The 72,089-nt window shown below is 42.1% G+C and overlaps 1 protein-coding gene across 1 annotated transcript; it reads right to left on the bottom strand.

Annotated features, from left to right (window-relative positions):
- Nucleotides 1–14,637: 14,637 nt before the first annotated feature.
- On the bottom strand, nucleotides 14,638–64,334 carry EXTL3 (exostosin like glycosyltransferase 3). The gene is made up of 6 exons (XM_075201190.1): nucleotides 64,230–64,334; nucleotides 53,698–56,278; nucleotides 29,671–29,798; nucleotides 25,049–25,193; nucleotides 23,982–24,110; nucleotides 14,638–16,072 (listed from the first exon to the last, which is right to left on the bottom strand). Exons 2-6 carry the CDS (start codon nucleotides 55,843–55,845, stop codon nucleotides 15,863–15,865), a joined length of 2,760 nt encoding a protein of 919 aa, XP_075057291.1. The 5' UTR covers nucleotides 55,846–56,278; nucleotides 64,230–64,334; the 3' UTR covers nucleotides 14,638–15,862.
- Nucleotides 64,335–72,089: the final 7,755 nt, after the last annotated feature.

Genomic DNA, 72,089 nt, shown 5'->3' with positions numbered 1-72,089 from the left:
AATCGTGACAAGAATGCACAGCTTGGGGGGCTGAGGGGAAGTTTCCTGTCATACACAAGTGTATACAATACTTCTCTCCAATATGTGGGATTTGGACTCCCAGACATGATGGCCACCCACCGTGGAGTGGAGTGGCGGGTGGCTTTAACATACATTTGCAAATGTGTGCAACTAAGACTTCTGCATTTTTATTTACAGTAGAAATGGAAGGTCCTTTGCTGGCTATAGCAGTGTGCTGGGGGATCTCTCTGTGTGTTTGTTCCTTTTAGGATAACCCCACCCTTTTAAGCATCTGCTATGAGCCTATAAGTTGATTGCTTGAGCAACTTCCACTTCTGTATTTGTACGAGGGTTGAAGATACCAGGATCTAGACGGCAATGAGAACACGTTGGGCTAACTATGTGTGTCATTTGCAATATGTCATTTTGATGTATAATAAATCCTATGGATGGATTTGAGTTGTGACAGCTGATTCTGAGCACTGGTGGCTAATTCATTTAGACATTTCAAGAACTCCCTCACTTAAGTGAGCCCAAGTTATTCTTCCATGGTCTCTTAATGTCTGCAGTGCACCAGCCAGCCACATGTAGGCAGCAGAGAGTCATGTCATGTGACCCATCAGATGATGCATGTTCTCTACACTAGACATTTGTACAATATATACTATATTTTTGAATTGAGCTGTCAATGCATGGTTGAGTTATGCATGAAATAAAGATTGGGAATATCTGCATACATGTGACCTCTTTTGGTCATGAAGACTCTGGGTTATGTTATTTCTAAATAGGGCAGGAACACCCAACACCCTCCTGATTGTCATCCCATTGATTGTGACTCTAATCATCCCCATAACAGAACTGACCTTCCTAGTGGGTCACATATTTCTTCTGACATAGATATCTAATGTCTGATTAATAAATAAATGGAAAATTATATCCTTCTGTGTGTTATTTGATCGATAGGATCTCTATCTATTTATTTTTTACTTAGATGAAGATCCGAACAGATTTAAGATCACATTTATGCAGAAATTTCAGAAAACTTTAAATGGATTTAAAGGGTTCACGGACATTCTAGCACCACGGCAGATAAACATTATGAAGCTCCGCTCCAAACCTAGAGGTTGTATTTTGTAATGAGTTTGAGATCCTCCTGTGAATTGTGTAATACCATGTGAATTATAGATTGAGTGAGGAAAGAGAATTGGGGAATTCAAGAAAATGTAATTCAGCTTGGGTAGTAATATCACCCATTCAATATCGGAAACAGCAAGTTTGGACCAAATTATTATTTTTTTCTGTAATGAATTCTATGACAGGCGTAAGATTAACTTTAATATAATCGTAGGATTTAATCCAGAACTTATCCCCAAGTACTTAAATTTTATGGATAGATACATTTGACATTGGTAAGCTGTAAATGTTTGTGTCTAAAGGGGACATAATCAATTTATACCAATTAATTAATTAGCCCGGAGAATTGTCCATTTACCACTATCATCTTATTCCCGGAGAGACATAGGGGGATTATTCCCGGAGAGACATAGGGGGTTTCCCTTCTGCAAACATTTACCTTTGCACCTCACTGAAGAGATTGCCATTGTATTGTTGCCAAATGGCCTTCTTCCCTTGCCAAGGCAAGCACTTTTTCGTTAATATAATTCAGCCATACCTCCAGATATTGAGAACCACCCTACTAAGCCCTCTCAAGGAAGCCTATTTAGCAGAGGTTGTTCAACCGCAGCTGGTTGCAAAGATCTTCAATGTTAAGTAATGGTGCAGGATGCTTTATCTGAAAGTCCGTGGAGGCTTTAAAAATTGTGAACTGTGTGTCGTCCATTTGTGGTACTCGCTCTGCCAATTTGTGGTGTAAGTTCCGATCTTCCCCATGTCCTGTCTGAGCAAGGTGATCCTTATCTCTGAGGAAACCACAAGTGACTGTGGAGAAACGCATCAGGTATTTGTTTATTTGGAGTTACCAGTCTTCCTGCACTTATTGTTTTTTAGCGTGACAGGTTTGGATTCAGTCATTTGACTTGATTGCTGTGCCTCATAAAGAACAATCACCCACATTATGGACATCTGATTAAGGATCTTACTATATACCTTCTATTCCCAGGAGTATAACAAGTTGCTGTCTTCTACTGCTGTGATATCGGATGATACGTCACCCACAAAGCTGGGAAATTGGACGGCTGTTTCAGTGAGTACAATCTAAAATAAGAGGAGGTTTGTGGACTGCTAACTCCGGGCAGCCAGTTTATACAAATACGTCAAGAGGGACTGCCAGTTCCATTATTATCGTAATTTACCGTTTGTCCATGGCACAGAAAAAGAATCAATCTGTATCGGATTGTTGCCAAAGAAGTTTTTATACATTCTGATTACCACGGTAATAGATATTCTTTATTATTTTTTCTAAATGTGCACCATCGAGTTCTACAATCAGAAACTGTCATAAGAAACCTCTTTTCATATTTGAGCTCTTAATTCAACAACGGCCCGTTTCTCCATTATTTTGAGAATTACCCATAACATTATTTATGGTTATATTATGTATAATTGTTCTTAATAAAATGTTTTAATAGGATATTTTGTTGGTGGTATATAATTGTCAAGGAGAGGTTTTGTTTTCACTTCCACCTTTTAGTTTAACTGATCCCTATCCTGAAAGATTTGTTGCAGTAGCATTGACCAGCGTGTCATTTTCTTGCAGGATATTTTAGGCTCAGATTCTGTTGTTAACCGATTCTCTCCGGTGTTCTGAGTTTCTGGCTGGGTAAGATATTGGATCTCTTCTCAGCCCACCCGATGATTTCTGGAGAAGATTGCTCTGGTGCTTTTCCTGGAGCCATTTCTGTGAATGATATGGTTGTTTAGACATCTTCTCCTGTTGAGTAGTGGGGATGATTATGAATGTTATGATGGTAAAGCTCCAGCCACAAGCTTCTACCTACTTCTTCCTCCCCCATGAGAACTCTCGGGGCCTTGATTTAAAGAAGAAAGTATGTTAAGCCTTTCCAACGTGCTCAAAACAAACTTTCATTGCAGTATCGCTATTGTCCTCTCCTTCCCTTTCAGGGAAACCTTGAATCCATATTTAATTCACATTTTCATGGACTATATGACCAGTTTATTACCTTGTAATATCTTCTGTGTTGTTTTACCTTCTTATCGGTCTGTCATCTGTATCTCTTCTTCTCTTAACTCCCACATCCTGTCTGATTGGGAATACACTTGTTAATTTCTTGTCCAGCTGAGGTTCTGATACCACCATCTCTGATCTCCAAAACATCTGGGGAGAACCTGTGATGTCCCCTTAAAGCCTCGATTTGTTAAGAAACATACGTCAATAGCCACCATCGACCAGCGCTTTTTATGTCCAGTGGGGCTCTGCGACATACATAGCATTGCCCGCATTCGGCCCTTCCTCTCCCAGGATGCCACCAAATCTCTCGTCCACTCTCTGATTATCTCCCGCTTGGACTACTGCAACCTTCTCCTTATCGGCCTCCCCCTCTCTCATCTCGCTCCTCTTAGATCTGTACTTAACATCGCTGCTAGGCTTATTTTCCTCTCGCCGTTCCACCTCCCTCTCCTCACTCTACCAAGCCCTTCACTGGCTCCCCTTCCCCTACAGAATCCTTTTCAAGCTCCTCACTCTGACTTACAAGGCCCTCGCCAACTCCACTGCTCCCTACATCTCCAACCTGATCTCTATTCACACTCCCTCCCGCCCACTGCGATCGTCGCCTCTTCCCATCTGATTACCTCATATCCAAGACTTCTCCCGCGCTGCTCGCCTCCATTGGAACAAGCTCCCCCGCTCCATCAGAGCTTCCCCTAATCTGTCCTCTTTCAAACGAACATTAAAAACCCACCTTTACCTAAAAGCATTCCAGTCTCATGCCTAAACTCCCACCGGTTGGCTACCTCTCTTTCTCATCCCTTCTCCCCCTTCCTCGACTCCGTCTCCGTTTCTCCTGTCTCTTCCCCTCCCTTTAGATTGTACGCTCCTTTGAGCAGGGCTCTCCTACCTCCTGTTTCCAGCACTTTTAACTGCGCTCTCCAGCTACTCAGCTCACCTCCTCTCAGTCCCTCTGCCCTCTGTCTCCTCTCGCTTCTCTCCGCTCCCCTCAGTGACTCTTAACCCGTCATCCGTGCCCACCCTCTTGGGCCATAGTTACCTGCCTGTACTCTCTTTTCCCCTCCCTCCCTCTCTTTCGTGCTGTGCCTGAGCCCCTAGAGTTATAGTGCTTACTGTTACTTGTACTGTGCTGTGTCACCTTGTACTGTGCCATTGTTTGTCCTTGTACGGCGCTACGGATACTTTGTGGCGCCCTATAAATAAAAAGTAATAATAATAAATAATAATAATAGCAACTCTTAAGTTCCTTCTCAAAATTGCCTCTCGGTTCATTGGACCATATAAAAACTTCCTATGCATTCCTGACATATTACATGTCTAATAAAACAAACACAACCTAAAAGGTGATTGCCAGCAGCTTTAAGTGGGCTCCAGACCCATACGGTAGATAAACAAAGATAGAAGGATAATAAAGCGCTAGACAAAACACAACTTCCTATGCATTCCTGACATATTACGTCTCTCTTCTCAAACATTTAGCAATTAATTGTTTAAATACTTCAAATAATCTTCTTCAAAACCACATAAACAAGAGTTTAAAGTGAAACAAATTTTGGATTCCAAGATTATGGAGGGAAGATTGTTAGAGCTTGTTCACTTGAAGGACTATGGTCCGCAAGAAAGCCCCCAGAGTCTGTGATGTTCATGCTGGTATTCCCATAAAGGTGGGGGTGAGGAAGGGTACACAACTTTACTAAACAATAGTTTCCTTAGAGCTTCCACACTGTTATGTCTTATTCTTCTCATCATTCGTTACCAACCTGACAAGTGTCTTCACCATCCGTCTGCCCACGGCCGAAATTTTGCCTTGTAGCCAAACACTGAATCCACCCTGCTTATCTCAACCCTCATCCCTGACCACCACGGCATTTCTACCAGTGGGAGTAGATCCTTCATGTGCCAGCTTGTGGGGGCAGACCTCAGTGCTTCAACTCATGCATGTCCAGCAATGGTGAGCCAGTGCCCTCTAGTGGTGAAGTGGGTACGCTTCACGTACCTGTAACAATTTAATAGGCATATGGACACCAAGGTGCAAGACAGGTGCTGCAATCATTAAAAAGGTAAGTTAGTAAGGTAATATTGGCACATATTTAAAGTTAAGGAGGAGTTCTGCTTTAAGAGTAACTATGCTCCAATGTTGTGTCCTTTACATTTTTTCAATAAAACTCATGAAATCGATAAAATCTATTTCCAAGTAGAGACAAAACCCTACACCCCAGTGCACTAGACAGGTCACTATTTGCTTGCCCAACCGCCATCCACCTAACCAAAACTCTTGCCCCTTCTGCTACTTGCTCCTCTTCGGTTGATCCGCTCCTCTGACTCCCCCATTGTGCCTCCTGTCTGTCCTCCCTTTAGAATATAAGCTCTTACGAGTAGGGCTCTCTTCCATCCTGTCTCTCTTATTCATCTGCTACAACTTCACTGTACAAGCTATGTTTGGAGTGTTTGAAGTCCTACAAGTTTTGTTTAATGTTCTGTACCATGTTACCCTGTATGGTCCAATGTCTGTTTTCTGGTGCTGCATAAATTTTGTGGTGCCCTATCAATAAAAGCTAATAATATCATTATCCTTTATTTATTACAACATATTTATACAGCACTTTACCGAGGTTTACTCAGACCCTGCCCCCAATAGAATTTATAATCTAAATTCTCTACCACAAACACACTGGTTAGTTTTACCAGAAAACAATTAATGTACCAGTATGTTTTTGTATTATGGGAGGAAATTGAAGCTCCCTAAAGAAGACCGCACAAGCACTGGGAGAACATAAAAACTCCTTACAGATAGGGCCCTGGGTCGGAATCAAATTCATGACCCCAGCATTGTAAGTCAGCAATGCTAACCATCGTGTCACCCAAACATTCACGCAAGACACAAAAAGGATTTCTTAGATTTTCCATAGCATTAATTTAAGTCAGAGAGGGTCTTTGCTGGGGAAAAGGCTGAAATTATTTCCCACAATAGTCTGTGGTCTGTGCAGCCTGTTGTCTTGAACCATTAGTGGGTATTAGTTCCTGTACTTTTTACCTGCTCCGGTTATTTTAAAGTTTATCAGCTGTCGGATTGTTAATTTTATGAATCATTGATTCGTAATGAATTTAATGAACTCAGTCTTAGTTATTTTGATTTACCTCTCATGCAATTGAAAGGGACCCTTTGTATAGTCTGCTAGTACCTGTACATTTTTGGCACAACGTGAGAAACGTGAGCTATCACTGCATCCATTTGCAAAACAGCATAACAGGCCCCTGATAACATTCACTTTGGGAGGAGGCCTTTCTACTGCTGTGGTCTCTTAACCCTAAAAGGATCCCAATAGATAAAAGGTCAAACTCTAATGGCTCCAACTGGAAATGCGTATGGTAAAGAAAAATCACTTTGGGCGATAAAGTCTACCTACCATTTTTGGGCCACCAGCCTCCTCAATTCCAGTTTATTCCTCCAAAAATATTAAGTTTTAGTCACGAGCAGGAGGGAACATCAAGACTGTTCGCATCACTTTTGTGTTTGAACGTTTTATTACATTAGTCAAAAATGTGCTAGGCTTTATGAAGTGTCAAAACGTGTCCCACTAAGTGTACACAGAGAACTAAATAATTACACCCACACATCAAACTCCCGTTTCAACATAGGGATGCAGAACTAGGCACATTAATGCAGACTCAGCAAGGATCACCATGATCCACCCCACTCCTTCCAGCTTGTGGTTCCCATCAAAGTGCTTTCCTGTAAATATGGGTGTCACTCACCGGACCGTGAGTGCCTCTGCGCTGGTGCGTGGTTCTTTAGCCTTCCTGCCGGCGCCTGTCCTGAGCCGCGGCCGTCCGCCATCTTGATGCACTGCGCATGCGCAGCCTCCAAGAACTCTTATGACCTTTGCTTTTAATCTAATTGGTGGATCAGGCACCTCTCCCTATTTAAGGCACCTGTGCTCATTACATCGTTGCCTGATCTTGAGTCTCATTCCCTGCGAGTCTCTGAAGGTGTCTCCTGTGTCCTGCTCGTGTCTTCAGTTTCCTGCCGATTACCTGCTCTACTCATCGGTGGATCTCATACCCGCTACTGACTCCTGTGTCCTGTTCGTGTCTTCAGCTTCCTGCTGATTATCTGCTCTACTCATGGGTGGATCTCATACCCGCTACTGACTTCTGTATCCTGCTCGTGTTCTCAGCTGTCTGCTGGATTACCTGCTCCGCTCATCGGTGGATCTCATACCCGCTACTGACTTCTGTATCCTGCTTGTGTTTTAAGCTGTCTGCTGGATTACCTGCTCCGCTCATCGGTGGATCTCATACCCGCTACTGACTTCTGTATCCTGCTCGTGTTCTCAGCTGTCTGCTGGATTACCTGCTCTGCTCACCTGCGGTTCTCATACCCGCTACTGACTCTTGTATCCTGCTCGTGTCCTCAGCTGTCTGTTGGATTACCTGCTTTGCTCACCTGCGGTTCCCATACCCGCTTCAGCCGTTCAGCGCTCCTGCTGTGCCTGCATATCCTCGTGGACAAGCTTCTCTACTCACCAGCAGTATGCTTACTCAGAGCCGTAACTAGGGTGGTGCGGGCGGTGCCGTCGCCCCGGGCGCAAACCCAAGGGGGCGCAGCAGCCGCCCGCTACCAACCCCTCCCCGCCGGCATAGTAAAAAAAAAACACATTTGCGGCAGTGTTAATAAAAAAAAAAAGGTCACCTGACCTCCCGGCAGCTCCCAGCAGTCTCCTCGCGCCCACTGAATGACGGGCGTGACGTCATCACGCCCGACGTCATTTTCAGTGAGGAGCACTGCTGGGGCAGACAGGAGCAGCGGCAGCGCAACACAGAAGAGAGAACAGAAGAGATAAAGGCGATGGAAAGGCGATGGAAAGGTAAGGAAAGTTTGATGTACAAGCACTGCACAAAGAAATGTTATTCTTTATTTTAGATGGTGAGCAGCAAGCACTGGCAGATATAATACTGGGGAAGAGATTAGCAGGCTGCTGTGAGACTAATCAGGAGCTATGTGAGTGGGGATATCTAGTTTTCAATCACCTCTCTCCCATTGTAGATGAAGAGAGATGAGGATAAGAACGTTATAACTCCGGACATCAAAATGATCTGAGTGTGACTTAAGTATCCTGTGGTTCTAATATTCCACACACAGAAAGCAAAAGAGGTTAGAACAAATACATGAGGAAATGGCATTTACGCCAAAACACCACATTATGAGATTCCACATTTTGCTACTAATATATACTTGTTAGCAGGTATATTATATAAAATAATTAATAATTAATAATATGTGCATAATAACCAATCATTCTGAGCTCAGTATATCAGAACAAAAGTCTCTCTCTCTCTCTCTCTCTCTTTCTCTCTCTCTCCCCCCCCCCCACCACACCCCGTAGGAGCATAATCTCAGACATCTACCTCATCTTCAATTAATAACAACTTTTAATTCAATTTCATTTGCATCTAAGGGACAGAAATATAATTATTTAATTGTGCAGTTGGTCAATATTAAAAAAAATACAAATTACAACCTGCCAATCTCCCAGATCTCTAACCTATTCATAGCAGAAACTACCCTTTGCCTTAACCATGTCAGGTCATCCTTCTGCCTAGGCTAAAACCGTTCTTCAGGGTTCACTTTTCTGCCAAAAAAAATAAAAATATGTTTAGTCTTAAATTTGCCTTTGAATTGGAGTGGCCATAAAAAAATCTGAACTGTACCTGTGTAGTTGGACAGGAACAACTTTACAACATTGGGGCTTACAGTCTAAATTTTGCTGTTCTTATTTGAGTATTAAGTGCATAAAATATTACAATACCCATTGCTATATATTTTTTGCATACATATAACAATTCTTTCAGTACAGTGCTAGCCACACCTACACATTAGGTTGACCACACCCACTTGTCAAATGCCACTCCCACTTAGATGGGGGGCGCCGGTGCCCTGTCTCGCCCAGGGCACTAAAATGTCTAGTTACGGCACTGTGCTTACTTGCTATTGACTTTCAACTGTTACCTTGCATATCCGCTTAGGACAAGCTTCCCTACTCAGCAGCGGTATCCATATCTGCTATAGACTATTAGCTGATAAGCTGTATATCCGCTTTGTACAATCCTCTACTCAGCAGCGGTACATACCGCCATAGACTATTAGCTATAACGCTGCATATCTGTTTGGAGCAAGTTCCTCTGTGCTCTCATTGTATTCATACAATTATTGACTCTATTCATTCCTCCACCTATCCTCCCCTGGACAAGTCCTCACCTCCTCGCAGTGGTACAACTTGCTGTCCGCAGACCACTGACGCCTCCTCTACCTACCTGGACAAGTCTTCTCATCACAGCAGTGGTACAACTTGCTGAACGCAGACCACTGACTTCCTGCTACCTACCTGCACCTGGACAAGTCTTCTCATCACAGCAGTGGTACAACTTGCTGAACGCAGACCACTGACTTCCTGCTACCTACCTGCACCTGGACAAGTCTTCTCATCACAGCAGTGGTACAACTTGCTGATCGCAGACCACTGACTCTCCCATTACCTTCCTTCACCTGCTCACGTCCACCCTGCTCTCCGTGGTTGAAACCTGCCTTCCACTATAGCTGCAAGTCGCTGACTGTCCAGCCACCCGTTTTCTCAGAGACAAAATAAGGAAATGAAGGAGCATTTTTCCTGGTAGTACAGTATGCCCAAGATGACCTTCACAGTTCTGTTTAAACATCTCTCACATAAAGATGTACTGTGATTGTACCTATATATTGTACTTGATCTTATTGTACAGCTCTTTTTGTCCGTCGATAAAAATCTCATTAAAAAAAAAGAACACATTTTTAAACCACATTTTTCACTTTTCTTGAGGTTACCTAGTATAAGGCAAACTTGTTTCTAAATGAAAGACTTTACTGTAGAACGTTATGTATGTTCTGATCAATTCTACTTGTACTTTCCCCTCCCGCAGGAGTCCGTGACAATTTGCTGAGATTTTATGTTGCAGAGCTTTATGGCAGATACAAGACCAACGAAGGGAGGAAATTAGAACACTGAAATATTAACTACGGATTCTCTCTTTTTGTTGCAAAATGTACCAGGCCATCGGCTCAGGCACCAATTACTGGAAGTGCTTGAACAGGCGGCTATTTTATAGTTTGCTACAGTTCATTTGGCCCTTAGGTCTAAAGAACTATCATGAAATATCCCCTCGTATAGGTTGATGGGAGTTTTAAAGAAGCAAAATGTCCAAAGTTTATTTTATTAAATATATTGCTGTAGTTGAAGAGTTAAACAGAGAAAATGGCTAGGGGCTCGCCTTTGTGCAGTGGTCGGGGTAGGTAGAAATAGCAATTTAATTTATTTTCCCTGGAATTGTGTTGTATATTATTTTGAAGGTTATAAACATGGACAATATTCACTATAATTGTAGGAAATGAAAACAATTCCTTCTGTACCGACCTAATCATTAATTTTTTTTCTCAAGGACATCTGGCTTAAATCACAGGAGTTAACCGTATAAAAAAATAAATAAATAAATAAATTCAAGATTTTACAATACAATAAAATGAGCATGAAGCGATGAACACAGACACCCCTCAAAGTGAAACCGGTTGTACAACATTTAGTGATGTTAACGACATTCAAACCAGCTCTTCACGCCTCAAAAGTGGAAAAATAATTTACTCAAACATCCATATTACGCTGCTCTACAAAAATACATCTAAAAAGTAAAAAAAAAAACCATTTACTTTTTGATCTGTACAAGTGAATACATTTGTATCTTCTAATTCAAAAATACTTGAGACAATACACTTGTCCGAAAACACCTTGATTCAGGTCTATTCATTTGCCAGAAGCAATGATCCGAACTTGCTTTACTTATTAACCATTTGCATTTTCTATATTAAAAAAGCTAAAAAATCTACACGTCCTATTTATTAGGTTCAATGACCACTGTGACTGGGGATGCACCTTCCTTACAAAAAAAATGGGAAGAAATTTCTCTCTTTGGTCAGCAGAGTGTGGGGTATATTAATGTAAATGCAGACACTGTATTAACGTACTGACATTTCAGAGGCACGATGCCCAAAACATGTTTGTGTAATACTACGATACAGAACATGTCATGTTGATGAAGTACCTGGTCTTAGCTGAGTTAGGAGGATGGTATAACATTAACCACTACATTCCTTTGTTGAGGGAGTGGCCATTTTGTATCACTAAATAGTAGTGGAAATGATCCTAGTAGCAAACCAAACCTATGTAGACGTGTGTAGTTATTTTGGAAGCAGAGAACACTGTAAATTGAATCCCCAGTTTGAACAATCCATGATTCCATGCCCACACGTGTATAGTATCTGTGTTATAAAGCTTTACAGTTTCCAAGACGAGAGATCTGTCCTCATGACTAGGAACTGCACGAGTCATTTTCTAATGGTCAATGGAAATCTAGCCCTGATGGGTTGGCTCCGCGCTATCCACTCCATCTCCCAGATTAGGTCACCCAGTAGGATTGTATTTCAGGTATTTGAATTTATGGCAGGAGTGGAAACTAATTTTGGCTCTATGTAAAAAGCATATGTTGTGTTTGCGTCATAAGTACCTTTCAGTGATGTTTGACAACCCTTAAGAGCTACTAGTGAGCATAAACACTATTATCCTTAAAGCCCCTGCTCTATTGCTGCAAGACGCCATAATTGTTGGAATTCACGATTGCACCGATGGTTTTAGCCCCTGCCAAGCTACCACAACATACAAATTTAACCAGTTATATTTTAAACTCTTGAGGGGACAATTACGTGAATAAAACCCAGAACTAAACTTAAAGCGTTAATATGGGTATTCTGCATAAGGCAGACACAAAATCCACTAACAAATCAAAACAGCTGCCTGAAACCAGGGGAAGCCCAAATTAAATGGAAATACGATTCTAACCCCCACCCCCTCCCCCAGCATGGCATATGGGACATCTGTCTGTGTTTATATTATGACATTTGACTGGAGTAAAATATATTTCTTAACTTGTTAGATATGATATATAGGGTCTATTCTGTTGTGACACTGTTGAATGGCAATAACAGACATTCAGGGCTTTATTCTCCACACAATATAACCAAGTACTAATCCAGACACATGTTGGTAACTTTCTGCCAGGATTGACAAAGTACATGATAAAATATCAACCGTAAGTGCTGACTTATCCAGGGAAGTCCACTACGAAAGGACAAGGAATGGAGGCAAACGCTTTGTGGAAGTTCGAAAATCAGGAGAACGCTTGTTAGCATGAACCTTCCAAGACAGTGGAAGCTACAAACCCATCTGCTGAATAAATAGGATAAACATGTACCATTATATACTTTTTAGAGGATGCTGCACCCACATTTTTTATCCACTGAAATACAGCACTTACAAACACTGTTTAACTGCTTTTTAAATTCCTATCTTTAGCATGTGAATTTGCAAAGACTCATTTATTACAAGTAACCTGGGCAAACAACACACCCATGCCACCTGCCCCAACTACTTTACACTCTGAAACTCTTAACAAAAAGTTGAAATCCTGAAGCTAACCATGTGCCAGTATTGCATTGTCAATTAGAATTAAACACAAAAAATGACCAGGCTTGACTTGAATGAATTGCTGGCATACATGCTGGAAATGGCACCAACAACATTTTTTTTTTTATTTGTCTTTACTCTTCCAGGTAAACTCTAATCACATTTGTATCTTCATTAATTCATCTTTGTAACAAGAGCAAATTAATATAAGATAAAAAGCATTTTGGATTTCCTAGAAATATTGTCAATTTACATTAACCAACCAATCTAACTGCATGAAATGCTATTTTAGGTCACACATAGTTTAAATGGGATTTGAGCTATGATTTCAAGAGCTGATGGCCAGGGATTAACATCAAAGTCCTTAACAGCGCCAGGTGTGGCGCAGAGTAATACTTCAATACCTGTTGCTATACTCTCAGACCCCACACCAGGTGCTACTGAAAAATTCAATATGAGGAAGGCCATTACCGGCAATTAAATCACAGTACACAGACAGACTTCTGTGATGGTGGATTCCAGCGAGGATGAATTAGTATTGTTTGAGGATGACGTACACACTGATGAGGGTGAATATGAAGACAGTGTAGATTGCAGGTGCTGAAATAAGCCCTGCCCCCAAATAGGATACTATGGGGGATATCGTGATGCACAGACGTCACGCTAAGCACATGGTCGGCAATTACGGTAGGAATATCCGCTAATTTTTCCTCTATGGGGTGCGATATAAATTGAGCAGAGATCCCAGCCATAACATTGGTGCAAGGTGTCTCCGCGTACGTTCGAGACACCTTGGACAAAACGGAATCTCCCCCTCTAAATGTTAATCCATGCCCAGATCTCTGGGTCAGAAGCTCCAAACTAGGGGAATCACAAGGGAATGTGGAACAGCAAAAAGCATATGAGTTATGAAATAAACCCGTCACAACGCAATAAAAAAGAAAACTTTAAAGAGGACCAAAACAAGAGCAACCCAATACTTTATTAAGACACCCAATTCACTTTATAAGATACTATGGTCTAAATCTCAGACTTGTAAACGTAAACCACAATGTAAATCTTTGCCCAGTGTGTTTGTTTGAACAGTGAACTGGAGACTTACAGATCGATTCCAGCATAGATGTAACTATCTCAGGAGCCAAATGTTCATAAAGGTTTGTATCCGACTAGGGAATGAACAGAAAATCAAATGCTAAAAGTAAAAAAAACATTTGACAATACTTTGATGTGAGAACAGGAGACACATTTCTGGGCATTGTAAGAGATAAAAATTCCTAAACTAAAAAGATTAAGAGCAACACGGTACAGACACATTATATCGGACATGGTGCTACGGACGTTTAAAGAGAGCCAGTTCTTGAGTCTAGTATGCTTGACATTGATTCGATTACTTGACAAGATCAAGTACAGAGTTCTTGTTCCCTTTGATATCATAGATTTATTTTAAATAACGTTGCTGATAAGTTCCTCAAACAATTGGGTATATTTCTGTAAATGTCGCTAGAACCTTATTACGGGTACTTTTTATATTACACAATTTGCATTTTAGACTGTGTAAGTCACCTACAAACCAAGTAGGTGGCCATTTTGTGGGCAGGACCAGTATTCAGCCAATTCACTCGCAAGGAACTAGTGACCTTTGCTAGCGAAGGCTGAATTCTCGCGACTCTTGGTTCAGTCCACAAAACTGCGGCCTCCAGTGTGCGTAGATGGTCTGGGCCAAATTTTCAGCTTAATTTTAAATGTTTAGAGTTTGTGCTGAACCATTGACACACATTTACAATATTATCTGTACAAGCCAGGATAAAGCTATCATTTATTAAAAGGACAATACTGAGATAAAACAGATTTAAAACTTACAATGAATCATTAGTTTTTCACCCGAAGAGGTTTTCAACAGACTTCGGGAATATCGATTAATGTGGTCTCATTAAAACTTCAGTATTCACCGATAATCAACATTTTTTTTTATTCAGTCTTTGCTTGTTGAGTAAAAAAAAAAAAAAACAAAATAAAAAAAAAAAAAGACGTAAAATATTACCACAGGTTAAAACTACATTACTAATCCTAGATACTGGATTTAGCATTTTATACCAGCACATTTTCGTACTTGGTAGAATAACGTTTCTTCGTTCTCACCTCTGCGGACAAGTAAATAGAATTTTGCTCATTTTCGCAGCAAGAGAAACTCGAGTTAAAGGGGTACTCTGTATTTGCTAATTGGATATATGTAAGGTTTCCAGACTACTTGGATCTCATGCGTTAAGTAGACTGGAAAGCTTAGATAGTTATACAGAGTACCGCTAACTCACTTTTCCCGGCTTCTATCAATGGCTAACACAGTACGACACTTCAATGCTAATTTTCTTGAAATGTTTGATCCAAATCTATATGTGATTTTTCGCTACAATGTCTATGACTGTAAACAGTTACCACTTAGTCGGCCAGATCAGCAGTTCAAAAACTCTAAAGACGGCATCATTATCTACATCGTTTGACCTGTACAGCAATTTATTAATATACAAATGACAAATCCGTAATGAAGTGGTGCTTCTGTGCTTTACTGGTAAATTGTACGACCTAGCTGTGGGCAAGGAGCGCAAGTCAGGTCTGGAGAGTCAGCTCGTTGCTCAGTTGGCAGTTTTGTGCGTTACGATCATCACAGAGTACCCCAACATTCCGCACATCATGGACAAAGTCTAGTAGGCAACGATTGTTATGAAGTCTTTGGATGGGAAGAAATAAAGTTACAGTGTACATGAGGAAAAAGGTTGGGGGGGTTCATTTCAACCGCTGTTCAGCCTTTATTGGCTCGGATGTCCGTTTCGGTTGACCAGACAGTTTGTACACAACTTGTCCAGAGTTACCCAAAACAAAAAAACGAGGGTGATATCATAAAAAAGCAGATAACGTTTTCACCACACAAATGTTAAATATTTGTATGGTTATAAAAAGAATCTACCTTGGCCATTTTACAGAAAAAAAAAGGGTTTTTATATAACAAAAAAAGGGAAAATTGGATTTTGACTGCAGTCCCCCTCCTCCTTCAGTGTATCGTAAGTTTTCTAGTGTACATATTTTCCTATAGTTCATTTAAGACTGGAGAGAACACTTGAGGCAATGTCTGAATTCAGGGCGATGTGCCCCTCTGGGCTTCCCAAACACGTTGTCATATGAACTTGAAACACTTCGTCTTGTCGTGAGGAAGCCGAGTCTTGAAGAGGACAGAGTCCACCCGGAACTGAGTGTACAGCAGCGGCATGTACCCGTACACCTTAACGAAAAAGTTTATGCACTTGTGGCGCTCGTGGAAGTGAGAATCGTCATGGGAGAGAGCCTGAGGACAGCCAGGGCAGCGGAAAGTCCAGCGAGAGGTCACCTGCAGAGAGAAAGACACATGGGGCACATATAACCAATGTATCAAAGGTGATTGGAAAGTTCTAATCATATCTGAATACAATATAAGTAACATCAGGATTATTGGCATGTACACAGTATCAGTTTTTATGCTCCATGAAATATTATTCCAAGTTCTAGCACATGAGAATACAATAGGTCTTGATGGCAACTTATAGCAGGTGCAGGTTATTCATTCGATTTTAGGATTACATAGGGCAAGCACGTACTGATTTCTCTGTCTTTCCATATCCTGTCCCCGATCCCTCTATGAAGCCCATGTTATGTAATGCTTTCTTCATAGGGATCAATGATTCCTATAGTTTAGGTGTGTCATAGCTGTCCAAGAACAGAGACAGTGTGACTGTATATCACGCCGCCATTGGATACCACACTGCTAGAAAGAATTATTGAAATTCTTAAGACATTAAAGAAAGGGTCGAATACTATAGCTTTGTTGTGCTGTACCAACATTTTAGAAAGGCTGATTGTAGAGATGGGAAAATGTGTAAGTGACTGTTTGGAGTGGAAGAACTTGAAAGGACTGCAGGAGCGGTGGGAAATATTAAACAGTGCAATGTTAAAAGCAACAGACCTTTGTATCAAAAGGTTAAGAAAAGCACAAGGAAAAGGAAGCCAGTGTGATTTACAAAAGTAGCAGAAAGTATTGTGAAAGCAAAAAAAAATGGCCTTTAGGAAATATGTACTCAGAATAATGAAGACAAAGAGGTGTATCTGGGTAGACAGAAGGAGGCTAAGAAGGTAATCAGATGTACAAAGGCACAAAGCTGAAGAGAAAATGGTCCTGTCAGTAGCTAAAGGGGGTAAAAAAAATTTTATGTATATAAAAGCGACAGAAGAAAAACAAAAGGAGGAATAATAAGACTAAAGACAGAGTGAGTCTTGTTGAGGAAGACAAGGTATTAGCAGATCTTCTTAATTATTTTTGCTCAGTGTTTACTACAGAAAGAGCAGGGAAGGGACCACAGTTAAGTTGCAGTATACTCATAAAACTGAGGTAGATACAAGTACATTTACAGAGGAGAAGGTCCTAACAGAGCTCTCAAAACTGAAAGTGGATAAATCAATGGGGCCAGATGGGATATATCAGGGATACTAGAAGAGCTTAAAGGGGTGCTGGTAACACCATTAGCAGAATCATTCAATCAGTCACTAGTTACAGAGGACTGGAAAAGAGGGAATGTAGTCCCACTGCACAAAAGTAGAAGCAAGGAAGAGGCAACTACAGAGCAGTGAGCTTACATCAGTAAAGTGGAAACTGAAGGAAACACTCAAAAAAAAAAAAAAAAGTTGTATAATATCTCAAATCCTGTAACTTACAGGATCCCAAACAGCAGGATCTACTGGGGGGAGATCATGTCAAACACATGTTATTGACTTTTTGGACTGGGTGACTAAAGTAATAGATCAAGAGGGGGTGTGGATGTAGCTTATCTAGACTATAGTAAGGCTTTTGACACTGTCCCACATTGCAGACTGATAAATAAATGTGAACGCTTGGGATTGGACTCTAAGGGGCATAGCCAATTAGGTGCCGGATTGCAGTAACGCATGGAGCGCGCATTATCATCATTATCAACATTTAATTATATAGCACCAGCAGATTCTGTAGCGCTTTACAATTGGGAACAAACAGTAATAATACAATAATGGGTAATACATACAGACAGAGAGGTAAGAGGGCCCTGCTCGCAAGCTTACAGTCTATGGGACAATGGTTTGATACACAAGGTAAGTGCTACATCATACTGAATATTGTCCAGCTAGAATGTAAAGGTTACAAAGTATTTAGTGGGCTGTGTGATCAGTCACACAACTATGTTGGTCAGAGGGTTGTTGTCTTGTGTTAGCTGTGTAGAGGGTGGTAATAAGGTAACCTAGGGAGATTAAGAGGGTGGTAGAGGAATACTATAAGCTTGCCTGAAGAGGTGGGTTTTCAGAGAACACTTGAAGACCAGAGGAAAGTCTTGTGGTGCGAGGGAGTGAATTCCATAAAGTGGGTGCAGCCCGAAAAATGTACTATAACCGGGAATGGGAGGATGTCATGTCAAAAGTGTAAGAGACACAGATCTTGTGCAGAAAGGAGGTGTTGAGTCGGGAGATATTTTGAGACAAGTGAGGAAATGTATGTCGGTGCAATTTTATTGCATTACCGATGGTAATACGGTACCGCAATAACTCAGATTTTCCTTCGCAGACTATGGGGTGTGAACGGAAATCCGCAGGCTGTTCCGGCGCGTAGCTGCGATGCCCGCACCTAATAGAATATGCTTCTAAGATAGTTGAATGGATAAGATCTTGGTTGCAGAATGAAAACAGATAAAGAGTTATAGTAAATGGAGTGCATTCACAGGAGGGAAAGGTTACCAGTGGAGCGCCCCACCGATCTGTACTTGGCCCACTGCTTTTGAATATCTTCATTGGTGACATTGCAACTGGTATTGAAGGGAAAGTATGACTTTTAGCAGATGACACAAAGATATGTAACATGGTAGACACACCAGGAGGGGTAAAACAAATGCTTGATGATCTAGGTAGACTAGAGGAATGGTCAAGAGAGCGGCAACTACAGCTTAATGACAAAAAATGCAAAATCATACACTTGGGTCTCAAAAAAGGCTACCTATAGTATTAATGGCATTATAATGGAAACTACTGAGCAGGAAAGGGATCTAAGAGTCACTATTTCAGGTGACAAACGCAGGAAAGTAATGTAACAAAGCAATGAGGGAGGCAAGTCAGATGCTTGGTTGTATAGGGAGAGGAATCAGTAACAGAAATAAAGAGGTATTATGCCACTGTATAGGACATTGGTGCGGCCTCAACTAGAATACTGTGTTCAGTGGAGGCCATATCCCCAGAAGGATATAAATACATTAGAGACTGTACAAAGAAGGGCAACTATAATGGTGCATGGTCTACAGCTCAAAACTTACCTGGAAAGACTAAAAGATCTTAATATGTATAGTTTGGAGCAGAGAAGGGAAAGGGGGGACATGATAGAAACTTTCATATATATCAAGTGTTATAACAAGGTACAGGGGGGAAACATTCTACAAAGGAAGAGAAGTATTAGAACACAAGGACATGTACTGACACTGGAGGGAAGAGAAGTATTAGAACACGAGGACATGTACTGACACTGGAGGGAAGAGAAGTATTAGAACACGAGGACATGTACTGACACTGGGGGGGGAAGAGAAGTATTAGAACACAAGGACATGTACTGACACTGGAGGGAAGAGAAGTATTAGAACACAAGGACATGTACTGACACTGGGGGGGAAGAGAAGTATTAGAACACAAGGACATGTACTGACACTGGAGGGAAGAGAAGTATTAGAACACAAGGACATGTACTGACACTGGGGGGAAGAGAAGTATTAGAACACGAGGACATGTACTGACACTGAGGGGAAGAGAAGTATTAGAACACGAGGACATGTACTGACACTGAGGGGAAGAGAAGTATTAGAACACGAGGACATGTACTGACACTGAGGGGAAGAGAAGTATTAGAACACGAGGACATGTACTGACACTGGGGGGAAGAGAAGTACTAGAACACGAGGACATGTCTGACACTGAGGGGAAGAGAAGTATTAGAACACGAGGACATGTACTGACACTGGAGGGAAGAGAAGTATTATAACACGAGGACATGTACTGACACTGAGGGGAAGAGAAGTATTCGAACACGAGGACATGTACTGACACTGGGGGGGAAGTAGGTTCAGAGGGAATGTGAGGAAAAACTACATCACAGAAAGGGTAGTGGATAAGTGGAATAGCCTCCATCAGAGGTGGTAGATAATACAGTAGAGCAATTTAAACATGCTTGGGATAGACATAAGGATATCCTTACAAAGAAATAAGGATCAAATAGGGGTTGAGGTTACCATAGGTTAAAAACCAGGCAGACTAGATGGGCCAAGCGGTTCTTATCTGCCGTCAAATTCAATGTATATCACCAACAGGGCAGCACAGAGCTCACTATTATGGACGTATTCGTATAGAGGAGTATAAAATGCTGGGACACCGTATTTAATTCCAGATGTCTCAGAAAAAACTGCGCTGTGACAACGAGTCCCAGATACCGGGAACCAGAGTAACGACTGACACGTGCTTCACGTTTACACATTTAAGTGCTAAAGAGAAGAGGACGATGCTTCGCTTTTAAAGCTGATGGACAAGGGTAATAACTAAATGGTCCCTTTGAGGTTTGTTTCAGCTCCACTCACAGGAAACCTTTATTAGTAGTGATTATCCTTTTATGGTAATCTGTGCAGTGTATTAAACACAGTGTGTAGGTGGGACGTCCAGTCTGCTGAGAGATAAGGAGTTAGAGGCTCTACAGCGAAAGGTCATGTAGGAATATATATTATTTATTTTTTTTTTTTATAATTTTTATTTTTGAATGGTCAAGTAACAAACAGAACCGACATGCACTGTCAGTAAGAAAAAAAAAACAAGCAATAGAAGCACATCACAGGTAACAAAGCATAAAATCAGTATTAAGATATAAATAATCAGTGCAACAATATGCGTGTGTAGCAGTTGACCAAGGGTTTTTAAGGAAATAAGGGAGGGGGCGAAATGCCTCAACAGAGAGTGGCATGACGCAGGAGGAGAAAAGGAGAGACTAGTACAGTAGAGAACAGGAAAGGAAAGAGAGGAAAAGAGAAAGAGAGGGGTTTACAGGAGGAGGACGGACATGTGTAAAAGAAGAGTCAAGTGAAAGGGGGATAAATCTGAAAAAATGAGAGCCATGGACTCCATACCTTAGTGAACGATCTTGATGTCCTATTGATAATGCTGGTCATATATTCTAGGCGGTGGACCTGCCAGACTCTATTGATAAGGGCTTGAAGCGAAGGGGGAGTTTGCTGCCTCCAGTCTGCTGCTATTTGGCAGGTAGCTGCCGATAAGATGTGCCTAGCTAACTTATTCTCATGCCGAGTTGCCGCTGGCGCTCCCAGGGGCAAGAGGAAAAATTTAGGCTCAAATGGAATCGTTACCTGAATAATCGATTGGATCAGGTGTTTGATCTCGGCCCAGAAGTTTGAGAGTTTGGGCAAGTCCACCATATATGGATAAAGTTACCCTCATGGGAGCACCCACGCCAACAGCGATCAGAAGAGTCTGGGAGGAATTTATGTATCCGGGAGGGAACGTAGTACCAGCGGTACAATACCTTATAGGCACTCTCTTTTATTTTAACGCAGATTGAGCTGGAGGCAGCATTCTCATATATCTCCGACCATTCTTCGCTCAAAAGAACTTCACCCAGGTCATGTTCCCAGGCCAGTTCGTGCGAGACTCTAGTATTTGAGGAAGGTGGGGCAAGTTCATAATATAGTGTTGAAATAAGGCCTTTCGTGGAAGACTGACGGAGACAGAGACGTTCAAATGGGGTAAGGGGGCGGGAGGAGAGGCGAGATTTGACAGTATGGTGAAAGTGGCGGAGCTGAAGGAATTGGTAAAATAATTTAGTGGGAATATTTATTTGCGATTGGATGTCAGAAAACGAGGGGAACACAGCTGTGGAGGTGAGATCGTTTAAGAAACGGACCCCTTGTGAGGTCCACGAGGAGAATGCTTTAGGGGTAAGGCCTGGAGCGAAGTCTGAGGAGTTAAACAAAGGAACTAGGGGAGAAGGATGGGGGGGAAAGGCCAAATTTTTGAGAGCATGAGTCCCAGACCGCTAGGGAATGTGTAATGACCAGATAAAGTGAGACACGTTTTGGTCGACGAGCTCGTGGAAGCCATAGGAGAGTGGATGGGGATAGCATACCCAGACTTTCAGCCTCAATCTCGACCCAGACCCTGGAGGGAGACAAGCTACACCACAGAACGCATTGAGCAAGCTGAGCGGAGAGATAATAGCGTCGAAAATCAGGGATTCCCAGTCCCCCTCCCCGCGGGGCTCTCTGTAGAAGCTTGAAACGGACTCGGGGGCGCTTACCCGCCCAAATGAATTTAGATACATGGAAATGGAGAAATTTAAAAACGTAGGGGGGGACTCGGATGGGGAGGGTTTGAAAAAGGTAGAGGAGTCTAGGGAGTATGTTCATCTTGACCGTATTAATACGACCTATCCAGGAGATGTATAGTTGCGACCATGAAACAAGGTCTAGCTTAACTTGAGCAAGAGTGTGGGGGAAGTTGGCCTGAAAAAGCTGATGAGGTTGTTTAGTTAGATATACTCCAAGGTACTTGAGTTTTTGAGGGCGCCAGTTGAACGGGAAGGAGCTTTCTAAAGACACCTTGTCAGCTGAGGAGACATAAAAGTCTAAGACTTCTGTCTTGTCCGCGTTAACTTTATATCCTGAGAAGTGGCCGTAAAGCATTAATTCGTCTACAAGAGGAGGGACAGAGGAAATTGGATTAGCAATTGTTAACAGGACGTCATCCGCGTATAATGCTATTTTATGGGAAGAGCTACCCACCGGGATGCCTAGAATTTGCTGGTTAGCCCGGATTCTAGCTGCTAAAGGTTCTATGATAAGGGCAAAAATGAGCGGAGAAAGGGGACAGCCCTGCCGTGTGCCATTGGAAATAGTGAAGGGGGCCGAGGTCAGACCATTTGCAGAGACTGTAGCCGACGGAGAACGGTACAAGGCTGAGATGGCCGTCATAAATTTGCCAGAGAAACCCATCGCTCCCAGTACCCCAACCATAAACGACCAGGAGATGCGGTCGAACGCTTTCTCAGCATCTAATGACATAAGGAGGGAGGGGAGCTTACCCCTGTGAATTGTGTGTATCAGGTCAATTGTTCTCCTAGTATTGTCCGGGGCTTGGAATATATATTATTTATACTCCGCTTGGAGCACAACTAAACAAGAAGTGCGATGCACTCACGGTACTTTTTCCGAGATCACTATGCATTTATAATACTATCAGACCAGAAGACTGGGATGTTGATACATGCATGGGTGGCACAGTAGTTAGCATTGCTGCCTCGCAGCGCAGGGATCATGGGTACGAGTCATATATGTGTGGAGTTTGTATGTCCTCTCCATGTTTGCGTGAGTTTCCTCCCACACTCCAAAATCATACTGGTAGGTTAATAACCCTAGTCTATGTGTGTTTAGACTGTAAGCTCCAACGGAGCAGGGACCAATGTAAGTGACTATTTCTGTGTACAGCGCTGCGGAATTAGTGGCGCTATAAAGATAAATGATGATGATTATATACCTCACACATTTACAGAGGATGCTATACAAAAGCTGAGTGGTTGCAGTTACTAATGGCGACAGAAACCAGAATTATTTTGGAGATGAGATCTGTGCTTGACGACAGCAGAAAAACAAAGCTAGTCCGCACAGGATACGTTGTGTTTAACGGCAAACAGTATTACCTGCTTAAAAGAACAATAGTTTTAATCCCCCCTAATGTTGCCATTCATCAATTTAAAGGATGGCTGAGGCCTGGCTGGTATTCATGAGGCATTAGATTTCTATTAAGTGAAAAAAAAAAGTTTGAGACAAAACACGCACCACTTAAATTAAAAGACCCATCCGTACCTTGCACTTCCAGAGCACAAAGTGTAGATAGCTGGAACCTCCGCTCCATCAGGGAAAGTAATGATGCAGCGGTTTGTATCCTAAATTGCTGCACACGTTCCCTAAATGATTTCCAGGGAGAATAAATCTACCTCCCTGTGCAGGAGCTGGCCATTACTCCCAAACTCAGGCCTGGACGTCTGCCCAGCTTCCTCTGTTAGAGTCGATTACAAAGTACTTAAATACATTAAGGATCTTCTGCGCGCCCTGCGCGCTCCGAGCAATGTTTACTTGCCAACAATACCCCACTGACAGAGTGCAGCCGGCAAGGGGGGAGATCGCAGCCAGCTGCCTATCACTCACCTTGATGGGAGGCTTCCTGGTAATGTGGGAGACCAGGAAATTCATGGCGATATCCTCGCAGTTAATATACTCATCCACCATGTCCCGGATAGCTTGTGGCATTACATAAGAGTACAGATAGGCATAGTACTAGGGAAGGAGACAAAACAATTATTACATTATCTGTACAGAGTAAACTGTGGACTGGATGATATAGTAAGACAGGACAAGTCACTAGATTAATGTAGATTTTCAGGTAATAAAACGGCCTGTAAATAAAACGCTAGGTGGTTAGCAATAGTTAGTCTTGTTATTTGATATATATTCCTTTCCTGTCAGTCCCTAAATAACGTTGTGTCGTTCTAATATAAATGTGATATTCCGGTGAATAGAAAGATGGCCATCTGCACTCAGCATTGGGGAAAAGTGATTGTAACCATTCTGTGTTCTTTAAAAAGTTTTAAATATAATAGTGTGACGGATCCGGTTACACATTGTATGAAGTAAAGATAAAACTGCACGAAGTCACGTAAGATACGTTATCCAACGACAGCTGCTGTGTTTTATATAAAAGATGAAAGAATTAGACAAATGGTGAATAATAATAAGAATTCGTACAAGGATGTAAGTTGAATGGTATAATATTTTATCTGAATTAGAGAGGATCCCATCACCTCTGAGACAGGCGGTATTCAAAACCTCTGGCTCACAAATTACCCAGGAGTAGGGTGGCCAAGATACCCACTCAGTATTCTAACTAGGTAGTGGGCATTTCGCTGTCCCTCACCCGCTGGGCTCCGTGAATACGCTTTTCACTAGCATAGAGGACTGTCACAGTGCAAAGGGATAGCAGTAAGAAAGGCTGGAATTAGCGGATTAGGGCTGTGAATAATCTCTAATTATAAAGAACGTAGACCCGTCTCAGTGGTGGGAAGTCCTCTTAAAACTTCAAGATTTCCTTAATGTAGAAGAAGAATAAATAGATTTTTCAAGCCCTGTTAACCATGATCAGACAGAATAATAATATAAGATGTAAGGTCAGGACCGGGGGGCACAGTCAGCTACCGGGGTCCGAAGACTTCACCCACCTTGTGAAAGAAGGCGGCTCCCGTCAGGACCATGGACAGCTCACAGGAATAGTTGGAGTTGTAGAGCCAGGACTGGTGAGGGATGTCCCAGGCGTGATAGCGTCCAGGAAATCCAACGATACGGTCCCTGGCCTCCCTCCACACACTATAAGAGGAGATGCAGGAAATCAGCATTAACTGGGAGATGAATGAATCATCACATCGTCTGTGTGTAACACTTACAACACTTATATCCTGACCACTGATGTGCGGCTACACATTCCCTCACACAGAATTGTACGTTTAACCGCCTCAGACTCCACGGTTACGGGCAGCAACATATGTCTGCATTATACTTTAATATGTGTGTGTATTGTGTATATTCCACAAAGTTGTTCCACTTTGTATTATTGCCTTCTTTGTAAATCCTGCTTAAACCAATTAAACATAGAAAGGCGCTCACGGATTCCTTGACCGGTGACATCTGCTTTTCCTAATTTCTTAATTGCGCTTGTTAACAAGACCCCTATATCTCTAAACATACTGGGGAAAGTGGTGGTGTCAGCTTGTGCCATGTGCTCATCCTTCGGACTCACAGAAAGATTACGCTGATCAGATCTCATTATCCTCACCGTGTGTTTCCTCTGTCTGTACCTCCTCACAGATTACAATGTGTCCCCCTTCTCTCCGTATCACTTCCCCTCTGCCCCTCCTGTATCAGTGATAGGTCTCCCTGTTCCCCTCACTGCTCTCCAGTCCACCATCCTGGCCTCAGTGTCCTGCAGAGCTCCTCCAGTGATCCCACTATACCTATTGTCTCATTAGCCCTTCCCTTTATGTAAGCTGTCACAGGCAGGCCCTGTGCCTCATACCTCCAGCCCATGCCTCATGTCTGCCTGCTCTCCAACCTCCTGTCCCGGTCTTGTCGTATGCTGAATATTTTTCTATGCCAAAAGATTTGTTCTGTTAATTGCATCCATGCATTATCCTGCTTATCTCTACCCATTGTTCTTATCGTTATGTATTTATGTAGTTTTATTGTATGTTGTACCCTCCTACAGACAGAGCTGTAGAAGCCTTGTGAAGCTTTATAAATGCACCACACGGCATCCTCCCCTCCGCCTGTGTGCCACACGGCATCCCCCTCGCCACCCCCCGCCTGTGCGCCACACGGCATCCCGCCACCCCCCGCCTGTGCGCCACACGGCATCCCGCCACCCCCCGCCTGTGCGTCACACGGCATCCCCCTCGCCACCCCCCGCCTGTGCGCCACACGGCATCCCCCTCGCCTGTATGCCACACGGCATCCCGCCACCCCCCGCCTGTGCGCCACACGGCATCCCACCACCCCCCGCCTGTGCGCCACACGGCATCCCCCTCGCCACCCCCCGCCTGTGCGCCACACGGCATCCCCCTCGCCACCCCCCGCCTGTGCGCCACACGGCATCCCCCTCGCCACCCCCCGCCTGTGCGCCACACGGCATCCCCCTCGCCACCCCCCGCCTGTGCGCCACACGGCATCCCCCTCGCCACCCCCCGCCTGTGCGCCACACGGCATTCCCCTCGCCACCCCCCGCCTGTGTGCCACACGGCATCCCACCACCCCCCGCCTGTGCGCCACACGGCATCCCGCCACCCCCCGCCTGTGCGCCACACGGCATCCCGCCACCCCCCGCCTGTGCGCCACACTGAATCCCGCCACCATCCCAGTGAGATACACAATACATTACTCTAACATCCTCCTCTGTAACAGACAATAATATACAACATATGTATTTACTACAGAAACAACAAACACAAGACCGCTAAAGAATGGGGAAAAAAACCCATCATTATTTAAATGAACTGCATAACTTCAATTTAGATAATTAGCAAGTTATTTTATGGAGATGAGAAACCATAAATTTGCTAGTAGGCCATTAGTAAGCTGAGCATAAATTAAAAGGTGTCTCTGCAGTCAGTTATGTCTAAACACCATCTACACCACACTTTACCTGCCTAACAATTAACACCCCATATTATACAGAATAGGAGCCTATTTACCTGCAAACATTAAAACTAACAGCTCATATATCATTCCAGTCCTTTAACAGATGCATCACGTAATCCTCTGCCGTTGTGGAGTCAGAAACCCCCCAAATACGGCGTAGCGCATCTAATGTCACAATCAAAATTTAAATCATTGTAGAATGCTGCAGCAATTTCTCCAGTCTCTAAACCTCCCTTTACCATACTGACCCTTCAGTAACAAACTCATACATGCACTGCCATCCAAGCTGTTTGTTTTTGGGATCCATCACTTTGTGTGTGAATAGGACGGAGTAACCACGATGAACCGTATACATAAAATCACTAACCCTGTATTTCTCATTTCCTTACAGAACTTAACCTAGTTTCTATTATGGTGCTAGGAAACCTGCTTACAGAAAAGACCATAAAGTACAGTTCCATTGTTTGCTCTCTAGACTATTTCTATTTAGAAAACTGCTGGAGCAATCGACTAGAAGGTACCGTCCAATATAACATTTCATTCCTAAATTAGGCTTCTTTTTTTCCCCACAACATATTCTGCTATCTTCTTTTACAAGTCGATTTATTGCATTTTACAGCGGCTATAAAACCGTATTCACCCCTTTGGCATTTAACACTTGTCTTACATCATGCCATAAAAAAATGGATGTATTCAGGAGTTCTTACCGCGGATCCACACAAAATAAAGTTAAAAAAAACAACCACCTCTAAAGTGTTTTCATAAATACAAATAAAAAGAGACAAAAATGGATTATATAAGTCTTTACGTTCCTTTGCTCCCTTGAGAGAAGATTTATATCCCACCAGGCCCCAACGCATACACTGAAATGGTTTAAATGTACATAAAATGTATATAGCTGAATGCAGACCACAATCCCATGGACACTATGGAATGATTAGAAGATTGCTGTTCACCACAGGCCCCATGTGAGTCCAGATGTGTGCGGCTGGCAGACACCCAAATACACTCCCAGCCGAAATCCACGTGACAACACATGGGACAATATTTATACAACCAATTCTCGCAGATTTTTATTCGTAATTAAGAGAAAGCTTAATTTATTTCTTTGACATTTGTGTTTTATGATGATTACTCGAAATAACCCATTCCGATTACATGAGGAAAACAAAATTCCAAAAAGAGGGGGGTGGTGGATACTGTTTATAGCGCCCCCCACGTCGCCTTAATGTGAAAAATGACCGTGCGGCTTGCCACAAAGTATTTCAATCATGAATCATATTTCAGCTGACACAATGCATTGTATTATGTGCAATTAAAAAAAAAAAAAAAGGTTTCAAAGAAACTACGGACTCTCAAAGCTGTGAACGTAGAATACACAGGGGGATTATAGAACACCTCTCTCCTCTGGATTTCATTAAAATATAACACCAAATTAAAGATCCAGCCAACATCGCGCCATCCTGGGCTAATTATGCAAATTAAATTTCCCTGCAATTCTGATGAAAACATGAATTATTAAAACCTATGCACCTATGAGCATTCCAGTAATATAAAAAAAAAAAAAGGGACCTACAGCTAATTAAAGAACCCCATTTGGAGAACTGGAGAACAATTACAGATCATTCTCAAGAATACCGCTGTGGACGGAGACATTTTCTGCCCCCCAGCTGTGCGCAGACTTATGATCAAAGCCACAAACTCTGCCTCTTCCCGGCTACACAATATAACTTGTACGTTTCTGAATAACACAGCCTCCGGCTGACAATTGCACAACATCCCGGTGCTGTTTACACCTCCCACACAGACTTGGCAATAGTGTTTCATAGCTCAGGGTGATCTCCGCAGATGAACTCGCAATGCTTACCAAATCAGATGTTTACCCTGCAAACAGATTTATTTTATAATCCATGTTTTGCTGTCATTGTCCCAGGTTTAATGATCAAGCTGCACTTCTCAGCTCCTACCAATAGAGGGCAGCAGGGGGCTTTTTAGCTCCTGGTCAATGTGATGTTCTCTGTATGTATGTATGTATGTATGTATGTATGTATGTATGTATGTATGTATGTATATATATATATATATATATATCAAAGGATCCAGGGTCGATATGGAGGAATAATATTTTACTCTAATGAAACAATAACTTTCCGCAGCATTGGCAAAACTGTAAAACACTGGACGGTGGTAAGCAGTTATATAGGTCATGCAGAGGTGGTTTATATTCATATATGAACAGCCTTCCGGATCTGTAAAATGATCAGGATAGAAAGTAAACACTTAGCAGAGTCTTATTGCTCTGTATAAAACACATTCCATTTGAAGTTTAATTTGCATAGAGCGGAGATAGTGTCATTAATGAACACCATGCTACCCAACAACAAATGGGCACAGTAGTTAACATTGATGGCTCACAGCGCCGGGAAAATGGGTTCAATTCCAACCAGGGCTCTGTCTGTATGGAGATTGCATGTTATTATTACTAATTAAATTAATAATAGTACCTACTAAGTACATATTACATGTATTGGGGGGACTCATTTGGTAAATATTCATACTTGAAGTTTAAGCCACCAAAACAATGTCAAATGTGATGTTCACAAAGGAGTTAATTGCAAACGGTTATCAGAGCTCAGACGTAGAATAACCTTACCGGAAACCGAACATGATTTCATCATGGCGGAGGTGAGCATCGTCGTCAATGGAGAGCACAGCTTCAGTCTCTATTTCATCCCAGGGGAGAAAACGATTATTTAAGCTGTTCTTCTCTGTGCGCACCACCTGACAGGGGAAGGAAAGGACACATTGTATATCATACACCCATGGAGATTAGGTTGCATTTCCTAAGCAACAGAAGAAAACGTGAGCGGAACACAAACATCTGCGGTTAGAGCATTTGAATGACGCATAACTCACAGTGTACACATGAATTAAAATTGGCTTTAGTACAAGTCCTTTAAGACAGCGTTGCTATCCTAATTGAATACTGCAACATATTTCATAGACAATGCCCCAAGTTTATGATTGTATTTGCTGTGCATATCTGTGCTCACAACTAAATTGCTCTAAAATTCACTTATAGCTGTGGCAGAGAAACAATTGGTACACCGGGGTCAGTAATGTAGGACAGTAGCACTAATGTACAGTATTCCTACATATATGCAGCTTCCAGAACATCTAGCTTTATTAGGTAAAGTTCTGCAGGACAGAGGAAAATAACTAAAGGGCACAAATCTAATTAAGGAAGCTAGTAATTAAGTCAGTATTTTAATTCAAGTAACTTTAGTGCGAATCCGCAAAAGAATACAGTTATATAATGATCTGGCAATACACAGAAATCATTTTCATTAAAATAGTGGCAATATGTGACATATAGTGTTACAGACAAAGCAGAAGAAACTGGGATGTGGGCACCGAGGCTGGTGTGAATGGGGCACTCTGGGTGCCCGGTCAGATAGAAGTTGGCATCTCTTAATGCATGCTCAAACAGTTATATAGTAGCCATAAAAGCCCCCCTATGTGCCCACTTGATTACCAATAAGAGTGGCTCTGAGGATTGCATTATGTAAACAGTGGGGTGGAGCACCATTAACACAATAATAGCTGTAAACACACAGCGTTGTCTTCTAGTGCCAGAAGGGATTGCTGCTCAATGCTCCACAACCGGAGATTCCAAGGATTTGCTTCCAGGACCAGATTATGTCTGAGCTCTCCTACATCTCTCTAAAGAGCCAAGTCCTGTTTTATCTGGGTATGATGGTTATGTGACTGATGATACCTCTCCTACCGTCCTGGCACACGGTGGTCCGACGTGTGGAGGGGAGGTATTACTGCCCACTCCTGGACCCGATCCCATTCTCTCTCCCCATCTCTTTGTTCTTTGGGGTCAACTGAGCACTCGCTGCCACCCAGCTTTGGGGAGGCAATAAAAATAGACACTTTGCTTTCTGATCTACACATCGTCCTCTAGACCATTCCTATAGTTCCCCAAGACTCAGCCCCTTTAACAACAGTTATATTTTATGGTTTGGGGAAAAAAAAGTCTCTAAATCAAAAATCACTCATATTTGTATCCCTTGTGTAGCAATCTTGGTCATACAAATTGAAAAGCTCAACGATGCTGGGCATACAGAAAGCATCCAACACATGCACCTGACGCTACCCATCCAGTCACATCTACAATCTGTGTCATCTGCACACGAGTACTAAATACTCCAGCAATGAGTAGTGATTTTTCCCTTTAAGACAGTAAGGGACAACATGTGCCCCCCTAGCCTTACAGGGCCCCATGTAGAGGAAGGAGGGGAGCACAGTGCACTCCCTCCTCCAGGTATGTCACATGACCTCCCCGCACTGTGCACTCCCTCCTCCAGGTATGTCACATGACCTCCCCGCACTGTGCACTCCCTCCTCCAGGTATGTTACACTCCCTCCTCCAGGTATGTCACATGACCTCCCCGCACTGCGCACTCCCTCCTCCAGGTATGTCACATGACCTCCCCGCACTGCGCACTCCCTCCTCCAGGTATGTCACATGACCTCCCCACACTACACAGAGGTTACATGAAGTAGAAGTTGGCTGCCCCCATTATAATATTGGTAGCAGACGGCTGGGGAGACGGTCACTTGTTGCTCACGGCTGCTCTAAGATAACTGCTGCGTTTGTGAAATCCCCTGGTTACCCTACTATTAAATCAATGTCATTTTATTACATAGGCCTAAGCAATTGGACCTTTTGTAAAGGCCACTGCTACACAGTAAAATATAATTTGTAAACGCTACATTGGCTGCAAAGGCAGCAATTCCAGTCCACTGAGACCCCCCTCTCCCCCGAAACTAAAGGAGTGGTCCAGAAGAATGGAGATTTACAGGAACATTGAGGACCTGATCCTCTCGTCCTCCAACAGATTTAAAGATTATTGTGCTAGTTGCGCTAGTTTACAGAAACTGAGAAATAAATCAGGGGTAATATTGATCTATGGGGGACAGGAAAGAGCTCTCAATATTAAGCATTTTAGAGATAGAACTTCTTATCAGACTTTCAGCCTAATGAACCGTCACGTAGTGCAGGATCTCAGAGCCGACAATAACTGCTCAGCACATTGACTACTGGAATTTACCCAGTTCTACAGAATCCCAGTAATGTAAGAATACAGGGCCAGCGCGTGTCCTAACAGTGATCTACTGACTAGGTCTATGACAGGTACAGGAACTAGATCAGAGATGTTGTTACGAGTTCACAAACTGCAGTGTGCACAGACCCCACACTTGTGTACATACTATAAGCACATGTTGTGTAACACGTTCTAGTGACTGAACCCTAATACTACATTCCCCATGGCACTGGTTTATGTTTGCATACATCACTTTTAAAATCAAGATTGTAACAATTGTTACAGCTGTACGGGCTGGGACGTGGGGAGGAAACTGGTTATTTAGGGGAAGAGCTGAGGTACCAGCATAAGGCAGGCTTGTAGGTACAGGTCAGCGATAAAACCTCAGATGTATCTAGGATGACAACTGTGTTCTGTGAGCCATGGAATGTGGCAATACCTGTTGTCAGCATCCAGACTTAACATGATAATCTGCATTTCTGGGGGGTGGAGGGGGTAACCTAGCAGAAAAACAGGGTGCATGGTATGACTGGATCACAAATAACTAACTTATGGCATGAATTTAAAAATAAGTGCCCTGCGCTATTTCCTTTAATATTGTGTATATTTTGAGATAGGAAATCGTTATTTCTGAGACCAGGGTAGAAAATGTGTTTTTTCTGTTTAGCCTCTCTAGAGGAAATGCATTATGTCTGATGTATAAATCTGATACAATGAGCCTTTGTTTACAAAGCCTTTGGTGTATTGTGATGTGGGGAAGTGGCTTGTTTTGGGTTTGTGTTGTTCTGTGGGAATGTGTATTTGGCGACTGTCTGAAGAAGGTATTCATGTCAATTAGACCTTTTGACTTGCTAGTATGTATCCTGCCTCTGAAATAAGACACAGGATATCACAGCAAGGTTTTTAAGAATTTCATAGCTAAGTGCAAATATTATTGGCATTGCATTGCATGTAAATCCATGTTTGTGTAAACAGGTTATATCCTGATGCTAAAAATAGCCTGTGTCTGAACTTTATAGAAGGCACTAGCTTGTATTGAAATCTTGTTCTTCTGATTTTAACATCTGACCTGATCACTGGTACCCTTAACCAGTGTGAGAGCAAATAAACATCTTGCTTCAAAGACCAGCTTGAAAACATCTTAAATATTGCTGTATTACTGTGACTTGCAGATTAGACCCAAAATCGAATCCGTTCTCCGGCTGTCTCTGATGTTTGGACCCAAGCTTTCCGGTACCACCTCTCTCTGCTACCCTGGTCAGTGTGATAGGCCAGGGGGGATCCATCCACAGCTTCTCCGATCCATAGTAAGGGGTCAGGAGTAAAAGCCCAGGTACGCCAGTAACGAGGTACGCCAGTAACGAGATACGCTAGCAGCGTCAGTTACCCAGAAGAAACCCGGTTCTGGATGCCGGTAAGGAGTGCAGTGGTGGCAGCATTTGTAAGCCCCTCCTACTGCGGCAAGAGGACGCATTTGGGATAACGAAAGGGAACTGTGGCAAAGCAAGCCCAGCCGATTCCCAGCAACAACAGACATGGTGGCATAGAACGTCCATCCCGTCACACATGGCATAAGCTATTTCAGCACAAAACAGATACTGGGAGTAACACACAATGAGAACCAGCAGTAATAAGGACACATTATCAGACCAGCATATCTATCATATATATATATATATATATATATATATATATATATATATATATATATATATATATATATATATGCCTGTCTGGATCATGCGACGGGCAAACCATTGTACCAATTGTGTGCTGCGTTTACAAATCCCTCGGTTTTGTTAGTTTGCCCAATACATGGCAGTTGTACATAACACATCGCCTGGTCATGTTTGTGTACTAGGAGAAGTGACAGCCAAGCTCCCGGAGGCTGCAGGGAATGTCACAAGTAGATACATGCAATGATGGGAACATTTCCCAAGTCATCTATTATTTAGCAGATGACTGTGCCCAGTTCATGTCTCCTAACCAGTATACACAGCGTAGGTCTCCAACATTGCTGTAACTCAGCAAAACTGAAGCTCGGCAATAATGAAGTATAAGAACAGAGGTGGGCACTGGAGTGCAGGTGGCTGCTGCTTTGTGCTGAATGAAGTTTGAACCAGCCGACACGTTGTCCTGTCTGCTGAGCCTCTCTGCAGTGCACACACTCACACACCAGATGGACAGCAGACAATGCGAGTTCAAGTCTTTAGGTCTACACTCGCGGAGCGACCTCTGCGGCTTTTCTATGGAGCTTATTAAGCCTGGAGACCGAGATGGTCAATGCAAAACGTTGATTTATCTAACCATTTATTTGTTGCTTTTGAAGTAGTCATGTGAAAGTGATATGGGGCAGCACGGTGGCTCAGTGGTTAGCACTTCTGCCTTACAGCACTGGGGTCATGAGTTCAATTCCCAACCATGGCCTTATCTGTGAGGAGTTTGTATGTTCTCCCCGTTTTTGCGTGGGTTTCCTCCGGGTGCTCCGGTTTCCTCCCACACTCCAAAAACATACTGGTAGGTTAATTGGCTGCTATCAAATTGACCCTAGTCTGTGTGTCTGTCTGTGTGTGTGTGTGTATGTTAGGGAATTTAGACTGTAAGCTCCAATAGGGCAGGGACTGATGTGAATGAGTTCTCTGTACAGCGCTGCAGAATCAGTGGCTCTATATAAATAAATGGTGATGATATGAGTGATCAGAGGGGGAGCCTAGAGATTGAGAGGAAAAAAGAGGGGTAAAAGAAATGAAACGGTGCACTGTCAGGAGGGGTATTGGTGGGGAGGGAACAGGTGGACCTGATAACTGTGTAGTGTGCAGCAGGAGGCAGGTATAAGGGAGTAGAGATCTTACTTTGCTCTGATGCCAGCAGTAATAAGTGTCTTTGTACAGTTGGGATGTGTATTGTGAAGGATGCGTGTGTGTGTTCGGAGGTGCGTTTAAGGGGAGATGCAGGTCCACAGTGTGTGTGTCTGCTTTTAATGCAATCCAATTTCAATCTCACAAAAATCCAGTATAGAGTGTGGTGAAATTGGAAGGCAATTAATACAATCCATCCAGAACAGTGATTGCATTTTATGAGGTCTCACCATGTGGCGATCCTGCTAGCACAGCGGTCTGTGTACACAGGCACAGGCTTGTGATCAGATTAGCTGCTCTTTCCCTTCTATGGAGCACACTGTGTACAATGGAGTATTTGCAGATGATCTACAAACAGCGTGTTATTTGCCAATCTAAAAAAAGGTCACGCAGACCGGTTATTGGACTATTCCTCGACTCAGTCACAGTCCACGTTACATAAGACACTTCTGTCAGCAATGTCATATACAGCCAACCCTAACAATAAGCTGCAGACATTCCTCTCATCCACTTTCCCCGCAAGGAAGTCACAAACCTATAACTGCGCGGGAAAAGCTCATTGTTTTATCAGTTAGGAAGGTGAATACACAATATACATATACAAACCCATGAAAATAGCAAACTAAGTGCACATTAAAACAAAAATAAAACAAAAAGCCAATTAGAAAAGACAAGTGTGGTGATGACGGGAGCTCACGGGTGCTACAGAATAATCTGTTTAGATCGCACAGTCCGTTTCCATGATAAGTACATGTGGTTAGTTCAGATTAGATGAGGGACTAAAACATTCTGTCTGCGGAGCCTCAGAGAGGACCGGTTACCCTTAGGGGTATTTATCTGTATAGCTGATGAGTGCAGCAATACAGAAAGTTGTATCCGTGCCATTTACCAAAATATCTCTCTCTGCAACGAAACGCTCGTTTTGCTTTTTCTCTTCTGCTAGCGGCTAAAGGTCCAGGCTCCATAGACTCGACAGATAAAACGTTGACACATACGCACAGTATAATGACCGAGGGTAGGTGCATGTAGCCGGTGAAAGGGAAGCCTCTGTGGTGGGACTGGGCTCCATTCAAAAAGGTAAGACGCGCACTACTAAGGCGTTCGATGTTAGGAGAACAAGGTGAAACCCTAAGCTTTTCACCACTTGATGAATGAATGGCTTTCGTCGCCCCCAAAGTTTGATGCACCCTACGGAGTGCTGCAATAGCCATTCTACAGATAAAACATCAGTTTTCTCCAGCTTTTTACCAGTTTAATAAACAAACCCCCGGGTCTTTTATATTCCTCAAATTGAGTGGGCAATCTCGTGTCTCCCATTCTAACATCTTGCATGTGTCAGGGCAGAAGGCCACCCACCATCACAAGTAACCATGGCTATACACGTGATGGTCAATGTGCTACTGGCTGGTCACAAGGAAACCGATTAAATCGGTTCCTTTCTCCTTTAGAGGGGCTACAGAAGAATATATGTAGGCATTCATCTACACAAGAAAAACAGATTAATTTGATTTTGCAGAGGTCTGCAGAAGGTATTTTGCAGGCATTTTACCTAGTTGACATCATTAAACCTTTTCTGCAATGTCGACTTCAAAAAGGACAAAAGAAAAAAAAAAAAACCCCCACTATATGTGAAATAGCTGGAGGAACAGTGGGTGACATTGGAGCCAGGAAGAAAGGCTGTTGAGATAATTGGGTTAAACTATGTGCAGGCTAAACAAAAAGTAGTGCCTGCATGCTGGGACAGAGTGCTGTGACGGATAACACAGGAATAACGTCAGCCAGACACCAGAGGAGGCAGTTTTTAACAGTAGTGAAAATGTGAGTGCAAACGTTAAACTAGTGTTTGGAGCTCACTTGAAAGATGCTGCAGGCTTTCACACCGTTTACCATTGGTAAGCTCGTGTGCCTAGAAAAGGATGCATTTTGAATCCAAAAACGCTGGTTAGTAACATTGGTGGTGGGTACGGTGAAAATAGAAACAACTGGTTCTACAGTAAGACCCCCTGTATGCCATCTGCTCAGCTGGGCTATATCCTGCCACCTGTGTGTTTTACTCACACAAATCACTAATTTCCTGTAAGAAGAAACATGCCACTTTTCTAATTTCCTTAGTGTTTTGATTCAAGCTGCTGTTAAGGATTTACTTTGCCAGGTGTCATGACATTACCATGGCAACCACAGTCACAAGACATATGTAATAGTGAGCAGAGGGGTTTTGTAACACCCCTCTTCTCAGTGTGCATGTTCATAGCCTAATGGCATTCTTTCCCTCAATCCTCAAGTGTTCACAGAAGAGCTTGATGACTGACTGGCTCAGACACAGCAATCAGGTAAACACTCCCCTCTAAACCACATGATTCCAGCAGGGGGACATTGTTTTGCGTGGCAAAACTTCCACTGATAGATTTTGCAAAGGGAAAACTAAATTATACGAGGAATTTCTGGAAAAGGGACCATCTACTTCAAAGAGGTACAAAGCTTACGGGAGGGGGGGGGGGGGGGGGGGGGGGGGCAAAAAAAAAAACATTTACAACTACAGTCATAACATTTTAATTCTGCATCTTCTTGGAGACAGTTATTTGCCTAAGCAAGAAAAGTTGTAGAACACAGATTAAATAAAAAAATATTCCTTTTTTTTTATTGCACAAGACTTTTACCACACACACACACACACACACTACAGCAGAACACATCTGAAGACTAGTTAAACATAAATAAGTTAAACAAATACTCTCAGGGGTACCAGTGCTGTAAGAAGCCCGTCGCATGTCTCAGATCCCAGCTGCCAAACATTAAACTGGAAAAGACAGAGATAAAAATGATCTAACATTGCAGTTTAGACGCTCATTGTAAACCTTTGCATGAGTGATCCTCAGCTGACCTAGCGTCAACCAATTGATGGAAACGCATAAAAGGCCTGAATGGGAGAGAAGTTGATCTGGGGGCCTCGCTGCAGGAAGTTCTCCACTCTGGTAATTACCACAGTGCTCAGTAATGTTCAGCAGCTGCTGGAGCTGCAAACTCCCCACATACAGCCGCCCAGCTACGCTCATCTCAGTGTGCGGAACTGCGGCCGTTCCCCAGTGTGTATGCTGCTTGCACGCAGGATGGGCTGGCAAGGATTGTGTATATACATAATCCAATCATCCCCTTACTGACAGATCTGATCAATCCACCTTCATGTGACAGATGCAATCTGAGCCTTTACCTGCATGACAGGGAACAGGAAAAACAGGGACACTGCAAACAGTCTATTTCCTTCATGAGAAACAATCTAATCTTTCTTAGGTCTGTTTAGAGTATGTTTTCTACCAGCGGTCACAAAATGAGTGCACTTATTGCTCACTATGGATTTCATCCGCTCTTGTGCACAAGATATAACAATCGTCAAACTCCACAAATTGTATCCATCAATCTACAACCCCTGTTGACTTGTATTTGGATGTTAAATCGCTGCTGTAGTGGGGCAGCATGCTTTCATTAAAGGAAAAATATTCCCCCGCTTATAATACTGGCGCTGCTAATTATACTGCTTTTATACATTCTACACAGAGGGACTCATTCGGCAATAATTAAACAAATTGAGAGTTGCCATATCTCTGCTCTCAAGAAACATTAAACATCAGTGATAGACTCCAACTGAACACTGCCCCCTAGCCGTCAGATGGTTGAATACCCACTGAGTAGAGGGGCTTCCATGCTTCCTGTGTAAGGCTATCCCGCTGTTTACGCAGTAAGTAAAGCACTGCAGGACAAGACGATGGGACATCCTTATACAGAGAGTAGCGACATCCTAATTTTATTTTTTAACAGTAGTTTATTTCTGTTTTGCATTTAACTCTGTTTCAGCCTCAAAAGTTCAAGTACATTGGTCAGGCAAGGCTGCTGGCTTTCAGACCTCCACTGAACTTCTAGGAATACCTGTGTCATATTCCTTCCACCCACATGGTCTAATTATACATCCACATGCATCATTCCAGCAATGTGCTTCCATCTACAGCTATTTCCTTCTAGAAATCAGTACCCTCCATCTCCCGTCACCCTGGTGTTACAGACAGACTCTACAGAATAATAGCAGTGTTATAGGAGGAGGAATGCCGCAGCCAAGGATCTAGTACTGTCATTAGGACCGATGTGACATTTTAAAGGAAAGCAATGATGAGAAAGTCTATTCCACCGTAATGTAAATACTGGGCTGGGACCCTGAGCTGTACACTTCATTTTAATGTCCGCAGCAGAGCATACGTGTCTTTTATTATACACGGCCCAGCATTAGCTTCCTTTAATATATGCCAAACTATTGCTTAGCAATGAACGCTGTGGTACGTCCATATTTATTCTTCACGGGACGTAAATCTAAGCTGCTGCTGGATGCAGACACTGCTGATCGCTCCTTCGTGTGCCTTCAGCATAAATAATCTTGTTTTGATGTTACAACTGGGGGTATACAGCAGAGTCGCGTTCCCAGGCTATAGACTGGAGCTGGGGGTATAATGAGCACAGACTGCGGCGTCAATCATTATCACTATACTTTAATTAGGTCTCTTTACAGCAGTTGGGCTGTAAAAAAAAGAAAAATTACAAAAAAAAATAAAAATCCTTAATTTAGTGCCAGGAGCAGATTTAATTTGTCAAATATTATATCTAAAGGCCATTAAAATTGATGTAAGAAATGTGCGTAGCCAGACATTACAGGAATAAAATACCTGGTGCACTTTTGGAGGTGTTTGACAATTATTACTGGCAGGACAGAGATAATTCACCCCTTGGCTTTCTGGTTGGCAGCAGAGGATTCTGGGAGCTGGAGACTGACTGCCACTGTTTGCCCAATTGAGCTGCAGGACAACACACATCCTTTAACCGTGTACTTACAGCGCAGTGATATCAGCTACATTCACCACACAATAAGGGACATTCATAAAAACGGTTCGACATGTAACCGTGTAAGAAAGGTGGTGCTGCCCATAGCAACAACCCAGATTCTCAGTCATTTCTCTAGTGCAGTTCAGAAAATGAACGCATGCATTTCTGTTGTCTATAGGGGGCAACAAATCATTTTTAACCTCTCCCCCCACTCTACATTATGTAGCAAAGGCTGATGTACATACAGCAGTGCTTGCTGAAGTGTTGCAGGTGGAATTATGTACATTAACAGGACCACATTCATGTCATAACTATGTGCTTGTGGCCAGATACTGATTAAAAAAAACAAGAAACGCGGGGCCACATCTGGCCCTGGGGCCTACAGTTGGAGAGCAAGTAGCCCAACCTGTTTTTATATTTCTATTGTAATAAATGCCTGTCAGCACCAGTACAAACTAGTAACAGATTTCCACTGAGTTCAAACAAACAACAAAAAAAGGGGTTATGTGAAGTTGCAAAGATTTGGGGCTCTCGGACAGTACCGCTTATTTCCCCTGTACGATTTACATCGACACCTTAGATAAGAGAAGAATCCTAGCTCCCATTTGTAAGAGATCACAAATCCAGGTTACTGGTAGAGAATGAAGTTGTGCCAAGTACATCACAGTTTAGCTATTAGGAGTATTAACAGAAAAAGAATTCTATAGCAGAGACATTCCTTTTGATAACACGCAGAGATAACATTCTATGCTCCAGCTTGGCAAGCAGCATGTATAAGAGCATGGCAGCGGCAAACACAAGCTTATCGCTGGATTCCGAGGGAGCGTCATACAAACACCAGAAGATTGCTGGATCTGGATCATGAAGGAAACCACATGCCATTTACTTCCTATGGAGCAAGTCCTACAAAAGTCACACATGTGTTTGTGCCACAATAGTTACCACCTCATGTGTTTTGTATTGTGGTTTACAAACACGCAGAAGTAATCTACTGCAAAGCTGACACATTCCTCATGTGTGGTGCCAGAATTCCGAGTCGGAACCTTAAACAAAGTGATATTAACTATCCTGACACAAACAGAAATTGAAACTTGCTTTGTTTTTGTTAAAAAATTCAGTAATACTGAATTCACCGAAAATATAATCTGGCCCCAAAACCGTATCTATACTGTATATTTAAAGAGACGGGGGAGGTGATTTATGAAGGCATGTCAATTTCCACAATGACCTGGCACCTACCATCAAGTGAATGGATAGGATGAACTGTGAACACAAATGGCTACATCCAATGTTTGTGACGGATACAACTGAACACACTATCATCACCACCATTCATTTATATAGCGCCACTAATTCCGCAGCGCTGTACAGAGAACTCATTCACATCAGTCCCCGCCAAATTGGAGGGAGAGAGGGAGGGAGAGAGACACTAGGGTCAATTTTGATAGCAGTCGATTAACCTACTAGTATGTTTTCTTTTTTGGATTGTGGGAGGAAACCAGAGCACCTGGAGGAAAACCGACGCAAACACGGGGAGAACATACAAACTCCACACAAACCACACCATGGTCGGATATTGAACTCATGACCACAGTGATGCGAGGCAGAAGTGATAACCACCGAGTCACCGTGCTGCCCACTATCGGTCCAAAGTTTTAGAATGTCCCCATCTATCTAGTTTTTATCTAAATTTACGTTGTTTAATGTCTCAATCTGTTCTGAAATTAACGCATAGTGCAAAGAGACAAAATGAAATCATAGAATTATTTTGGTTAAAGAAAATTCGATCTGCATTGTTGACTCTTCAGAGCAGCCACCTTTTGCAGATAGAACACTCGTTACAATTCATTCTACAATAGGCATCATTCTATCAAACACTGTTGGAAAGAACATCCTGAACATTATTTGACGACCACCAATGTCTTGCACTTGTATGTCTCTTTTCCCTTCTGTCCAGTTCATCCCAAACCAGCTCCATGGAGGTTATGCCTGGGGACTGTGCTGGCCATTGCATGGATTTGAAGCCCATTGTCTTTTTCTTTACCTCAAAGGTAGTTCTGACATAGCCTGGAGGTATGATTTGGGTCATTATCTTGCTGTAGAATGAATCCTGTACAAGCTGACAACAGTGGGTCCAGTAAGAGAGCCCCAGACCATCCTTGTGTGACAGCTGGTGACCCACGCTGAGGAACCATCATTAACCCTATTCAACAGCAAAAAAAAAAAAAAACATGCGTCATGAACCAAAGATTTCACATTTTGATTCATCCGTCCATAAGACCGTTTCCCAGGTTTCAGTGGTCCACTGCCAGTGTTTCATGGACCAAGCCTCTTTCTTATTTTGCCATCTTAGCAATGGCTTTCAACCTGTCAAACCATTTATACAGACAGGGGATTGTAGTAATCAGCAAAGGTTGGGACACTTGCAGGAAATACATCAACTTGCAAGGCTTAATGAAATAAAAGGCCTTATTGTACAGCTCTGAAATTTACATTATTTTTCAGCGTTAAACTAACAATTTACCACTTACCTTTGTACCATTTTCAAGTTATTCACTGGTCTACAATTGCTTAAATTTAAAAAAAAAATTGGAATCAGGGTGTTCTGAAACTCCTGTAGTGTAGGGTGCGATTGGAGTCAGACTACTGAAATAGATCAATGTGTCATTTCCAAATTAGGGTTTGATGGATACAGGAAATTGCGTTGTAAAAACAACGGATCCCTTAACAAACATCAAAAAACTATTTTGAATGCGATAAAATCCTTCAAGACATTATCAATGTTGCTGCTGTACAAGTCTTGGATGCTAGCTATAAAAACATACTAATTGGCTACACAATATTATGCCTGCAGATATTATGAAATAAAGAACAGATTGTTGCCAGTGTATAACTATCTGAGCTCTGAGCATTCTAGCAAGTAAGTCAGAACTACACAATGTGTGGGGACACATTGCTGGTATAATATAATTGAACTTTAAACTCCTCCCTCCATAAACGTTAACTAAGGGTCAGACACAGGAAATATGTTTGTGAGCAGTATGTGAGAAAACAGGGACACTTAGCCACCCTGATGAATGATTAATCACCCGATGCAGAGAAGTGAAATTAAATTTACCCAGTACCTTCCCCTGACCCCGAGTGTTGCTTTTATGCAAGTGAACCCTTATCTCAGGAGCATGACTTGTAGAATTGTTTATTGCAGTCCAGGACTGACAGCCAATGTGCTCATTGTACTCAGACTAAAAAATGTTAGAGGGTTCTCAGAACAAGACACAAACACCCCCTTCTCCTGTCGCTCTAATAACCGTCCAATCAGGAGATGAGACAGATCCCTCCAGCCCACCTGTCTTATAGCGTGCTTAATAATCCACGTATCAGAATAGTGTCACGCAGAATCAAACATCTTGCAACAAAGGACACCTTCTGCCACATATTATCTATAACAGTGACAATAAACTACTTGCACCATACACGTCCTACCTATAAAGGGACATTTATTTTTCTGCAAGAAATAAACAAATAACAATGGCTCCTGGCTGGAAAATGTGTAATTGTTACATCATCATTTTTTTTTCACCGAACTTACCACTTCCACACCCAACTAGAAGACATGTTAAGATCCAATTCTAAGACTCGACCCACACCGGGCACTAGAAGACTTCCCCATGTCTGGGGAGAATTGGCGGTCCTAACTGCACTGCGTTAGAAGATATCCCAGCGCAGTTTGAGTTGCAAACGAATATAACTCTGCCAGATCGGGGAAGAGGAGGTATAAGGTGGTACAAAATAAAACCTAAAAATAAAAATATATTTTTGATGGCCTTAGTTTTTAGCAAAAAAAGAACGCTTGTCGCCGATTGGTTGGCAGCATGTAATATTATATTTGCAGGCCTGCCAGAGGATATTGCAATATGCAATGCACACTACCTGCCAATCATACAATGCAGCAGGTTGTACTAAATATTAACCCTATACCTCAGATCTGCACTAGATCTAGATAACTGTGTACTTGGTGACTGTGTAGCTTTGTACACCCAAGTGCTCATCTCAGAGTACAAAGACTAATGTGCACACACTTTCAGACAAGCATTAGTGTCACTTTTGACATGGCCCGAGGCATTCAGAGGTGTGAAGACTCCTTAAAACAATACAAAGTGCTAAAGGAGCATTTATTAAATACATTAGGCTATAGGACGCCTCTGGGTTTTTCCTCTACACACTTAACAGGCGCATTTCACTAGCTACGCGCACGGGCTGTATATCGTCTGTAGCTACAACGATGCTGCACTGTGCAAGACAGACCCTAAATAAAAAATAAGTTTATAGAACGTCAATGCTCCATGCATGTACAAGGTTAGCCAATTAGTTGTTTTTTTTCCCCAATCTTTTTAAATTACATACTAACATATTATTTTAGGTTGAGGTGGAGTTTTGCTTTAAATAGTTATAAAAGACTATAAAAAAAAATAATAATCAAATAAATAAATGTTTGCAGGTCACCAATTGAGACATCTGAATCAAGTGGATATATCAAGAAAGACAATACCTACATATATGTTTCTACAGAGAAGCACATAATGTACACTTTATAACATTATATAAGCAGATATATATATTATATATATATATATATATATATATCTCACATTAATTGGTTACAGAACATTAAGTAAAACATTTATTTACTGTAACTATTCATTTTGGCCAAATACAAACAGGACTTGAAGTTATACCACAGATATTGTCAGGATATAGTTAATGTGAACACGGGCAGCGAGATCAGGAGCATCCATCTAACCTGCTGGTCTGCTGGGTGACAGTCTGCAGTGAGTCATCGGATCTACACATCTCTTACCCATATTCAGCAGCCCAGATAACCGCGCAATGGCTTCAGCTCACCTACATTACATTCCTCACATCACGCTCATTTCTCATCATAAATCTTTTTCTTTCTAAATATATTGACATTTTGCAAAATATAATCCTAAAATGACACTTGTATGTTGTGTGTCAAACACTCTGTCTAACAAACACTTATCATGCATCTTAATTCCCAAGTACCGCAGCTGCGTGATCTGTATCAGGACTGTACTGACAGGTTTGGCCGTCATGCTTGTCAGAAGAGACTGCAGTGGATGTCAGTTTATCATTTCTAATTAGATGTGTGATCGCTGTTTGCTATCAGGCTGCAGAGTGCTGAGATCTGCTCACTGTGGGGAGCTGGATCAGGACTGTGGAATGGAAATATTTGAAGGGATATGGTAAACACTGTTTTAGCTTATATAGATGCAACAGACATGTGCAAGTATACTTTATGTTTATGTGTTCCTCATACAGTACCTGCCATTATTAGAGCCACAATGTTCAAGGACAGGATAATCTATTTGTGTGCAGTACTCTATACAGATCAGTGAAAATGATAATACAATTCTATTACACTGTATACAGACCTAGGACACTACACCCCCAACATGACCTGACTACTGGACATGATCATAATACAATTCTATTACACTCTATACAGACATAGGACACTACACCCCCAACATGACCTGACCACTGGACATGATCATAATACAATTATATTACACTCTATACAGACATAGGACACTACAACCCCAACATGACCTGACCACTGGACATGATCATAATACAATTCTATTACACTCTATACAGACATAGGACACTACAACCCCAACATGACCTGACTACTGGACATGATCATAATACAATTCTATTACACTCTATACAGACATAGGACACTACAACCCCAACATGACCTGACTACTGGACATGATCATAATACAATTCAATTACACTGTATACAGACATAGGACACTACACCCCCAACATAACCTGACTACTGGACATGATCATAATACAATTATATAGTACACTCTATACAGACATAGGACACTACACCCCCAACATAACCTGACTACTGGACATGATCATAATACAATTCTATTACACTCTATACAGACATAGGACACTACACCCCCCAACATGACCTGACTACTGGACATGATCATAATACAATTCTATTACACTGTATACAGACATAGGACACTACACCCCCCAACATGACCTGACTACTGGACATGATCATAATACAATTCTATTACACTGTATACAGACATAGGACACTACACCCCCCAACATGACCTGACTACTGGACATGATCATAATACAATTCTATTACACTCTATACAGACATAGGACACTACACCTCCAACATGACCTGACTACTGGACATGATCATAATACAATTCTATTACACTCTATACAGACATAGGACACTCCACCTCCAACATGACCTGACCACTGGACATGATCATAATACAATTCTATTACACTGTATACAGACATAGGACACTACACCCCCAACATGACCTGACCACTGGACATGATCATAATACAATTCTATTACACTGTATACAGACATAGGACACTACAAACCCAACATGACCTGACTACTGGACAAATCCATAATAGGACTACATTACTAACTATAGATGGAACAATACCCCCCCACCCCAAAATGATCTATCCAGAAATTAAAATACCCCCCTCAATAAATCTTTCAGTGCACAGGATACCTGAACACTGAGCACTGTGTCCTGTATACAATACATCGGACATAGACAAAGATATTCTGACCCGGAAACCATAATTCTGGGAACTTGCACAACAGGACAATTTCTGCAACATCTTTCCATCGATAAAATAGAATTGCTTAAAATGTGATTGGTCATTAACCTTTATATAAAAAAAAAAAATTCTGATGAATTAAAGATTTGATTTATATTTAGTGATCTTCTTTAAACAGTCATATTTAGGGCCCTTACACACTGGCATTTAAACACTGAGCCCAACTTGAGTGTTTAACGCAGGAGCAAAGCTTGGAAACAGGTGTAAAAATTAAACATCCTGTTCTATATGACTTAATGTGTTTGCATTACAGGTGTGTGCTATATGTATAAACTCCTTTAAATAAAGAGGCAATTTAGATGAATGGGTCATTGACATGAAGATTCACAGCATTGTTTTTGAGCACATCAAGAGATATTCCCCGCTCCATCAGAACTTCACCCAACTTGTCCAGCTTCAAACGGGCCTTAAAAACCCACCTCTTCCTTATAGCCTTCCAGTCCCCCACCTAACCGACCTCCTTCCAGCCTCCCACCTACCTTCCTCCTCGTCGCTCTCCTCTCCCCCCCTCCCCTCCGTCTTTGCCTCCGCTCTCCCCCTTTCCTCCTCCTACCCTTGCGTCTCTGTCCGTCCTACCCTCCCCTTAGATTGTACGCTCCTTCGAGCAGGGCCTCCTCTCCTCCTGTTCTCCACCACCTTAACTCTGCTCTCCAGCTCCTTGTCTCTTCCGTGAGGCCCTTCTACCCCTCTAGCTACCCCGCTGGGGCTCTCGCCTGTTATCTAGCTGTACTTTGAGCTTCCGAGTTACTGTGCTTTTTGTTAACTGTTCCGTGATGTCTCACCCTGTACTGTATTTCTGTCTGTCCCTGTACGGTGCTACGGATACCTAGTGGCGCCCTATAAATAAATAATAATAATAATAATATTCATCTAATCTCTTTTGATGCTTCAGTACCACATGGAGTTGCTGAGATTGCGCACACTGCCAGCCAATCAAATAGATGCTAGCGTGGAAAACTGATTGTTATTGGCTAAGCAACTGTGGGGGCGCCCCAGTCTGTTTGGTTCATAGTTTCTCTAGGGTTCACTTGAATTCCAAATGATCATTTTCCTGTGGGTTACAAATGAAGATTCCATTTGATTAGAAATTAAGACGATTAACCTGTAGACATTGGAAGGTCCCTTGGATTACAAAAAGACCCCATTGGAACAAAAGCAACGCTAGTGGCTAAGAGCCCCCAGTGTTTTGCAATGTGTGATTTTTAGGCTGCCTAACGTTAAACAAATCATCTGTAGCAGCAACACTGACCTTGCTGTTTATAGTAAACAAAATAGCAAAATACAAGAAGCTAAAAAGGTAATACCTAATTACTTGTACATTGCGTTATAAATGTCAAACATACAAACATGCTGTAAAAATGATGAAGGCATTTTGCAAGAGAAACCAACATAAGATTTATGCATAATCATTAAATGCAACAAAACCATATTTCTTTTTGTTTCACCTTTTCATTTCTCAGATGTAAATCAAAACAGGTAAAGAGGAAGCAGTCACCGATCCCTACATTCACACACACACCCCCTTACAGAGGGATAGTATGAATTCCCTGTACTAGGCACAAGTAATGGATATTTTGAGGTTAGTGCCTTCAGTACAGAAGCTGCAGGAGTAGGCATTATAAATAGTGTGTACAACCACACATCAGACAGTAACGTGGACAAAATGCACCATCCCAGCATAATCAGAGCTCACTAATCACTAGTATCTCTATCTACGACAATTACAGAGACAATTTTCTCCTGCACGGACCGTTTAATAGATCTTGCCATCCGCTTTCAATGCCGAAAAGAAAAACCTCCCGATTTCTGGAATTTCTGACAGTTTAAACAGATATTTGTGAAAAGGGAATGGGTGAAGCCTTTATGTACGTGGTGCTGCCTCTTTATAAGGGAAAACAATTTTGCAAAAGGGCATTAGGTACATGCACACAACTATACCAGCAGGCTGGCGACAAAGGAACAAACACTGAAAAAGCCATCACATCTTTATGTAATACCTATAGAAGGGCTTTGTGATTGGTGGTATGTTGCTGGTCAAGGTAACCTTATGTGTATGTAAAGTGAAGGATTAGAGCTCAGGTCAGGATGCATTTCCTATAGTCTTTGTTTTGAAAAGAAACAAAATTTGCATTTGAATCAAAAACGCAACAAACAACTAGCCAGGTACTTATCAATACAACTTTCACCAACACATACTAAAAAAATACAACCCCAAGATTTGTACAAGAACGTGGTGAGAGAAACCGGTTTTCCAGAGCCAGATATTAATAGTATCTGCCGCTCTCCGGCACCATAGGGCAAGCTGGTTGCTCTCATTTAACATGTAGGCTTTCATCATTTCCACGCAATATATATTATACAATGCATTATAAATACAAGATGTAACCTTAGCTAACCAGCGCGCACAGGAATGCACAACCTCACTGCAGACATACTGTAATCTTACACACGGAATTGATCTGCCTCTGTGCATGTCAGAGGTAAAAAGCCAAAGAGCTGCTTGGTTTAATTAGCTGCAAATAAAATGTAAAAGCCATAGGACTGTGCAATAATTAGAAGAATTGCTTAAAAGGAGCAAAAAACAAAACACATTACAAGTAATAAGCTTAGCACATGTTGGGTGCATTTTGATTTTTTAAAAAAACGCACACACACAGTAAGGAAAGAAAACACGGTTACAATACACAACAAAGCTGCTATTCCCCCTTTAGTCCTGGGAAACAGAGCGGCACATCTGGGCACCGCGTGATGGCTTTTTAACGTGCTCTAAAACGATACATAAATGCTTGTCTGGTGCTCAGGAAATACTATAAATACATCCCAGCCATGAGAATGCATCTTTAAATTTAGAGCACTGCGACAAGAGACCGCGGTGATTTCTGTAGCTTGTAATTAGACAGAGGCCCTGGAATAAGAGGGGGTCCCTAGGGAATATAAAGTCGTTCTGCACCCTGCAGACATGAATCACTGGGCTAAAATCGCCATATGAACTGTAAAAACGAATATATTTTCACACGGAGCAGATTTCAGTCGCAAACACAGGGCAGCTATTACAGTGTTCATGTGGGATCACATGAAATATTTAATCACGCGGCATAATGCTTAAATTAAAACTAGTTAGAAACAGAACATATGACAGAACCTCCAGCACAGTGTCTGCTATTCCGGATAACTATACGCATTGTCCCAGGTCTGCAAGCTGCCCGTGTGTCACAGAGAGACACGTTGGTACAAAATACCCAATGATCATGTTATGTACAAAGATACTGCTTACGGTGTGTCCACATTCTCCTATTTCAGGCCCGCGTTTATCCTCACAGGGTTAATATTCCTGACAGGAGAATTTCCGGACACCTGTACCTCTCCCACGTACATTGGCTGCGGTTTTCAGCTGAATAGAAGACAGGTGTCCTGTGTTTGTGCAGGTACATGGAAATGACTGGGTAAAAGGCAACAAGAAATACAATAATAAAGCGAGAGAGTCACTTTACCAGGCCGGTCTGTAGTTACCACTGACTCAGAACGGAAACAGATATCTCTCATCCATTCATTTTAAAAATTGAACTTTAAAATGTAGTTAAGGCGATTAATCCCATATATGGACAGAAGGTAGGATTCAGGGTCTGTCCGTCACATCTAGAAGCCAGCAGGATATTGCAAGATGTGCATTTATTGAAATTATCCCACAAAAATAAAAATTAGGAGCTAACAATTTTTAGGACTCATTGGGTCCCTGGTCCCTGGGATTTCTCCAACCCTAAAGTAGTTGCTTGAGGCTACAGCTGTAAGTGGTTTGGATGACCAAATGAGTTTGTGATGAGTAATTGGGGACAATTTGGGGTCAGCCAATCCGACAGTGTTCAGAGGAAGGTGACATTGTGAGGCTGACCCTGTACAGTCACACATCCATCTACAAGCTCCGGGGAACTGGTTGTGATCACGTACATCCAATTAGACCATGATTAAAAGGACTACACCTGTAGACATCAGTGACCAATTTATGTTTTTTTTAGGCAAAGTTGTCCAGAAATTTCTGCATGTGTGAACGTAAAATGATTGCCTGACAATAAAAATGGTGCCAAGACTAGTTATCCAATCACGGCATCGTCCTTGTGTGTAGTTATTAGACGGAAAATGTAAAAATAAACTTGCTTGCACTGGTTGCTGAGCACAGCAAAACACAAAACGATAGCCCCTTGCAGAAAGTTATAGTGGAGAGAAGGGGGTGGGTGTTTATTTCTCATGGATGAATTTGTGTAGGTGGTGCTAAACCTCACACATAGGGACTGGAAACCCCTTTAAAAGTGGACCTGTCATCTACACACAGAGGCACCCAATCTGTGGACGGGACCTGTATGCTGTATATCTATGCGTTAGGGACCCTCAGTGACACAGAGTCTCTGCCTTAAACCCCGGAGAGTCCCAGTCAACGGATTTAGGACTCATTCTTAGCTTCTAAAAAGGGGCGAGGTATTGCCCGATATCTTTTTGTAATACCATTTTAAATTTCCTACCATCTCAGTAAACTGAAGCATAAGCGAGACTAAAACCTCTTAGAAATACAACCTAATCACTTATTAAAAAAGTTACTAATGTACAACACAGCACGGAATTAATTAAGCAATTGCGATGTCTGTCTGCAGTATAACAAGGTATTTAAACACAGAGGGGTAATATAAATCACTGTTCACACCTGTGTTTGTGACACTTTCTTGCATGCAACAATGTTTTAGCAATTGGCACATATTCTTGTACTTATCCTTATACATATTTAATTACTTGTATTCTCTAAGGGAGACACCACTTATTGTACCATCACACGACCACACAAGGAAGCCAGGCCACTTAATTCTTGTTTTTTATGTGGAGCTTTTCCATCTGGTTTCCATTTGGGCAAAACGGCATGATATCTGGAAGAAACATGCTACGTTTATGAGCAAGCCCTGTAAAGGGGGCCCTACGAGATGTGCTGAAATAGGAGATCACAAGTACTGTGTAATACTGTCACACGGTGATAGAAGACAGCGTACGCGGCCTGAAAACCACCATTATCCAGGATGTTGGAAGACGAAGGGGTGTGTGGTCCTAACAGACCCTGGTAATGACTGTATGGTCCAACATCCTTGTTTTGTTTAACAATATGTCATACAAAGCAAAACCTCCTCACATTATGGAATGTTCTGCAAGATACATCCTTACAGCAGGCACTTATTACTGTCTAATGCTAGTTATCAGCCAGTTTTATCTGCCCTTATACACAATATTTTACCATGTGAATATGCTTAGTGCACTTTACAAAGGGTATAGTCCCTGCAATCAAAATAGCAACAAGACAGAAATCACTAATTTGAAGCTTTTGCAACAAGGCATTTCGAAAGTGAATTTCCAGGTTTTGCTGCTACTTAAAACCCGCAGTCTGACCCGGGTGTTCAAAGCTGTTATCAAGTGATATTTCTAGTCCGTCAATCCAGGCCTCGCTCAGCGGTGCCAAATGCACCTCAGATCTTAATAATTTTCTACCCACGTATTGTTCTTATGACAGATGAAGAGAAGCAGAGTTTATATCCATTATTGGGAAACAGACGGAGCGGGGAGAATTACAAGCACGGTCCAGTTCAGCAGTTTGATTCCATCACGTTCCTCCTCCCAATGTGATATGGCACTTGGAAAGTTCCTGAGCGGAGCGAGATTAAGGAACTTTTGGACATAATATTCTGCAGGCTGGCAGATTACTTCAGTATTATAGAACAGATACACTGAATAATGAATGATTTAAGTGACTGTTTATACGTGGGTTATATTTAGCCATGTATCCAGCGATTGATACAATATTTGATAACATTGTGTGATTTACATGATCTGTTAGCAGATTTTATATTCTATATAACCATTAATAATACATAAAATGGTAACCACTCCTTAGCTCTATAAATAGTCTCTTTTCAGCAGTACAGTAAAGATTAAAAACCCCACCACCACTAGTAGCCTTTAACCCTTTATCCTAGTATGAATCAACAATGATCTCTTGAAATCTAATAACAAGCAGTTAGTAATATGCTTACATAACTATGTACAAGTACAAACTAAATACACCAAACCAACCAAAAGAGCAAATTCGAAAGTGTCTTTGCCTTTTTTAATCCGTACATTTCTCCAGAACCCAGTTTTGCCATGTTACCAATTCGACAGTAAGTGATTAGGCCACAAGCGATTTTCATTCCTTTGGTCATCGCCGATTAAATGCACAACAGCAATTGCCCAGTTGGCAACAGCTCATTTCCTGCAGGGCAATCTACATAAGCAATTTACCGCCGTTGCAGTGCAATTATCGTCCCTAACCACGCAATGCCACAATTTATTTGTATTGCTTGACCGTCAATCGATTAATTGCGTCCTTTGGCAACCCGATTAGATGAATTGATCATTCTTGCAAATTATTTTCTAGCCGATTCGTAGCAGGGAAACCTGCTTCGACCTGTGTAATGAGATTTTAGAGACATTTATCTCAGGGTTTTAATTGTCGGAAAAAAAACAAAAAAAAAAACGAGGTAGCAGTCTTTTAATAAATTCATCTCTTGAGATTTAATCACAAGACCAGGTAGGTTACGTTTTCCTGTGCATAACAACTGGTGTAGCCTACTGCAGCCACAATCAAACTCTTGTATGCACTACAGGTTCGAAAATATGAAGCAGATGTCTTACTGGTACTGACGGGTGACCTCAATCCTCGCTGTGGCCTGTGCACCAGTTTTCATAAAATGACCCTAGAGATTTTATTTGCTAAAGAAAAGAGTAATCCCGTTAAACATAAAATTCAAAATGAAAACACACGGACAGCTAAAACCATCAGATCTACTATACAGTTACAGTTTAATTACCGGGTATTGTTAGTCTACATTTCACTAATTAGTGTGTGAGGGACAGGATAGTAATAGAACTTGAACTCGCCTGCGTAATAGCCAAGCATACCACTATTGGCAACAGGTTCCGAACTATAGCTAAATAAGATGTCCAGCCATTCTGCAAACATGTATGTACTTTTATTTAAATAGCTGCACCCCAAAAAGTATAACTATCGTTTCAGGTCACATACAGCCAAAAAGGTTTCAGAAAATGTTGGATAAGACTTACCACTATAGGCAGACCAATGTCAGGCCAGAGGAGGTCTTCCGATGGTAACTTCGGAGAGTTCCAAACTACAACAACTTTGTTTAAGTAAGGGAGTCCATTCAACCTTTCCAAAGAGTTCATTAATACTTCCTCGCGTTCATAGGTTAACATAACCACAGTGAACTGCTCCCTAGGGACATTTCCACCCAGGGCAGCCTGAAACTCCTTTCCGGACCCGCCAGCCCCACCACCAATTGGTCGAAACCCGGTTCCAGATCCTAGAAACTTTGCTTCTGAGGGCAAAAGTGGGTCAAAGGGCGTGTGAGGAAAGAGGTGGAAAGGACCCGGAGCGGAATTCCAGTTACGGTAAATATCCGTCGCCGTCAGCGTGAAGTTACGGAGATATTTAGGGGAGGCGTAAGGTGGTTCTGTTTCTACAGGGCCCAAATCCAAGTCTCCGTTATCTGCCATATTTGGATCCGTACCAGCCGCTTTCCCAGAACGATGGGGGATTTCCACGGCGTGTTCTTCTCTAATGGGGGCAGCTGGGATTTGGATACGAGTCCTTACAGTTGCCAAGATGGTATTAAAAACTGTATCCGATGTAGAAAAGTAGGTCTCCCACAAGAAACGTCCTTGTCTCCTCATAGAGAGGAGGTCGTTATCGGAGATGCTCCTTAAAAGAAAGTGTGCTTCTGTGATACGCGGCTTTGGTATGATTAAGACCGCCTCGTTCCATCGTATCATGTCATGGTAGGGTAACTGGACTTGCTCTCCGAGAATGACCGGGATGGCCCCCACCTCGAGAGCCTCAAAGAGTCGCATGACACTGCCAGCAGATATTAGAAGCTGGGAATCTCCCGGGGTAATGATCAGTGCAAAAGTGGATTGCTTCAGAAGCTCTAGTCGGTCTTCCCTTCCCCCACATAGAGCCCACTCAGTGGGCAGGCTTTCTTTAGGCTGGATTTTACATGTAAACTCTACCATGACAAAATCTAACTTACTGTCCTGGACAGCCTTCAGAGTGGTGATGATGCGGTCATCGTAGTCAGCTGGGGCGTTACCTTCAATTTCTTCTTCAAATGAACGAGCTTCTTGTAAGCTGGAACGCAGGGATTCGATTTTTTCTCCTTGAAAACAGAATAGGTACTTCCTTTTCACTGGCACCTGCGGTGGGATTTCCAAGTAGTTCGGTTCGGACATGGCATGGACTAATGGTGACACAATTATGTCAAAACCGGGTCGGTACTGTGAATCGTAAAAGGTAGACTGAGCAAGCATGGCACGCCCTGTGCTAATGTTATAAAGATAGTTCTGGGTCTCGGATTTCCTGGACAAGTTAATTATTAGATGGTTGTGGCCATCAGTCCTCCAGTATGGCAAAGAGTGCAACTGTTGCTCTAGTTCAGTAGGTTTTGGCATCATTGGTTCCTGCATTTCTCCCAATAAAACTACATATATACAAGCAATATTTGCATTTTCAGTCACATAGACATTAGTTCTGACACTAGCCTCCAAGGCTTGTTTGATTAAAGGGTCTATGAAGTTGCCAAAAGGGTACAGATCGCTGTTATAGACAAATACGGGAAACCCAGACGTCAGTGGGCACCGCGAGTAGTCAAAACAGTTATGTAGCCGGCAGTCCCTTTTGGACTTTGGCAACGGTATGTCAACATCGTCTTTCTCTGGCAATAGCCGGATTGGCAATGAAAGTTTTGGCTGATTTTGTGCCATCAGTTCTTTATACGAATGCTCCGTTTGACTGATGACATTCTTGAGCTGAAGAAGGTCCTGTTTTGCGTTCTCTATGCTCTTTTTACATGCTTCGATTTTTAAGTTTAATTTCGCGATCTCACTGTTGAGTTCTTGCCGTTTCGCTTCCAGCTGCAGGAGCTCCTCGCTTACCGATTCTCGTATCCTACACAGATCCTGAACATGCTTCACTTCACAGAGTTCATTGCCCGTCCGCGGGGGGAAAATTGGCTTACCTGCGTTGTTGGCGTCATCGATGGTGGTGAGGTAATAGTGGGCAATCAGAGGGAAGAAAACCAGGATGATGAACAATGTGAAGCTGAGCCACGAGAGTCTGATCCGGCTGGACCAACGCAGCATCCAAGGCTGACCTCCATTCCCAAATCCCCCATTGCGCAGCATGGTGTACCCACTCATGAGTTCAAGAGTGACGCCAGCCAATCACGTCGGGTCGGTAGCCATGCCAACAGAATTTTGGATTAGCGAACTCTGAAGAGCAATTACTCTGCTTGAGTAGTAACGAGCCAATAAAATGGAAATTTCATTTTCCAGCACGTAAAAGTAATAACACAAAGCTCGTTTTACAAAAGCAAATATAGGGCACAGTCATGTGACTTCCTTTGTGTCCGCTTCATCCAAGATTTAGTACACCAGTCACTTGGTGGTTTGGGTGGGGCGGTGAGAAGCCCATTTGGACCAAGTAGACATTATCTGCTATATTGAACATAATGTCTTGGTTAAATACGTAAGTGATCAAAATCCATGGTCAGGAGTAAAGTCAAAATAAAAAGGAAGACTTGAAGACGTGCCACAATCACTGGACGATTCAACCACCAACGACATCCCAGGCCTAGAAGAAAAAGGAAAGTACAACTATTAAAGTAGTAAGTCAGGAAGACAGGATTTTAAATATGAGAAGCATTGCTAAACAAAAGAATACAAATATAGATATATACTCAGATTTCCCAGCCCCCAGTATTCATCAACACTATGTTTTGTAGATCTCCTCCGAGGTACACATGTGGAGTATACCTTAGTGTCTCACAGTTGAAACATATGTGTGTTTCTCATGCACCAGAAGTCTGCTAGCATTCCCTACAAAGTAAAGGCAGCTTGATTGGCCGACATCATAGGAATCATTGACGAAAGACAGACCAACAATACTACAAGCAACATTTAGGGTCCATCACCTTTAACAAAACATTGTGTGTACTGAAGACGGACTGAGCATAGCGTTTACTGATCCCGATAATAGGCCCAATTATTTTAATTGGTATGAGGGACTGACTATCACAGACACAGGACAGCATGCAAGTTCGGAATGACCGTCAGAGACAATACACTTCACGGTACTCGGCAACGTATGAAGATATAGATGTTGTAATGTTTTGTTTCACCATAAAGATTTTAGTAAGCAAAATCAGTAATTAATTTATGAATGCAAGTTTACCTCAATTCAATAAAAAAAAAAACACACACACACACATTACACCATAGTGATAAACTGATTATTATTTCGGTGTAGGATAGCTAAACAGCCCAGGAGGAGTGACCTTTCCGTAAGGCTAAGTAAAGGCCACTAAATTAGCATGATGCAATATGAAAGGAAAATGTTAAGTAGCAGATTTGACAAGCAAGGAGTGACTAATGTGTCAGTTGTGGGCAAGCTTACAGCAGGGTTACAACTATCCTAAGCTCACGGAAAATGGAACTCAAATAACAGTGGACCTGTCATGTAATTTTGACAAAATCTAACATTATGGACTATAAACAACACATATTATCCATCACGCCATCAATGGGATTTTTTTTCTGCAGACTGATAAAACCTACAGTTCTTTACATGAATGTGCTTCATCACCTGATCCATGTCTAATCTATGAAAGATCAAGGATGCAAAGAATAATGCAGGCAGTAATTGCTGTCACCCTGAAAAGGGAGAGTTCTAATCTGTATGCAATTATCCGTTACAGGTATCTGCAATTTCATGAGAAGCTTAATCTAGCAAGAGCGGCCTGGAGGTCCGGCGTGGCACCCGAAAAAACAGCGACAGACATTGTTACGCTCTATTAAACTAAATGCTAGATACAGACATGCACAGTGTACACACCGCGAAGTATCACTGCCTGGTCCCAAATTATCACACAGTTATAGGATGCATACAAGACTATCTTGCTGAGCATAGATATCCTACAGCAGGGAGAGAAAGTGACATCTCTGAAGAGTTGCTAACAAATAACACAAGGTGGGATAGGACAGTTTACCCCAGCATTAGACCAGGTTATTAGAGGTCATCAATTTTTTTAATTCAAAATTTAAGAGGCAAGTGCAACGGTGGGTAACAGGATATTGTGCACACAGGAAAAGGTGGTAAATGAGGAAAAAGCAGATGGGAAACCCATAAGACGTGCAGGGGAGGAACAGCACAGGGACTCTGCGTTCTCTAAGGACTGAACAAGGACATCCGCTGCAGCAGCACTAAGGGTATAGACACAGCTGTTTGCTATCTACATAACACTTTGCAGAGCTCACAGCAGCATTGTCACTGAGTGTTACTGAGCGCTGTCATTCTGCTGACTGTAAGCATCAATACCTTCTATAAGTATTCCTACAGGCCTGGATTAACATCACCAATCCATGCTTCTTTATACATTAAATGCAAAAGGACAACTATAACTGAAACGGACAAACTAATAGCAGCTTTGCTAGAGCAAGAATAATGTCTATTATCAATCTGGCCACAGTTTAACATCTTAAAAGGAAAAAAGATGCTAATCAGAGTTTGTGATAAACTCTTACACGCACAGCTTAACGGACGTCAGAAGTCTTGACAGCGGCAAACCGCCCAGATCTAATTCTAAAACCAGTTAAGCTGCGAGCTTTTACCAAACTCGGTTTAAAAAAGGGTGTCCCTTTTTTGGCCAAAATTATTGTCCTGTAACAAATCTCTTTAAATTAGCTTTTATATTTTGTAAGAGCTCTTAAAAGCGGAGTTCCACAAACAGGAAAAAACACTGAAGACTCCAGCACTGTGTGTCTCATGTTCTAAATACACTTGAACACAAATACATTTAATATAGGTATTGTGTAAGAGTAGTTTGCAGCCTTATTAGCTGAAATCCTGTCTGTCTCCTATCAGGCGCCCTCCCACCACTGAACTCCTTCTCATAAGGGCCCCCCAAGTTGATCAGGAAGGGACACCCAGTCTACTGATAGTTAAAATGCAGTAGTTAAAAGAGAGGTGGACAACCCATTAAAATGATCTATTTACTTTTAATTTAAAACCGCTCACAAATCCCATACGTCAATGGCAGCGTTTTATCATTTTCTACTGTACAAATATAAGCGCAGAAAATTCTTGAGTTTTCAGCTCACTTTAAACTCCTCTATCACCTTCTATTCCCTTTATAGGATGTGCGGTCACACAATGATTCTGTTCCCTGCAGCCATCAGAGAAACAATGATCGTGTTATGTTCAATTACCTTATTGTGTTATGTAGCATTGTTGGGAGTCTCACGTGTGAAGGATGTGTTATGTTACAGCATGTTGCATTATACTGAGTAATTGTTATATTATATCACTTTCAGTTGTGTTGCAATAAATCATTGGGGAGGGATAGCATTATATAGTGCTTCAGTAAATGGAGCCATCTTTCAATTTCAGCTGTGTTGCATGCCTCCATACATTACATTATATGTCACCTAGTAGAATCTAGAACCTTTACAGCACATGGCCATTGATTTCTTTTACAATACAGCAGTGCTGGACCTGTAATACGTCTCATCGATAAACAGTCCTAGGTCACACATAACCAGCTTGTATCTAAAAACTCAATAACTCTGGTATTCTAAAGTTGAGGCACATTTTGGGCACTACACCTCTCCCTTACTCTCCTCCAAACACCCTATAAGACTCAAACATTATATTAGATCTAAGACACACTAGACTACCAAATGTAAAACAATCACATGCAACATGCAAATATTATATGGAGCATGCCTGATATTCCATGCAAATTACTTGGCCTAAGTAGTCAGCAGCCTGTTATAAGAGGACGCAGAAAGCAGCTTACAGTCAGCCCTCCCACTATTAAACTATTAGCTGCAGTGAAAGTTTATTGTTACCGCGCAGTCACCTAACACCACAGTATCCCATCAGAGCTGGTAATACCCCACACACGTCTCAATATTACATGTCCGTCCTCTATTGTTATATCAGTATTACATCACGGGCGTGCTTCTATCACTATTCCAGTAACACAATACCACAAACATGTGAAGAGTGAGCCACTTGGGACATATAAAAAAAAAAAACAAACTCAACTGGAACCAATAAAAACGAAATTCCCTTTCATCCACTTTGCCTCCCGTCCCTCTGCCCATCTCAGAACGGAGCCTTCGTGGCTTCCTCGGTTACTATCCATTGTTGGGCTAATGGTGAAGGGTCTGTCATATCCTATAGAACAACGATTGGCATCATGAGGCCCGACGAGCCTTCTCCTGTGGCCCCTGGCTCCTTACGGCTTTATTGTCAGATGTGTTTGTTATGACGTGTAACACTTCTGTAAAATGCATTTGTGCACCGATAAATGAAAAGGGAGGGGGGGGGGGGGGGGGGGAGACGCACACCAAAAAGTGTATTAACATGCATGTGTTGAGTTGGATGCATGTTAAAGAAAATAGCAATTGCACCAGATATACGTCAGGCATATAAGTTTGTCTAATTATACGCAAGAATAGCGTAGTGTTGGTACTAAATGCAAGACAGATCACCATATATTTTTACACCCTATAACAGTGTTGGCTAACCTGTGACACTCCAGGTGTTGAGAAACTACAAGTCCCAGCATGCTTTGCCAATATAAAGCAGCTTATTGCTGGAAAGGTATGCTGGGACTTGTAGTTTCACAACACCTGGAGTGTCACAGGTTAGCCAACACTGCCCTCTAATAATGTGATTTAGTGTCCAATACAAATGAGTGCACAAATAAATACAAATAGCTCCACCTCTGCTGGGTTACCCTTTTAAAAATCAAATGGCAATCTTATATCCAAATGGAAATGTGAATTAAAGAGTACAGACCTCCATGACTTATAATATAGTTGCAACACTGTTGATTTGAGTAGTATCAGCTGGAAGGGTCAACACGCAACCAGCCAATCAGAAGCTAGCTAGATATATATATATATATATATATATATATTTATTTATTTATTAAGGGGAACACAGCACTATGATATGGAATATGAGGGTAGTGTATATAATATGAGGACAGTACGTATAATATTAGGACAGTATGTATAATATAAGGAGGACAGGTATATATAATGTAAGGGGCACACAGTACAGTGATAGGGATATGAGGGCACAGTATATATAATATACGGGGCACACAGCACAGTGATAGGGATATGAGGGTAGTGTATATAATATGAGGACAGTATGTATAATATAAGGAGGACAGTATATTTAATGTAAGGAGCACACAGTACAGTGATAGGGATATGAGGGCACAGTATATATAATATAAGGGGCACAGTACAGTGATAGGGATATGAGGGCACAGTATATATAATATAAGGGGCACACAGCACAGTGATAGGGATATGAGGGTAGTGTATATAATATGAGGACAGTATGTATAATATAAGGAGGACAGTATATATAACGTAAGGGGAACACAGTACATTGATAGGGATATGAGGGTAGTGTATATAATAAGAGGACAGTATGTATAATATAAGGAGGACAGGTATATATAATAAAAGGGGCACAGTACAGTGATAGGGATATGAGAGTAGTATATATAATATGAGGACAGTATGTATAATATAAGGAGGACAGTATATATAATGTAAGGAGCACACAGTACAGTGATAGGGATATGAGTAGTGTATATAATATGAGGAGGACAGTATGTATAATATAAGGAGGACAGTATATATAATATAAGGGGCACACAGCACAGTGATAGGGATATGAGGGAAGTGTATATAATATGAGGACAGTATGTATAATATAAGGAGTACAGTATATATAATATAAGGGGCACAGTACAGTGATAGGGATATGAGGGTAGTGTATATAATATGAGGACAGTATGTATAATATAAGGAGGACAGTACAGTGATAGGGATATGAGGGTACAGTATGTATAATGTAAGGGGCACAGTACAGTGATCGGGATATGAGGGCACAGTATATATAATATAAAGGGCACAGTACAGTGATAGGGATATGAGGGCACAGTATGTATAATGTAAGGGGCACACAGTACAGTGATAGGTATATGAGGGTAGTGTATATAATATGAGGACAGTATGTATAATATAAGGAGGACAGTATATTTAATGTAAGGAGCACACAGTACAGTGATAGGGATATGAGGGCACAGTATATATAATATAAGGGGCACAGTACAGTGATAGGGATATGAGGGCACAGTATATATAATATAAGGGGCACACAGCACAGTGATAGGGATATGAGGGTAGTGTATATAATATGAGGACAGTATGTATAATATAAGGAGGACAGTATATATAACGTAAGGGGAACACAGTACATTGATAGGGATATGAGGGTAGTGTATATAATAAGAGGACAGTATGTATAATATAAGGAGGACAGGTATATATAATAAAAGGGGCACAGTACAGTGATAGGGATATGAGAGTAGTATATATAATATGAGGACAGTATGTATAATATAAGGAGGACAGTATATATAATGTAAGGAGCACACAGTACAGTGATAGGGATATGAGTAGTGTATATAATATGAGGAGGACAGTATGTATAATATAAGGAGGACAGTATATATAATATAAGGGGCACACAGCACAGTGATAGGGATATGAGGGAAGTGTATATAATATGAGGACAGTATGTATAATATAAGGAGTACAGTATATATAATATAAGGGGCACAGTACAGTGATAGGGATATGAGGGTAGTGTATATAATATGAGGACAGTATGTATAATATAAGGAGGACAGTACAGTGATAGGGATATGAGGGTACAGTATGTATAATGTAAGGGGCACAGTACAGTGATCGGGATATGAGGGCACAGTATATATAATATAAAGGGCACAGTACAGTGATAGGGATATGAGGGCACAGTATGTATAATGTAAGGGGCACACAGTACAGTGATAGGGATATGAGGGCACAGTATATATAATATAAGGGGCACAGTACAGTGATAGGGATATGAGGGCACAGTATATATAATATAAGGGGCCAACAGTACAGTGATAGGGATATGAGGGCACAGTATATATAATATAAAGGGCACAGTACAGTGATAGGGATATGAGGGCACAGTATATATAAAATAAGGGGCACAGTACAGTGATAGGGATAGGGATATGGATATGAGGGCACAGTATATATAATATAAGGGGCACAGTACAGTGATAGGGATATGAGGGCACAGTATATATAATATAAGGGGCACAGTACAGTGATAGGGATATGAGGGCACAGTATATATAATATAAGGGGCACAGTACAGTGATAGGGATATGAAGGCACAGTATATATAATATAAGGGGCACAGTACAGTGATAGGGATATGAGGGCACAGTATATATAATATAAGGGGCACAGTACAGTGATAGGGATATGAGGGCACAGTATATATAATATAAGGGGCACAGTACAGTGATAGGGATATGAGGGCACAGTATATATAATATAAGGGGCACAGTACAGTGATAGGGATATGAGGGCACAGTATATATAATATAAGGGGCACAGTACAGTGATAGGGATATGAGGGCACAGTATATATAATATAAGGGGCACAGTACAGTGATAGGGATATGAGGGCACAGTATATATAATGTAAGGGGCACACAGCACAGTGATAGGGATATGAGGGTAGTGTATATAATATGAGGACAGTATATATAATATAAGGAGGACAGTATATATAATATAAGGGGCACAGTACAGTGATAGGGATATGAGGGTACAGTATATATAATGTAAGGGGCACACAGCACAGTGATAGGGATATGAGGGAAGTGTATATAATATGAGGACAGTATGTATAATATAAGGAGGACAGTATATATAATATAAGGGGCACAGTACAGTGATAGGGATATGAGGGTACAGTATATATAATGTAAGGGGCACACAGAACAGTGATAGGGATATGAGGGAAGTGTATATAATATGAGGACAGTATGTATAATATAAGGAGGACAGTATATATAATATAAGGGGCACAGTACAGTGATAGGGATATGAGGGCACAGTATATATAATATAAGGGGCACACAGTACAGTGATATGGATATGAGGGCACAGTATATATAATATAAGGGGCACAGTACAGTGATAGGGATATGAGGGCACAGTATATATAATATAAGGGGCACAGTACAGTGATAGGGATATGAGGGCACAGTATATATAATATAAGGGGCACACAGTACAGTGATAGGGATATGAGGGTACAGTATATATAATGTAAGGGGCACACAGTACAGTGATAGGGATATGAGGGCACAGTATATATAATGTAAGGGGCACACAGTACAGTGATAGGGATATGAGGGCACAGTATATATAATATAAGGGGCACACAGTACAGTGATAGGGATATGAGGGTACAGTATATATAATGTAAGGGGCACACAGCACAGTGATAGGGATATGAGAGTACAGGTAGGTGAGGAGGCGCGCGCGCACACACACACAGAGCACGGTGTTATGGGGGTGCAGGTAGGAGAGGGGGCACGGGTACATACGGGCACATACACACCCCCCCAGTCCCCGCTTACCGCGCCCGGTGTCTCCGCCTCGCGCCGCTGTCTGCACGGGATGATGCCGCCGCCGCGCGCCCAGACCTCGCGAGATGACGGCGCTCGTGCACCGCTCCTCCTCCTCCTCCCGCCTCCGCAGCGACCCCTGGTGGCCGCATGCCGCGTTGCCATGGAGACGGCGTGCCTTTAACTCCTTGTGCGCCAGACATCTCGCGCCTGTCAGGGAACCACCGCGCGGGGGCATGCTGGAACTTATAGTTCCACAGCAACTGAATTATCCAATTCTCTTGTAATATGGCAGACAGAAGAATCCCGCGATTCTCCGGGTGTTATAGGGTTACAGGGCTTGCCAGCACAATGTAGTGATCTGCTCATCTCCAACCTGCTTTCCTCTGAATTAGGAAGTTATGATATGGGGGCAATTCAATTGACTGCGGGATTTATTTTTTTCACACCCCATTAAGTCATTTTAACCATACTTGCCAACTCTCCTGGAATGTCCGGGAGACTCCCGAAATCCGGGTCGGTCTCCTGGACTCCTGGGAAAGCGGGCAAGTCTCCCGCATCCCACAATTACCTGGCAAAAATAAAGCGGTGAATCATAATTCTTGCCCCAGCCCTGGCAGCAAAATGTCAGTTACTTCACCGGGGGCTGGGCCAAAATGACGTGATTGACCGCGCCCGCCCTGTAGGCACACCCGCTGTCCTGGATCTCCCGGACTTCACTGCCTTAATGTAGGCAAGTATGATTTTAACGCGGTTTTCACTCATTTTAGAGCCGATTAACTTTACCTGACTTTCAATTACAGTTATAACACAGCGGGTTTTTTGCACAATCAGTCCTATCGCGAACAAGTAGAAGATCCACTCAAAATATGGTGGCTTAGTGGTTAGCACTTCTGCCTCACAGCACTGGGGTCATGAGTTCAAATCCCGACCATGGCCTTATCTGTGTGGAGTTTGTATGTTCTCCCTGTGTTTGCGTGGGTTTCCTCCGGGTGCTTCAGTTTCCTCCCACACTCCAAAAACATACTGGTAGGTTAATTGGCTGATGTCAAATTGACCCTATTCTGTGTCTGTCTGTGTGTGTGTGTGTGTGTTAGGGAATTTAGACCATACTTACCAACTTTTTTCAGGTTGTGTCCGGGAGACTCTCTGTGGCAGGCGGGGGGCGGGGGCTCCGAAATCGTGTTATTTTGGCCCCGTCCCCGCGACGTTATAACGCAAAACGCATCATTTGACAGCGGGGGCGGGGCAAAATGCCGTGATTCTAATTCGGGCAAATGCGGGAGATTGCCACACTCTCCCGGGAGTCCGGGAGACCCACCCGAAATGTGGGAGTCTCCCGGACATTCCGGGAGAGTTGGCAAGTATGATTTAGACTGTAAGCTCCAATGAGGCAGTGACTAATGTGAGTGAGTTCTCTGTACAGCGCTGCGGAATTAGTGGCGCTATATAAATAAATGATGATGATGATGAAAGTATAGGGAGGGAGGGAGAAGAGTTAAAAGCTATTCAATTTTTTTTTAAAGCGGGGCGGTAAACTGTCAAATCTCCAGTTTTATCTCGCACCTCTCATGGTTGTGCAAAAAATGAAAAACATAAAAAAACTATTTGAAATCATGTAATAATGTAAAAATAAAAAAGATAAACTGTGTTTATCAGTAATGCATAACATGAAAAAGGTGATTTCCTTTTACAAAAATGTAAAAAAAAATGCCATAAATATAATAAACACACTAACCACTGATTAATATATTTATGTATGTTATATGTACTAATATGTATGTACTAATGTGTTTTGTCATGGTATAGACGATTGTGTAGTAAAAATAAGTAAAATAAAAAAACATAGTAAAAAAAAGTACTGTATGTAGATATTATAAAATAGAAAGGTTGTGTAATGCAATAAAATGTATGCCAATGCATTTTTTTTATTATAGATGACGGTGTGAAACGCGGCTAGCTATCCTGTCAAAACCCGCGCATGTATTCTTGTTTTTTTAACCCAGCGAAAAAAAACAACCCGCGATCAATTGAATTCCCCCCACTGTGTATTGTGTTTTTCATTGCAGGACCCATACCTGAGCTTTTTCCACAGTCATGTACTAGGTTTCTGCTTTTCCCACTTATTTCCCATTTGCAATAATCTATGGTTAATTCATTTACTGAAAGTAAAAGCATATGCACATTATTATTTTATTAATTCAGCCCAAGTTATTGCAGCAGGGAAGTAAGTGGTGGGAGAGACCATTATAACACAGTGGGATAGTCGGCAGTCATGTAATATTCCTGTTATTGCCCTGGCCCTATTGTAGTAATTATCTACTTAACACATTTCTTAACTGTCCCCAGGGTCAGATTAAGGGCCACATGGGCCTGGGGTGGAAAATTATAAAGGGCCTATTGTGAGAAGTGCCGCCCCACCGGAGGTGTGGCCGGTGTTATGTGGGTGTGACCAGATGTGTGTGGGCGTGGACAGCACCATGGAGGGTGTAGCTTGCACTTCCCTCCAGTCACCTACATCTCCCTCCCATCCTCCCTTGTATAAACAGTGCACCACTAACTGGTTCACACATCTTGTATGTAAAGTGATGATTGGAAATATGTCCCAGCTGTCCCTCACGCCAGGACTCCTGGCTGGTCAGGATAGTCCCCTAAAATCAGGACTATCCTGATGGAATTGAAGACAAAATTTATTTTGATACTGAAATTTAAAGTTGCTCTAGAGCAAAAGCGAGAAATAAAATTAGGATGTGTAAAGAAGAAGATTGTTGGTGGACTGTCATTTTATTCTACCTGTTAATATAGCTTGAGCAACCTTCTGCATATTGATTGTTTAGGTTCTGGAATGTTTGGGGCCTGGGTTCTGGAATGTTGGGGGCCTGAGTTCTGGAATGTTGGTGCCTGGGTTCTAGAATGTTGGGGGCTTGAGTTCTAAAATGTTGGGGGCCTGGGTTCTAGAATGTTGGGGGCCTGAGTTCTAGAATGTTGGGGGCCTGAGTTCTAGAATGTTGTGGGCCTGAGTTCTGGAATGTTGGGGCCTGTTTTGAAATATATAGGTACCTCAGATATGGAAAGTTGAGCATTAAGTAAACAGAGAGCATAACATATAAATAAATCCAACCTTCAAAATGGCTGAACATTTCCCTGAATGTTGAGAATTAAAAACAGCCTGAAAACAAACTCTGCATGGTCACATTATGCACATAGGACAGTATACACACCAGGGAAAGCCTCTTTGTGTCCTATTGGATAAGAGTTATTATACAGGAGACAGGGTGAATATATGATATACCTCAATTGTATGTATTTTAATAATAAAAAATAATAATCATATTATTATCTGAGGTGATAATCATTGAATGCATACATATCACCACATACATATCACCACATACATATTACCACATACATATTACCACATATATATTACCACATACATATCACCACATACATATCACTACATACATATTACCACATACATATTACCACATACATATCACCACATACATATCACCACATACATATCATCACATACATATCACCACATACATATCATCACATACATATCACCACATACATATCACCACATACATATCACCACATAACACATACATATTACCACATACATATTACCACATACATATCACCACATACATATCACCACATACATATTACCACATACATATCACCACATACATATCACCACATACATATCACCACATACATATTACCACATACATATCACCACATACATATTACCACATACATATCACCACATACATATTACCATTTCATCACACTCTGCCCCTTCATCACATGGTTACCCCTTTTCACACTTTGGCTCCTTCATCACACTGTGCCCCCTCTCCACACTGTGCCACTTCATAAAAATGGGTCTGGGGCTTTCTTTTATGACATAATAAATAATAGCATAATAATAATACTCACAATAAAAGAAGAATCCTCCTGATAGCTGCTCCTCCTCCTCTTCCCTGAGCTGACAGACTGTGGCAGATACTGCAATAAACCCTTCCCTTCGCCAGGGCTGGCAAATCACACTTTGTGAAACCAGCCAACCAGGCCTGCGCGCATTTGTTATAGGTCACATGACTCATAACTAAGGGGCCTGCCAGTCCTCGGAGCAGCTTTCTCCGGTTACTGCAGCAGCAGGCAGTCACTAGCGGTGAGTGCCGCGGTCACTGCCACCGGTCAACAGTCCAAAAAAAATAAAAAATTAAGTAACGATTCCTCCTGGAGGTCTGGCCTGCTGTGGGCCTATTTCTGTGGGGAGACCTGGGGCTGCGGCCCCATCAGGCCCATTGTTAATCCGGCCATGATTGTCCCCATTTTTTTCTACACTGTTCTTTGTCTAGGTCATGAATACATCTCTCTATCCACAAATTATTTTGTTTACCCCCAACAGTGTATATTATCCCTATAAGTAGCAATAGAGCATTATATTATTATATATTTGTTTCCATTGTGTATCTTGTAGGAGTGAATGGACCAGGCTCTGGAGGAGGGGAAAGAGCGGTGGGTACCATATTCCCAAGGCATGACTAAGGGGGAGATTAGTTTCAGCGGGACATGTCTCCGGAACGATCCATTGAGGATGAATTCTCCGCTCATTCCTCCTTACCGATATAGCCTGCGATGTGCGCAGCCAGACTGCGTGGTGATGTCTGGCGGTACATCCTGGCCAATACAATCTCCCCCATAGAATCTTGTATACCGTGTCGTAGGCTGGTTCCCACTGAAGATGACCTACCCCAAAAATATCTCTTTTTACAGACGTTATAATTCAGAGACAGATGACAGCAATTTATGTGGGGTTGATTAAAGGCTTTGAATGAAATCTAAAGCTGGTCTGTTCTCCTCTGTTACTGATCTGAACTCTTTGTATATTTGTACAGATTCCATATTATTGAATTTTGCATAGAATGCTAATTAAAAACTACTTAAAAAAAAAAAATGTACATCAAGTCGAAAATTAAAACTTTTCCCAATTGGAAGTTCTGTAAACATTCAGCGGAGAGTAATGTGTCATCGCTAATCGTTATGTCCATTTACCTGAAATGTCTCCAATGTCACATTCCCAAAGCCATGTCCCCGGGCTCCGATGTCTCAGGTCAGCGCGACATTACTCACATGGAGTTTGTATGTTCTCCCCTTGTTTGCGTGGGTTTCCTCCGGGTGCTCCGGTTTCCTCCCACACTCCAAAAACATACTGGTTGGTTAATTGGCTGCTATCAAAATTGACCCTAATTTTTGTGTGTGTGTGTGTGTGTTTGTGTTTATGTTATATAGCGCCACTAATTCCGCAGCGCTGTACAGAGAACTTACTCACAACAGTCCCTGCAACATTGGGGCTTACAGTCTAAATTCCCTAACACACACACACACAGAGAGACAGACATGCACAGTGCCACTTTTCGTGTTCTATATGCTAGATGTAATATATATATATTTATATTTATTTTGCTCTACCACCGATCATAAAGTTGATATATTTGACCGATGTCCCACCTCTTGCCCAATTATCTCCTACTGTCCCCAGGCAGCTCTATGTCCCCCTTTGCGTTGCAAGGCTGAGGCTATCAGTGAAATGATGTGAGCGGCAGGAAACACAGACACACGGACTACACAAGGATCTGATTCTGCACCTTGGATAGATTCAGGAGTAGAAGGTACGGGCTGAAGATAGAGGGAATTCATTTTGGAGGGTTTACATGAATTGAGAGACTAAGCCAGCCAGCCTGGTTGGTCCGAATACAGAAAATGTTAGAGCCCAGTGCCCTTAGTAATTGTCACTCACCGGACCGTGAGTGCCTCTGCGCTGGTGCGTGGTTCCCTAGCCTTCCTGCCGGCGCCTGTCCTGAGCCTGGGCCGTCCGCCATCTTGATGCACTGCGCATGCGCAGCATCCAAGAACTTATGACGTTTGCTTTTAATCTAATTGGTGGATCAGGCACCTCTCCCTATTTAAGGCACCTGTGCTCATTACCTCGTTGCCTGATCTTGAGTCTCATTCCCTGTGAGTCTCTGAAGGTGTCTCCTGTGTACTACTAGTGTCTTCAGCTTCCTGCTGATTACCTGTGCTACTCATCGGTGGATCTCATACCCGCTACTGATTCCTGTATCCTACTCGTGTCCTCAGCTGGCTTCTGGATTACCTGCTCTGCTCATCAGCGGTTCTCATACCCGCTACAGACTCCTGTATCCTGCTCGTGTCCTCAGCTGTCTGCTGGATTACCTGCTCTGCTCATCTGTGGTTCCCATACCCGCTACAGCCGATCAGCGCTTCCGCTGTACCTGCATATCCTCGTGGACAAGCTTCTCTACTTATCAGCGGTATGCTTACTTGTTATTGACTATCAACTGTTACCTTGCATATCCGCTTAGGACAAGCCTCTCTACTCAGCAGCGGTATCCATACCCGCTTATAGACTATTTGTTGTTACGCTGCATATCTCTTTGGAACAAGCTTCTCTAATCAGCAGTGATATGCATACTTGTGATTGACTATCAGTTATTATCCCGCATATAAACTCTGTGCAAGCCTCTCTACTCAGCAGCGGTATACATACCGTTATAGACTATTAGCTGTAATCGCTGCATATCTGTTTGGAACAAGTTCCTCTGTGCTCTCAGTGTCTTCATACCGTTATTGACTCTTTGCATGCCTCCACTCATCCGCACCTGAACTCTCCTCACCATAGCAGTGGTACAACTTGCTGTACGCAGACCACTGACTTCCCCGCTATCTACCTGCACCTGGACAAGTCTTCTCACCATAGCAGTGGTACAACTTGCTGTACGCAGACCACTGACTCTCCTGTTACCGTCCTTCATCTGCTCACGTCCAACCCGGTCTCCGTGGTTCAAACCTGCCTTTCCACTATAGATGCAAGTCGCTGACTCATCTACCAATATAGCTGCAAGTCGCTGACTCATCTACCAATATAGCTGCAAGTCGCTGACTCATTTACCAGTATAGCTGCAAGTCACTGACTATTATCATTTCCATTGGCATCCTCTCTCCATCTGCTGTTATATACGTTCCACTATTCACCCTGCTGCCAGAGGACCGCTGTGCAAACTCCGCCTCTCTGGTAAGCATAGTCAACTGGTGAAATCCTGGGCAAGACTCCTAGTGCCCGTGACAGTAATCTTAATGTAACTCACCTTGTGACACAAGTGTTGGAAATAAAGAGTGTAATGAGCCATTAACAATGCTTTATATGATTGTTCTGCAAAGAGCTGCAACATTGTTTCAACAATGGCAAAAGTAACAGTACTTTTTGCTATTGTTGCAACAATGTGTGATAAAATAAATACACTTTTGCAGAAAGTGAATCTAGTGGTAAGTAAGTGTGGCGGTATGAAGCCAGTATAAGGAGGAAGCACTGTAAGTGTTGATTATTGCAAGATGACAGCAGAGAAAACAGTAACAATAATATACAAATAATTTTATTATCAATTAGGGAAGATGAATTGTAAAATGTCTAAAGTTCCCCTTTAAAGCCTCAAAACCAGTTACCAGGTATAAAGGTTCTGATCAAAGGCTGCCGATACGTGTCAGCCAGACAAGATCAAAGTCTCCCCATTCAGTCTGCTCTTACTTTACCCTGAGTATGTGGAAGAGGTGACTGAAGTGTAGACTCCAGACACCTCTTATGTTTCCAACACCTATTGGAATGTGACGCTAAATCCTGCCCTCTCTGTTCTCACACACCCTCGTCTCTCTTTCTTAAATGATAGTAGTTTATATTTACTGTATGGAAGCATTTTGCAGTTGGAGGATAATTCCTAATGTAAAACAGCTAGCACCCTGCTGATTAAGGGGGTTCAGGGGGATTACAGGAACCTGTAA

This window comes from Mixophyes fleayi, chromosome 3, assembly GCF_038048845.1.
Source record: "Mixophyes fleayi isolate aMixFle1 chromosome 3, aMixFle1.hap1, whole genome shotgun sequence".
Classification (NCBI taxonomy): Eukaryota; Metazoa; Chordata; class Amphibia; order Anura; family Limnodynastidae; genus Mixophyes; species Mixophyes fleayi.
This window is presented reverse-complemented; position numbering and strand designations above follow the sequence as displayed.

Excerpts from the sequence above, each read along its gene's own strand:
- EXTL3 (XM_075201190.1), bottom strand. The coding sequence starts at position 55,845 with ATGAGTGGGTACACCATGCTGCGCAATGGGGGATTTGGGAATGGAGGT. Across the intron at positions 24,111-25,048 it reads GAGCCGCCTTCTTTCACAAG|TACTATGCCTATCTGTACTC; the intron begins GTGGGTGAAGTC and ends CTCCTTCCCTAG. Across the intron at positions 16,073-23,981 it reads CCAGGAAGCCTCCCATCAAG|GTGACCTCTCGCTGGACTTT; the intron begins GTGAGTGATAGG and ends TTCTCTCTGCAG.